This window comes from Leopardus geoffroyi, chromosome C3 (genome assembly GCF_018350155.1).
Source record: "Leopardus geoffroyi isolate Oge1 chromosome C3, O.geoffroyi_Oge1_pat1.0, whole genome shotgun sequence".
NCBI classification, from domain to species: domain Eukaryota; kingdom Metazoa; phylum Chordata; class Mammalia; order Carnivora; family Felidae; genus Leopardus; species Leopardus geoffroyi.
In genome coordinates, this window is record NC_059338.1 from 80,883,709 (window position 1) to 80,955,797 (window position 72,089).

General features: G+C 43.1%; 1 protein-coding gene across 1 annotated transcript; it reads left to right on the forward strand.

The window, feature by feature from the left end:
- The first annotated feature begins 14,768 nt into the window (after positions 1-14,768).
- LOC123586608 (peptidyl-prolyl cis-trans isomerase A-like) lies at positions 14,769-48,966 on the forward strand. The gene is given in 4 exon segments (XM_045455829.1): positions 14,769-14,850; positions 16,574-16,638; positions 48,419-48,722; positions 48,725-48,966. Coding segments are annotated over 4 exon segments (693 nt in total).
- The last annotated feature ends 23,123 nt before the right edge of the window (positions 48,967-72,089 follow it).

Consider the following 72,089-nt stretch of genomic DNA (forward strand, 5'->3'; position numbering starts at 1 on the left):
GAGGGAAGCCAAGAGAGAGGAAGACAGTCACTGAATCATAATGGCACGCCAGATACTATTAAGTTAGTTCATTTGATAGTCATGGTACACCCATAATGCAGATATCCCCATTTTACTTACAGATACTCGGGTTCAAAGAGTAACTTGATCACCTCGCTACCAAGTGATAGAGTTGGGTTCAAAGGCAGGGCACTCTAGCTCCACACGACCAAAGAAACAGTTATTATTTGTGAGCACTCTCGGTGTGAGAGACTGGATATTTAGCTCACCTTTAAGGCCCAGTACGATATAGCAAAGGAAGAACTGAAATCCCTCTTTAATGGCAAGCAATATGTGAGATACAGTGGGCTTGCCATGCTTTGTCACTGTCGCAATTATCCGTGAAGCTCCCAGGATTTGAGAAGTGGTATCCCTCACTCCAAAGCTTGTGGGCTTCCTCCCTCGCTTGCACAGAATCAATTTCAACAGGCGAATTGTCTTTTGAGACCATAACTGTCCTTTCTGAAACTGCAGGTACTTCTAAGTAACCTCGACGTCTTAACGTCAACGTCCCAGCCGTGTGCGTGACCTCAAAGCATTTCCTTTATTAACGATATCGTCATTTTCTCCGTAACCGCACTGGTTTAAGTTCTAGATCTTATGGGTGGAAAAAAAAAAAAAGATTAAAGCCACTTAGAAAGAAGCTGTGGCATATAAGAACAGAGCAACCTCTTTTTTCACAGTGTAATTTTGAAAAAAAAAAAAAGTGGCATTTAGAAATAGCAAGAAAATAAGAATTATAAGGCCTAACACACCCCAGAATGTTAGATAGGAATTTGGAAAACTTCTAATGGACGTATGCATCCATTAGAAACCTCACGAGGCACACTTGATGAATATCCAGAGTCTTAATAAATCGCTCAGAGATTCTTAAAGTCCATTTTAGAAGACTGAGACCATGCTGTGGTAGTAGTTGTTCATAGTAGTTGCCTTAATTTGTACACTGCGTCCAAAGTTCTGTTTTCGAAAGTGGCTATTGGCTATTGTGCGTGTGTGGGCAAAAGAAGGGTATCCATCAGGGTGCAGGGTGCATGGTGGTCAAGAACTGTCCTCACAGTATTTACTCTCAGTGACATGCTTAACACACTTCTCTACTTGGCAAGGTGAACGATACGATGTCCGCACTCGGCCCCAGACAAAATGCTAAGTGCTTTGCATACTTCATCTCATGTAATACTGACGACACCCCTAGGAGGAAACTGATTCTCAACACAGTTAACTCCTTCCTCCCACAGCTAATAAGTGAGAGAGCTGGGCTTTGAACGTGGACCGGCCTGACTTCAAAGCTCTGCATTCCAAAGGCGTCTGCCCGATTCAACCTGTCCCCTAAGGATTATTCACAGATATTTGTTTTCCGTAGCCCTCCGATCTATTTGCTTAGCTTAGTATAAACAGTATATTCTTTTTGTTATTGTTGTTTATTTATTTTGAGAGAGAGAGAGAGGGCACGAGCAGAGGAGGAGCAGAGAGAGAGCCAGAGAGAGGATCCCAAGCAGACTCTACGCTGACGGCGTGGAGCCCAATGTGGGGCTCAATCCCAGGAACCGCGAGTTCGTGACCTGAGCCAAAAGCAAGAGTTGGATGCTCAACCGTCTAAGCCACCCAGGTGCCACCCGCCCCCCCCCCCCGCCCCTGCCAAGAGTATACTCTTCAGTGAGACAGGAAAAGAACTAAGAAAAGGCTACCGGGGCACCTGGGTGGTTCAGTCGGTGAGCGTCCGACTTCGACTCAGGTCATGGTCTTGCAGTCCTCGAGTTCAAGCCCCGCGTCAGGCTCTGGGCTGATGGCTCAGAGCCTGGAGCTTGCTTCCGATTCTGTGTCTCCCTCTCTCTCTGCCCCGCCCCCGTTCATGCTGTGTCTCTCTCTGTCTCAAAAATGAATAAACGTTAAAAAAATTAAAAAAAAAAAGGCTACCAACTGTCTGCATTAAACAAGTCACTTCCCTCCACTGGACCTCAACTCTCTCATGTATAAAATGGCGGGGGGGGAGGTGTTTCACAAGAAATTACGAGAGTCTTCCTCAAGGAAATGCTGTTGAGAGGCACCCGGGCAGAAGAAAGTGGGCACCAATTTTCGGTCACCTATAAACGAGCCCTGCCTCGGCTCTGTCGCTTTCTAGGTGTGTGGCCCTGGCCCAGAGAGAGAGTTCATCTTTGCCTTCATTTCCTCAACTTTAAAACAGGAAGGAAAATGCCTCATCCGTGAATTGCTGTGAACTTCATGAAAAAATACGTTGACACTGAGCAGCGAATCTCCTGGGAACCACGGCCAGCGCAGGTCATGCTTGCGGAAGCTTGTAAGAGCAAAGGGGGTGGGAGAGAGGAGGCAAACCCTTGGGGGCGAATTACATAACGTGATGCACCCCCTTGGCACATCAAACCCAACCAGACCTCCTTCCCCTGGATTTGCTTCTGCTTTCTCCATGGAGCAGAAGGAAGGGAAGTAAATGCAAGAATGACAGCGCGACTTGAGCCAGGAGGAAGAAGCCCAGAACCAGATTATGAAATTTCGCCCCCAGCTGAGAGGCCCGCTCGACTCATGCTAAGTGTGCGTGGTCACTGAAGAAATAGTGGCCTGGGAACCTACCAGGCTCCAGGCCCTGTGCTTGATGGGAACTCAGACGCCGCCCCTGCCCGGCCCTTAAGGTCCTAAAGGTGGAGATGACGATACGAGCAAAAACAAGGTTTCACGTTAGTGCAGGTGCGAACAAGGGCTGTTGTAGAGAGAAGACACCTGCACAAGCCCATGTGTGAGGGGCCCCAGGCACCATGATACACCAGGTGATAGAAGGTGTATTTTCTCGCGTTGAAAATGGAAGACGGTCAAGCCTTTGGCCTGGGAACCAGGTGAATGTCTGCATGGCTGGGAATAGCTCTGGATCCTTGTTTCAGGGTCACAGGGAGCTACAGAAGGAACTCGATGTCAGCAACGGCTGCAGCAGCGTGTACAAACAGGCCACGTGTGTGCGGGGGGGTGGTGCGTGTGTGTGCTGCACGTTCACACATACGCACGTGTGAATGTGAGAGCAAAGCCCGGCGCGCATGGCCTATCGGGTAATCATTTTCTATTGGGAGACCCCTGCTGCTCTGGGCTCTCACTTCCTTCCCCACTCCCGTCATTTGTTTTCTCGGACAGTCTATTCCTCTGGCCACTCTTTGCTCCTTGAAAGTGGTTTCCACGACCCTTCTCCCGGAGAACCCTTACTTAGGAATCTGTGCCCATGACCTTGTTTGCTTCCACGTGTGTTCCCCAGATCCACGTTCTCTCAGCCAGGGCCAATTTTACTAGACCTTTCTTATCCCTCCCTTTGAAAGCCCTGGAAGGCACGTTCATTTCTTCCCCAAACTGCACACAAACGCTGAAATGGGTGAAGATTCATCGAGAGAAAGGTCAGTGGTTAATAGGCACAGCTGGACAGGTGACATTAAACACAGTCTTTTATATAAAGCCCCAGGCAGATTCAGGAAAATGAAAAATGGCCCCAGAAAAAAAATGGCCAGCTATCTCATACAGAGCCTGCCTCGTGTGGAAGACACCCCCAAACCACATTCAAAACGATAGCCTCTTCTCTACGGGTTGGACCTAAAACACAGTATTTTATTACACGCACAGATGCACACATACCTATTTTATTTTTTAGTTTTTAGGGTTTTTTTTAATGTTTTTATTTATTTTTGAGACAGAGAGAGACAGAGCATGAGCAGGGGAGGGGCAGAGAGAGAGGGAAACACAGAATCCGAGGCAGGCTCCAGGCTCTGATCCGTCAGCACAGAGCCCGACGTGGGGCTCGAACTCACGGACTGTGAGATCATGACCTGAGCCGAAGTTGGACGCTTAACTGACTGAACCACCCAGGATTCCCATTATTTTTTTAGTTTTTCAGTGTATTTATTTATTTTGAGAGAGAGAGAGAGAGAGAGCATGAGTAGAGAAGGGGCAGAGAGACAGAGAATCCCAAGCAGGCTCCGCACTGTCAGCACAGAGATCGACGCGGGGCTCAATCTCCCGCATGAACCGTGACATCATGACCTGATCCGAAACCGAGAGTCAGACGCTTAATCGACTGAGCCACTCAGGCGCCCCCACATTTTATTTTGTTTAAAGTAAGGCACGAGGTTTAAATATACACACACGTATATAGACACACGCATGTCATTTTTTATCAAAGTAACGCAGGTATGAGGTTTAAAGAGACACACGCACAATTGGGAACTGTCAGTAACACGTTCTCATCCCCATCCAGTTCCACATAGACAAGCACTCCTAATTACTTCAGCTTTCTCTGTATTTTTTACTCATAGTTGATTGTCTTTTTTTTTTTTTAATTTTTTTTTTCAACGTTTATTTATTTTTGGGACAGAGAGAGACAGAGCATGAACGGGGGAGGGGCAGAGAGAGAGGGAGACACAGAATCGGAAACAGGCTCCAGGCTCTGAGCCATCCGCCCAGAGCCCGACGCGGGGCTCGAACTCACGGACCGCGAGATCGTGACCTGGCTGAAGTCGGACGCTTAACCGACTGCGCCACCCAGGCGCCCCTAGTTCATTGTCTTTAAATATGCCTGCACTGTTATCATTTTGAGGTACGCTCCCTTGACTTTGGCGATCGAGGATGCTTCTACGACCTTCTCTCCCTCTTTCTTTCTCTGGGGGTCGAGCTCCCCTGCTTTCCCTGGCCGCCCTCCCATTTGCCTTCACAGACATTTCTCCTAATTACATTCTTGCCTGAGGAACTGCGTTTTGGCATCTACTTCTCGGAAGACCTGGATTCTCCTCTTCTCTTTCATAAATCCTTCGGCGGCTGCTACAGGACGAAGTCCAAATTCCAGTAGAGCACACCCAGACCTGTAAGAGCTATTAGGAGTCAGAGTGGTCTCGATTGCATCCTCTTTGCACACGGAGCCAGGTACCCCACTGTTTGTGACCCTCTCCATCCTCCTCTGTCTTTCACACATGCCGCTTGCCCTTGTCATTTCTGAAACTCCCTCTCTTCTCCTGCCCACCAAGAAAACTGCTCATTATTCACGAGTGTCCTCAACCACAACTCTCCTATCCCCCACCTGCAGGACAGGAACGAGGCCCCCCTCGTTCTCACTGTGGTCTGCTGACGTCTCCTGTAGCCTGACCAGAGGGGGGAGTGGCTTTCTTTTTTGTGCTCTACTCCCCACCGGGACGAATGGTCTTAGATGGCAGGCAACATCCTTCCTCCTACTCTGTCAACTGGGAATGAAGTACCAAGGCTGTGGTGAGGAGAGAGACCTAGATTTCTCTCCTGGCTCTACCACATGATGGGTTGCTTGACCGTCACTTTTTGAAGGCTGTTTCCCTCTCTATCAAGTGAGGCAACAACATCAAGGGGGCCATTAGATCCACTACAAAGAGCATCATGCTTAATCTTTCAGGTGCGGATCCCCACACAGCCCCAAACTCTGAAGCTTGATGTGATGTGCAAATACGTGGGACTTTGGTGTCCCTCTTGGAAGGGAGGAGAGTGACGGTAGTTTGTATGGTACAAGGAAAGTGAACCAAATATTTGGTGATCGAAAGAAGAACTGTGTCACTTATTATGAGTTCAGTCCTTCCAAATATTTCTGGGTCTCCTTTTTCTCCGGGCCAATGGTAGGATTGTGCTTCCTTGGCCCCTTGGAGCTAGTTTGGCCCTGTCATTTGCTTTGGTCAATGGAATGTGGCCAGAAGTGCTGTGCGTGCCTTCTGGGTAGAAGTGTTAAGAACTCGTGTGCAATCCACGAGACCATTCTCCTTCCCACTGCTGAGCGACTGGTGATGCCACAGGTGGTGGCAGATGCCCCATCAGCCATCAGTCTGTTTTCTAGACTGAGGGCATTGCAGAACAAGGCCAAAGCCAACGCCCGATGGACTTGTTCATCAGTGAGAAATATGCCTTTATCGTTTCCAGCCACTGGAATTCTAGATGGCCCCCGTAAACTTTGTGCTCCGATATTACTCCCATGATCATGGTACCTGACAGAGCAAAAGGGATTTTGCAGGTGCAATTAACATTAGCAAGTGATCATAGGGAGATTATCCGGGCAGGTCTAATCCAACTGCCCTGAGTCCTTGAAAAGCAGAGTTTTCTCTGTCCTAGTGGCAGAAGAGGTCAGAGAGATGTGAAGCATGAGTGAGATGTGGTGAGGAAGAGGTTCTCTGCTGCTGAGATGGAGGGGCCACGGGAGAGGAAGTAAGAAAAGCCTCTTGTTGTTCTCAAGGGATTGGATTTTGCCTTCGATTTGAATGAACCTGGAAGTGAAGTCTTCCTCAGGGTCCGCAGACAGGAGCCCCACCTGGTGGGTGCGTTGGTTTCAGCCCATAAGACCCAACACAGAGAATTGAGATTTACCCAGATTTCTGCCCTACAGAACTGTGACCTAATAAATGTGTGAGTTTCAAACTGCTCAGTTTGTGGTCACTCGTCATGCAACAGTAGAAAACAAATACATGACAGCACAATCACCTGGCTCGGCCAGACTGACACAATTCAGGTTTGTGGTGAGGACCATCCCACTCTAGCATTTTTGAAAGCAGAAATGAATTGTTCTTCCTCAAAGCCCTTGTTTCTCCAGAGCCTAGAAAAGTGTCTGACACATGATTTTTATCAGACCGAGAAAACAAGATTGATGCAATGTCTGTAGCAAAGTACCTGACGTGTGCTTAATAAAAAGGGTTGTTTTTTTTTTTTGATCAGGTTATAATTATCACTCGTGCAAACTGAAAAGTCTATCACAGCTCTGTGAAACTGTTAGAGACGACTCCTTTTTTTTTCTTTATTCCTTCCAAATCACCTAGAAGCACTTGAATAAATAAAGTGGGAATAATAAAAAGGCTGTGTCCTGGGGAGTTGTAGACCACTCACTCTTTCACCCCTTCAAGAAGCCTCCCCGAATTCTCAGAAGTAAGTGGGAGTCTTCCAGTTACGTTTGTTCAAAGAATTCTCTATCGCTGTGTCAAGAAATTTTCTCAGCCACAATTAGTAATTATTTGTGTAACTGATTGCTTAAAATCTGTTACTGTCTCTGAGGGCAGAAACTCTGCTGGGTAGGTTGGAGTTGTTTCTCTAGGACCTCGCGTAGCTCCTGACGTCAAGTAAATGCTCAACGCAAAAAATTCCAACAGGAAGCAGAAGCGAGCCAGGAGGAAACAGAGCCAATCTTCAGTAATATATGTACTATACAGGGCAGGACTTACTGTCCCAAGGAGACGGATACAGATAGAGGAATACTTGCCAGCATGCTAGGGACATGGCATCAGGGTGTCATCCTCTGACAGGGATCGAGCAAAAGCTAATTGTGTTTCTAGAGCTCTAATCCAAACAGTTGGGGTTCAGGGGGCACAGGAGGACAAGCAAGTAAAGTCCAGATGGCAAATTCCAGCCTTTAGATTGGGCTGGCACAGGGAGACTCGTAGGGAAACCTGCTTGGGAACCAGGCAGGCTTCCAGGCCAACTCGTTCCAGAGAGCATCATGTCAAGTCTAGTTGGCAGAAATGCCCTAGCACCAAAGGAACTAATTTCTGTGGGGTCGAGGCATCTAGTATGGGTCTGGAGAAGGGAATTAACTCCAAGACCCATAAGAGGTTTGACAACCATAGGCTACGCACGCCGAGTGCTGCTTCTGTGCTTGGAACCGTTGAAGCACTTGGCAGGTATCGTCACGGTTCATTTGCAGAGCAACTCCTAGAGATAAATGCTAATATGATCTCCGTTTTAGAGATGAGAACCTGAAGCACAGATTCTCATGGTCCTAAAGCCAGTCCCAAGGTCGTAAGGCCAATCAGTATTCAAACGTGGCAGTCTGAGCTGTGAGCCCCTACTCTTAGCAAGATGGCAGTGTGAAGAGGTCGAAGGGAGTGTGTGTGTGTGTGTGTGTGTGTGTGTTGGAGGCCATAGATTGAGTTCAAATATGACACCACCATTTTGCAGCTGGGCCGACTTGAACACGTTTATCAACCTCTCAGAGCATCAGTGTCCTTCTTCACAAGGTAGACACAACTACACTCACCTCCAGAAGTGGTGATGGGGACCACGAGGGTAATCACAACAGGAGTCAGACAGAGTAGATTTCCAATATGTGTCCCATCCCCCCCTTTACCTTCTGCCTCTTTTGTGACACACGCGGCACCGGAAGATCAGCTGTGACGATCCCCAGAACCTGCCCTAGCTGGGAGGGTCAGAGAAAAAGAGAGGCAAGAGAATCGAACTTGCCTACCTTACTATTTCTGTGCCTGTTTGCTCGCTGCTGAATGGAGATCATAGTGCTTAGTTCACAGGGCTTTGATGAAGATCAAGTGAATTTTGTGAGAGTGTTCTACAAATGCAGCGTAAGGGCACGTCAGATATTATTATTCATTCCATTCTGTCTCATTCAGCAGAATAAAGGCAGGAAGAATCTGAAAGCCTAAGCATTGTCAGGAGACAGATGTGTGTTTTCAATTGTTCCTCTTGGAAATTCTAAAAGTAGTTTTAGCCTGAGTGAGTTTTGAAGCGATTCAATTTCCCTTTAAATTCAGAGATGCCGAAACCCTGTGATTTAGGCTCCCAGAACACACCATTGGAGGCGTCTGCCTGCTCTCAGTTTTAATCAAGTACTGGTACTTAGCTGAAAGTGAGGAAATAATGTCCTCCATCGTGGTTAAGCCTTTTAGCAAGAGAGGCAAGCTTGCCTATTTAGCGAGCCAAGCCCGCTACGGTTGGAAAGTCCACGTTCATTAGCATGGTTTCCAAGGCCCTTCAAGGTCTGAGGCTTATTCTATTTCTATCTTTCTGCTCTCCTCCTCCAGCTTCTGGTCCCAACTCTGTCTCTTACGATCTGCTTACTATTCAATCAACACATCATTAAATTCCAAAGCTCTATGTTTTTATGGTACACCTTCCCTCTGCCTAGAATGCTTTACCCCCACCAGCTTCCCACCACGACATATAGACTCTGTGTGTGTGCTGAAATATTACTCAGCCTTTAGATAGAACTCTAACACCCCCTGTACTATGAAGTCCCCCTTCTCTGTCTTACTCTCAACCAAAATTTATGTCTTCCCTCTGTTTGTTTCTCTTGAAGTCATTTATGCATCCGTCTACCCACCTCCCCTTCCCCCTCCTTCCCTCCCTTTTTCTATCCCTCACTCCATCCCACCTTCCCTCCCCTCTCTCCATCCATCCATAGTTCCACATCTGAGTGTCTTCTGTATTCTAGGCACCATACGAAACCTTAAGGTCCTTAAAAAAAGGGTAAGAAACAAACAAATGCTAGGTCGCAGTCTTCAAATGTCCCTTTATGTAAGATAGAACATTTCAAAATATTATAGTTCTAGTGAGTACGTGAGGTAATGGTAACAGTGGAAGATGGGAAAAAAATGTGGTTTTTTTTATGGGCAAATCAAAGAAGGCTTTAGATGGGAGGTGATAGCCACACTTACCTGTTTTGCAAGATGAGTAGGAAATTGCCATCTGGGGCACCTGATTGTAGCAACTTTTATAGTGTCATATGCTTACTTGTATATGTGACTTCCTACCTCTGTCATTCTGAAAGTCATCGGAGGGGATAAATCATATGCATTGTTCACTTTTAGACCCTTGAGGAATGCCTGGCATGTTGAAATGAATGAATGGAGAGATACATGGTGATATTTTAGGAAGAGGAGAATATGTTCTTTTTTTTTTTTTTTTGGCATAAAGGAGTTCATGATAGCAAGACAAAGAAGTCTAATCCATAGATCAGTGCTATAAAGCCTAATCCCACGCTACATGGTGAAGCAATCCTAACTAACACTTATTGGGCATTCCACATGTTCCAGAAATTAGTGAGTATTTTTCCTGCATGATAAGAATCAATCTACAAAACAATCTTGGCACATAAGGATTATTATTGCCTCTATTTTAAGACTGACAAAACTGGTAAAGACATAAAAGGGCTTGCCCCAAGTCATAGAGTTGAGACTCCACTGACATTCAGCTCTGGTTCTGGTTCCAGAGCCCAGCTTCTTAGCTGCCAAACGATACCACCACCCACGTGGTCCTTCTTGCCTAAGTGCTTCAGGGACCAGCCTTGGGCACTGTGGGGGACCCTCCCCCTTCACATCAAAGCAAACCCATACCATGCAGCTCTACCTAAAAATTCGGCTCAACCTTAGGGGGCACCGTGATCACTCTACTTCGTACATAAAACCTCTTCTCTGGGATTTTGATTCCTAGCAGACTAATGGGTGACATAGTCTCTATATTGCATGGTGATTAATCATTGCCATTGTTCTAGACACCCCAGGGTTCAAATACATTTCCTGCCATGATCCCAAAATCTTGGACAGAAACAAATTTTTAAAAATCTATCAGGGACACCTGGGTGGCTCAGTCAATTGAGTCTCTGACTCTTGACTTCAGCTCAGGTCATGACCTCACGCCTCCTGAGACTGAGCCCCGCATCGGGCTTTGCACTGACAGCACAGAGAAGGCTTGGGATTCTCTCTCTCTCTCTCTCTCTCCCCCCCTCTGGCCTCCCCAACTCATGCTCTCTCTCTCTCAAAATAAATAAACATTTTCAAAAAAGTAAAAAATTGGGGCGCCTGGGTGGTTCGATCAGTTGAGCATCCAACTTCGGCTTGCGTCATGATCTCGCAGCCCATGAGTTCGAGCCCCACGGCGGGCTCTGTGCTGACAGCTCGGAGCCTGGAGCCCGCTTCGGATTCTGTGCCTCCCTCTCTCTGACCCTCCCCCATTCATGCTCTGGCTCTCTGTGTCTCAAAAATAAATAAACATTAAAAAAAATTTTTTTAAGGTGAAAAATCTATTCAGTTTACTCAGCTTTCATTTCATCATGTATAATAATACTACAATGACACCTAACGTGTTAAAATTAAATGAGATAACATGTTAAATGCTTAGTATAGTACCTATTTCATGGTAAATGCTTAATAGACATATCATCATCTGATATAGATCTATATTATATACAAATATATAATTCCAAGACTCTAAAATGCTACATCATATGCATTATACATTACACGCCATAGTGTATATAACATATAATATGTAATATATATAGCTATATGTTTTTCCTCTCGTTCCCATCTCATCTTTTAGAGGCTGCAGCACAATATACTTATTAGAAGTGCAGTTTTTGGAGCACAAATACATTTGTTTGAATCCTTCTCTTTCTACTGATGAGCCATGTGACCTTAGACAAGTCACGGGACATGAATAAGAATTCTAGTCCGTCTCATTGGCTGTCATGAGGAGTAAACAAGGTGCAAATCACTAAGCAAAGTGACAAATAGCAAGCCGGTGATGAAGATACAACCATCAGATCAGTATTCCTGCGGCACGGGGGACAGAGGGCAATTTGTGCTCCTTCTTCAACGACGTATTGATTTCTTGTGGTAGGAAAGAGTTATGCCTTTTTGAAAGCCTGTTTATCTGGCAGAGAAGTGCACGTTAAATAGGCAAGAGAAAAGAAGGGTTGATGGAGACTGCAAGGTTTTTGAGAGGAGGGAAGGCACTGGGAGGAGGGATGGGAATTCAGTTGTCACAAAGAGAAGCTTTAGAGGATAGAGACATCCCAGGGAAGGAAAGAAAAGACTTCCTTTGTCTTGCTTACTAATTAGGATTTTATCCTGGAGGTTATATGCAGACAATAATATCCTGGTTTTTCTCTACTGATCATGCTTGTTCCAGCACAGAGGCTGCACTGGGAGCTCATGAGAGCACTGCCGTGGTGCTCCAGGCCAAGGAGAGGTGCTAAGTTAGTGGCAGTGGAGAATGCAGGACAGGGCTGTTTGAGAGACACTAGGAGTCACTGCAGCGTGATGATGGATCGATTCAGGTGGTGGAGCAGGGGTAGGGGAACAGTTGAGGTTGCCTTCTAGGCATTGCTTTGCGTGTCAGGATGAGCGACACCGAGAGGAGCAGGATGGCGGAGATGCCTGTGGGGTACCCAATTACAGATGTCCCCCGGGCGATTATTTATATCGGCCAGGAGTTGAGAAGGGTCTGGCTTGGAAGGAAATAAAGGCCTCGGTGTAATTATGAAATAGTTGATGATGAAAGCCATGTGTTGGATGGAGTAGCCCAGAGAGAGGGCAGAGGATGTGGAGAGGAGAGGAGACCGGCCTGCGCAAATGGCAGCGGAAAGGGGGCGGGAAGGGGCCAGCAGAGGCGGGGGATGTGAGGACAGGGAAGGAGAGTGGAGTCAACTCATTGAAGCAGGGCCCCTGAGAGGGGGATGAAATTCACAATGCGCAGAGCTCATGAGTTTTCCAAGGTGAAGAGCCAACCGTCTGCTGTGGTAAACGAGCGGGAGGAAAAATAGAGATGCAGACAGAGATAAGATATACGGTTTGTGACTTGTATCTTCTCAGGGAGAGGGGAGGTCCGGTGATGTACTAAGATTGAAATGAAAGTGTCCAAAGGCAGGGAGCAGTGCTTGGGAAGAGTGAGGGAAGAAAGGCCGTTTCCATTTCAGGGTGACTGGTGATGCAATAGAGGCCGTCACGAGAGAATTAAGCATATTCCATCACCTGTGCCTTCTCTATTCCATGATGTAAAGTCTGGCTTGTATTAGAGTTCTCCAAGAAACAGAATCCACAGGAGGAGAGATATGAATGCAGAGAGAGATACGTAGACGGAGACAGACATTTATTTATTATAAGCTATTGACGCACAAATTATGGACACGGAGATGGCTCGTGATCTGCTTTCTGCAGGCTGCAGCCCCAGGAAAGCCAGTGGTGATAGCCTGAGAGCTCTAGTCAGGTTTTTAATGGATTGGATGGTGCCCACCCACACTGGGGAGGGCCCGCTGCCCTACTGGGTCCACCAATTCCGAAGCTAACCTCTTCCAGAAGCATACTCACAGACACACGGAGGAGTAACGTTTAGTCAGACATATGGCATCTTGTGGCCCAGTTGATACAGAATTTAACCATCGCGTGACTCATACAGCCTGCAGGAGTATCCAGCCACTATCGTAGGGACTTTGAGTAGTAATCACACCGACTTCCAGAGCATCTAACATTCATCCTGACTCACTTCCAGACTCCAGCTCCCTCTTGGAGGAGCCCTTGTGGGAAATTCCACAGGAAGTGGGAAACAACCCAACAGTCAGGTTGGGTTAGTGTGGGTCTTCTCGGTTACCCTCTTAAGTAACGGGACAAGGCCTAAAGAAAGCTCTTTAGATTAATATACCACTCGGTCAAGGCTAACTTACGTCTAGGTAGTTAGAGGAGTTTAAATCACCTTAAATCCTTATCTCTGCATAATCAGGAAACTCTGTCTTACTATGGCTTTTAATTACATGGCCCATTAACACAGGAAATTGCAAGAGTTCTCTGAGCTTTGTAATGAGCTCTGAGTTGGAATCCTCGCTTGGCCACTAACCAGCGGTGAGACTTTGGGCAAATTAGTTCAGTGCAACTGCACCAGAGCTCAATTTCCTCATCTGTAAAATGGGAGCGTTGAGGTGCCCCTTGGAGTATTGTATAAAAGATTAGGAAAAAGTATTTATTAGATGTTGACATTAGTACTAACAGGTACCGCACGATACTTTCCTCTTTATAAAAAGAATAAGTCCTTAAATAAGGAGAGAGGAGGATAATGGCAGCTGAGTCACCGTAAAGTAGAGGGAATAGATTTCTTCCTCTGTTCTTCTGGAAATCAGATCGAGGACAGGAGTGCAGAAATTGTGAGGAGACAGATTTAAAAGGCTGACTGTGGTAGTTAGCCAAGAGAGAAGACTGTCCAGCTGAGACTCTTTGGCCGGAAACAGAATCTAGCTGGAATTTCCTAACATTGTCTCCCATTTGTCATTTCGTGTTTTTTTCATTCATCACGTTATTTTTAAGTTGCCATTTTATGTATGGCAAGCGATTCTTATTTTCCATTTAAGACGGCAATCGGTGTTTATAGTAAAAAGGGAGTCTAGGGGCGCCTGGGTGGCGCAGTCGGTTAAGCGTCCGACTTCAGCCAGGTCACGATCTTGCGGTCCGTGAGTTCGAGCCCCGCGTCAGGCTCTGGGCTGATGGCTCAGAGCCTGGAGCCTGTTTCCGATTCTGTGTCTCCCTCTCTCTCTGCCCCTCCCCTGTTCATGCTCTGTGTCTCTCTGTCCCAAAAATAAATAAACGTTGAAAAAAAAAAAAAAGGGAGTCTAGTAAAAATAAAAACACTGAATAATAGTATTACGTGTATATAGCCAACACCCCGAAGGTGACCCAGGGATGCCGGATGCTTGGGAAATACGGGCTCGATTGAGAAGCATTCTGCCTGTTCTTCTAGCTCTCAGCTGCTATGGGTCTGCGTTCATAGGGCAGTCCTATGCCATGCTTGACAACTGGATGGCCGTGGTTCTCAAGGGCATCAATACAACTCCTCAAAGTGCATCCTGAAAATGTATAGGACGCATTTTCGTTTGTCCCAGGAATTGGGCATGGTGATCAGTCCTGGGAGCTGAGGATGCTAGATGTTCTGTGTCATCGGGGACGGTCCCTGACTCAAAGAACGGTTTTAGTGTTTTATATCCCGTATGATTTATGGGATAAATGTATGTATGTAATTACTGCTGTGCAGGCATGAAGAAATTGCTTACAATGATTACACACAGTCAGAATGTGCTTTTCATGGTTTTCAAATAAGATAATTGCCCGAGAATGCAACTACCATGTAGAGTGAGAAAAGATCATAATTTGTTATTTTTAAGCTCTTGTTACCAAGGGTTGCTGCCCTTTAAGAAAATGGCCAAGAATAACTTTGTGATGTTTGAGTTGCCGATAGCACACGCTGAGATTGCCGATAGTTGCCGATGTCACATTCTTGGTGAGTCTATAATACTTGCAACATTTGACAAGTGCTGTCTTCCAAAGCATTCATGTGTCAGTAAGTGTATGTAATAAAATATATATAATAAATAATGAATCGTTATGTACATAATAAAACATTTATAATGCAGTAATAGGTTTGTTTATTTGTTTGTTTGTTTGTTTGTTTGTTTTTAGTTCAAGTTACGTAACAGACAATGTAGTCTTGGCTTCAGGAGTAGAACCCAGTGATTCATCTCCTACATAGGAAACCCAGTGCTCATCCCAACAAGCACCCTCCCTAATGCCCGTCACCTATTCAACCCACCCCATCACCCACCACCCCCTCCAGCAACCCTCAGTTTGTTCTCTGTATTTAAGAGTCTCTTATGGTTTGCCTCCCTCTCTCTTTTTATCTTAATTTTCCTTCCCTTTCCCAATGTTCATCTGGTGAGTTTCTCAAATTCCACATATTAGTGAAATCATACGATATTATTTATTGAATTATAGATTTCATTTTATCTTAAATTAATTTTATTTCTTTTATATATTACATTCAGATGTTTCTGTTGACTTTTTTTTTAAATTTTTATTTTTGAGAGAGAGAGAGCAAGCAGGGGAGGGGCAGAGACAGAGGGGGATCCAAGGATCCAAAGGGGGTTCCATGCTGACAGCAGAGAGGTTCGAACTCACAAACTGGGAGATCATGACTTCAGCTAACGTCAGATGCTTAATCGACTAAGCCACCCAGGTGCACCTCTATTGGCTTTTCTTAAAATCATTTGAGTAGCTAGATTACATTATCTATGAATTCATGATTATCCATGTTCTATTCATCTCATGATTGTGCAAGGGGGACTTGCAAAATATTTAATAGAAAGTGGAAACTTGGGGATAAACCACTTTTTTCCCTGTGTGGTCGGGGCAGCCCTTAACTTCAGAGCCTACCTTCCCATCTGCAAGGAGGGGATTCTGTGAGCGTAACGAGGGTTATGTCAAACCCTAGAAGTGCTTAGCAGAGCACCTGGCACATGTTAAGCCCTCAAACTATGCTAGCCTTTCTTTATAAATTGTAATTTTACATGGATTGCTTATCCCTCTGAGTCTTGCCCGTAAGATGGGCTAAAAGCATTATCTCAGAGGATTGTTCAGAGAGTCTACCGATGGAATGTTTGCAAACTCAGCTCAGTGCTTGACAGATGATGGATTTTAATGCTAGCTCACTTTTCTTCATGTGTGTTAACCCTAACTGTACAGTCTTATGATTCTTGTTCCTAAAACCATAGCCCTCAGTAAGGTGTAAAGGACATAGAGGGCCCTTTATACATTGATCGTATCGAGGAAATAGATGACAACCGAGGGAGATGCAACTCTAAAGTTGGCTTTTATATGACCATTGCCTTTCTAGAACCCGTATGATTCTTTTTTGTACATTTGCAATGGGAAAAGTAAGCTTCAGATATCAAAATCAGATCAGAGGTCTTCAGGTATAAACTGCCTGTATTTTAGGTCATGCATGAGTTGAAATGGCAATCCAGAAGGTAATCTCAAGATAAAATGGAAGGGCTGTGCATCTTTCCACTCAAGAAAGCATCTGCATTACTCGCACTCTTTGCTGGGGCTGGAAGTACTCTGCAAATTACCAACGTGCTTATACTGTGAAGACTCTCAGGACTTCAGTGAGTAAGACAGTCATTCAGAGCCCACTGTCACCTCCTGTAATTCACCTACCTTAACCCCAGAGCTGGGTATTGGTGGTGCAGAGGCTGCCCAGATTGCACGGGTGCTGATTAAGGACCCCTCGAGTGTAAGGAAACTTCAAGGTCATTTTCTCTAGACTGCCTTTTCCCCTCTGAATTCCCACCTCCTCCTTAACGTTCAAGAAAAAATCATAAAGAGCATCTCTTCTCGGCTTAGACGTGGGTTTGAATCCTGATTCCGACATGAATTACCCATGTAATATCATTCAAACACTCATGGCTTCTGTTTCTTCATCTATAAAATGGGGATCTCAGACCCTCTTTATAATTAAATGAGATTGTAAATAACTGAGACAAGAAATTTTTTTTAATTTTTAGCGTTCATTTATTTTGAGAGCGAGAAGGAGAGAGTGAGCAAGCAGAGGAGGGGAAGGGAAGGAGAGAGGGGGAGAGGGAGAGAGGGAGAGAAGGAGAGAGAGAATCCCAAGCAGGCTCCATGCTGTCAACAGACAGCCCATGTTGTCAAGCCCAAACAGGGCTTGAACTCACAAATTGTGAGATCAGAAACAGAGCCAAAATCAAGAGTCAGTTGCTTAACCAACGGAGCCACCCAGGCATTCCAACTGAGACAAGAAATTATGAGTACATGACATACAAACCTTTTCCCAAGAAGGTAAGTGTTCTCCCCTAATGATTTTTTTTTTTACTTTTAAAGCCATCCCCTGACTAAGCCAGAAACAATTGCTTCTTCCTATTTATTTCTCCAAAAGTTATCTGCATGTATCATGGGATACTCAACACTGTCTACCTGATGTAATAGTAATTTCTTCTCCTTCTCCTCATATTGTCCACAGGAGGGAGGAGGCTGTTGAAGGTGACCATGTCTCATATTTACACATTCCTAGCCCTGGAAGTTGATGACATATAACGAAGGCAAACACATGATAGGTTTTTAAGATGTATATTGCAGACATACAAGAACACCAAACAAACCATCAGCAAAATTACATATTCAAAAGAATGCCTGTTGGCCAGAAATGATAGACATCACCTTTATTTTTTTTTTAATTTTTTTAACGTTTATTTATTTTTGAGACAGAGAGAGACAGAGCATGAACAGGGGAGGGTCAGAGAGAGAGGGAGACACAGAATCTGAGCCGTCAGCACAGAGCCCGACGCGGGGCTCGAACTCACGGACCGTGAGAAGTAAGAAGGGGAGTAGATGCTTATGTAAGCTAAGATGTCTAGGAATAGATGTAGCTTCAGCTGAGTCGGGATCCTGGATCAGGATGATATCAAGAGGCTCCGCTTCTTTGCTCTGGGTCCTCCAGGGGGAACTCATTCCTGGGTCCCACCTGGTGACTCCGGTGAGTTGAGGTTTATCATCATTGTGGCGTTCGTCCAGCACAAGCAACCATCCACTTCCCTGAGCACGCCCACAAAAGGCAGAGAACCGGGTCCCGATGACAGTGAACGGTCTAACCTAGATCATTTCTCTACGCCTGGAAACTAAGTCTGTGGTTGGAGGAGTTGAATGTATTTACAGCATAGCCCAGTCAAGGCCACACACTTGGAATGTGGGCGTGAGGACCCGGGGGGAGGGGGAGAGGAAGAGTCAGCTTTGTTTACCTTACACATGTGGACTGAAAAAAGGAGTGGTTGTTCTCTCATAGTAAAGTTAGAATACTGTTCTCAAAATAACAATACTCTGATGGGAAAAAATAATAAAATTCTACTCCAGTGGTCGAATTGAGAGAACTCCGTTATCATGAATGGAGATATATATCCCGGCCAACAGAATGGATTGTATATACATATACACACATTTATGCATGTTTATCAGGACATATGTATACACGTATATAAAGCATGATAAGGTGGCTCCCACAGGACTTCCACTGGGCTGCAACATTGCCCAGAATTCTTATATCACCAATTCCTTTGGATTAAAACCTCAAAGATCAGTAGCAAAAGTGCAAATAAACTGGGTATATGGGGCCAGAAGACTAACTGTCCACCAGAAAATAATCATCCATTGCCTATCGTTTAAAAATATGTAATCTAAAAATGATCATCGAAGACTGTCAAATGAGGAAAGGACACCAGTGACTATTAGGTCAATATTTATCCTTCCAGATAATGAAAGCTAAAGGTTTAAGGTCTTGCCCATTATTACATAGCTCTGGATTCAATTTGTTTCCTTATTTTTTTCTGTAGAATTAAAAGTTAATATGTATTAAAAGTTAATATTCTATAGAATTAAAAATTAATACAATTTATACTAATAATGGCCATTCTACTGGCTTTTAATGTTGAATCAATGTAAGTAATAATTGCCTAAAGGCCACGTTTGAAATTTTGAGCATCAGTTCCTGAAGACAGTGGCTGTTAATTTCACCAATGGTCCCAAGGTCTGACTTTGTTGAGATTAAGTGGGGTAAATTTCTCGACTGGATTAATGACAAGTGGAAGAAGTCTTTTCTTTCTTTCTTTTTTTTTTTTTTTTTGAAAAGTTCATTAGAGTTCCTTTTATCAGAAAGAAAAAAAATCTGCATCCTGAAAATGATGTTCATAGTCGAGCTTAGCGTTCACTTAAAGTGGCCATTCACTCATTGAACAAATATTTATCAAACATCTAAATATGAGTTTAGGAAATGTGAACATGGCAATGTCAAAGACTAAAGTCTCTGCTTTCGTGCCGAGTTCATCCTGATGGGGGATAAAAAATGACAAGCAAATGCATATATACTATCAAGTAATAACAAGCTTAGAGAAGAAAAGAACTGCTTAGCCTGGGATTTTGCAGTATCCATTTCTCCCCTAGTACCTCCCTGGCCTCTCAATAAAGTTTCTCGAAGTTTATCATGACTCTGAATCCTTTGAAACACAGATTTTTGGTTGTGAACTACCGTATGTTTCTGAAATTAGTCCTAGCATAAATGTAAATATCTCCTTAACGCAAATCAGCTGGTTAGACTGCGCCTGTCGTATCCAATAGAATGGACTCATTCAAGAGTGCCTCCTGTGGACTGACCGTTGGCGCTAGTGGGGAGAGATAGGAGAATATAAATACTTGTGCCAAAATGTCATGTGTTGTGCTAACCAGAAGAAAATAGGAATGCCAGAGACACATGAGGGCCCTGTAGGTACGCAGAACAGCATACCCCAAATGCACTATTTCCCTGTCTAGCGCCTTAGTCTGGAATAGAGGGAGCTGAGATGGAAAAGAGAGAGCAGTGGCAGATGATAGAGGGTGAACGAGCTAGAAAGTGGCAGTGGTGGCCAGGTGGAGATGGGCCTTGAGTCATGCTAACAAGCTGGGGTTTGACCCTGTGGGTTTAACATCAGCATTAAATCTGAGTGAACAAAAGGCCAACAGAATTGCACACAGGGGATATTAACTCACTGCTCAGTTTGCTCAAAGTCCTCGATTTTCTCCTAGCAGCACACAGCGGTCTTCCTCTGCGTTCTGAATCACAACAGACCTGGTGACTTCTCTGCCCAGGGGCCCCCCATCGCACACCTTGCAAAAACCAAAGGCCTTGCAGCGGCGTGCAAAGCCCCATGTGATCTAGCCCTTCTGTCATTCCCTCCTCTTCCCCTTTCTCACTCTACCCCCGCCTCGCTCACTGCACCAGTGCTGAACATGGCAAAGAATCTTCCTCCTGTGCACCGATCTTTCCTTTTGCGTGCAGATCTTTCCTTCCCGGGCACGCTTCTTCAAGCCTTCGCTCAGACATCATCCCTCGGTGGGGACTGCCATAGTCACCCCATTTAAATTTGTAACATTCTTCTCCATTGTCCCTCTTCCATATCCTGTTTAATGTGTGGCCATAGAGCTGATACCCTCTCACATTTTGCCATTTACCTACTGATCACAGTTATGTTCCACCTCACCGCACTAGGATCCCAAATCCGGAAAGGCAGGGAGTTCTGCCCTGCTTTCTTCTGCTGTATCCCCAGCTTCCGTCGTTACATTTCCACCATTTGTGACCAAATTGCTAAAGAGGAACGAGCATGAGAAAAACGGACAAAAGTAATATGCATACTTTTTAGCTGGGCAATTTTCTCTTGAACCATGGGTCCCTTTTTAATCAGGAATTGGTGATGCACAAAAGCAATCAACAGATCTGAGAGAACTCAGGGGGATCACAAAAATCAATGTGCCGGCATCCAACGATGCGTTTCCTGTATGTTAATTGCTTTCATTTCTCAGACCCGAAAATCAGTCATTAAGTGTTTGGTTTGCTGGGCCTTTTCCTTTCTTCAGGTTGGGTAATGACATTTTTCTCAGGTGCTCATTTTCCCTATGTTCCTGTTTAAAAATGATCTCACGCTGTTTCTCTTTCCAGAACAATTCATCACAGTTCCATGCTAATGCTATCTTTAGTCCCTTCTCTTCTTTTTTTGGTGGCAAGTCAGGATATCTTTATTTTAATTCCTCCCCCAAAGTCATTTCGTTTTGTTTTGTTTTGTTTTTACTGTTAAATGTTGATATTACTTCTGGAATCACTGAGTAGAGTGCTTAGCAAATCCTATCTGCAAAAATCAACATTAAAACCAGATCACACTGACCAAAACAACTATATCAGGGCTCTGGAAATTGATCAAAGGCATCCGTCAAATTGAGAAGTATTTATGCAAGAAAAAACTCTATAAAAAAAAAAAAAGCCACTCACCCTAGATAAAAATAGTGACTTACCTTTCTTGTTTTCTTCTTGTAACCCACCTCACCTCTCCTTTCCCTGGCTCCCCCAGGCAGAGAGAAACTCTGGACACCATCAGATAAGTCTTCCCTAAGGCTTACCTGCCACTTCCATAAATCTCACAAGAGGCCGTTCCTCTTGAGGCAAAACCAGACATAAACAAAATACACTGGAAAGCGTTTCCCAAAGTGGGTCACTTCTGTACGTTTTGACTTTCTACCATAATTGGCCCACTTCTGTTTTCTTTTAAGAATCATAAAGTAACCACTCTTGAACTTTGTCCAGCATTTTTATTTTTCACTAGTGGCGGGATGGGCTATAGCAAGTCACATTTCTAGAGTGGAACACGGCTAGAAACACATTTCTAGCGGAACACATTTCTAGAGTTGACACGGCTAGATCAAGGGCTGGCAAGCTTTTCTGCAAAGCTCAGTTAGTAAACCTTTCAGGTTTTGAGAGACATATATGGTCTCTGTAACATATTCTTATTTTTCTAAACAACCCTTGAGAAATGTGGTGATGGATGTTAAGGAAACATTGTGGGGATCATTTTGCAATATACACAGATATTGACTCATGTTGCACACCGGAAACTGATGTAATATGTCAATTATATCTCAAAAAATCTATTGAGTCGATATTGTACCACCACATACGACATAGCAGACCCTTCACAAATCCTACTTCACACATGCCATCCACGGTTCTTGTTCTATAAATGCAATAACCTAAAACACTCTAATTATTTTTCCTGCTTCTCCCACCGTTGTGTTGTTGTTGTTCTATCTTTTATATATGTTATAAACCTCACCTGGCAAGGCAACTATTTTTGCTTTCAACTATTTTTGCTTTCAACTATCCCTCAGGGAAAACAGAAGAGTGAAAAATAGTGCTTTGTATTTCCCCAGTCGTGTGTTATTTCTGGTGACCGTAACGTTCTTTCCCGTGATCTGACTCTGCACCCAGCATCAATTGACCTCTGTGTGAACAACACTTTCCTATCACTTATAGGGCAGGTCAAATGCCAATGGATTCTTTCAACTTTAATTTTACAAGAATGCATTTATTTCACTTTCAGTTTTTTCGAAAGATATTTTTACTGGATATAGAATTCTGGGTTTCTAACTCTTTTTTTCCATCATTTTAAAGATGGGGGCTCATCTTCTACAGGCTTCAATTTTTTTTCCCCCTGGAGGGGATTATCCTGTGACTATTCCCGTATGTAGTGTGCTCATTTCATTGTTTCCTGATTGCTTTATACTACTGTTCTTGACCTTGGTGGTTCAGCAGTTTGACTGTGAAGTATGTAGATATAGTTATCTTTGTAATGTTTGCTGCCTGGGGTTCACAGAGCTTTTGCATTTCTAAGCGAACATTTTTCTCCAGGTATGGAAAATTGTCCATCATAATGCCTTCATACAGTTCTACTCTCTTCTTCTGCAACTCCTCTTTTTTGTAGGGCAAACGATTTGGTATTCCCCTCAGTTCCTTGCTGATTCATTCATTCCCCCCCCCCCACCTCAATAATTTTTCCCTTTCTTTTGAGATTGAGCAAGTTCTACTGATTTTTCTTCCATTTCACTGGCACTTGATTGGATCATACCTGATGTACTCTAAAGTGAATGTATTTTTGAATGCGTAATTGAATGAGTTTGGTCACATCTATACACCCAGAAGACCATAGTTAAAGAAATGATTATATTCACCACACTCAAAGCTCCCCCCTTCCCCTTTGTAACCCATCCTTTCTTCCAAATCCAGTACATTCTGGCTGTCCTAGCAGTGCCTTTAAAGAATGATTTTTAATTTTGATGAGATGTTCAATGTACAGATGGTTATTAGCTCATTATTTTGTGTCCTTTATAAGGTAGTTTTCCTACTCTCAAGTTACTAAGATATTACCCTATTGTCTTCCAGATTTTTTATAATCTTAGCCCTTTCATTGAGGTATATGACCTATGTGGGGTTATGCTTTTGTGTATGGGGAGAAGTAAGATTCGATCATTTGTTTTCACATATGCTATTCATTTTGTTAAAGGCTTTTATGCATCTGTTGAGATGACCTATGATCTTTTTTTTTTTTGTTTTTTTTTTTTTGTCTCTTAGTATGGTGAATTACATAGATTTGCAAATGTTAAACCAGCCTTGCATTGCTAAGACCAACTCCTACTCAGCCATGGTACATTACCCATTTCAAATATTCTTAAATTGGATTTGCTAAAAAAAAAAATTGCTAAAAGTATGTACATTTATGTTCATAAGGGATATCAATCTGTAATTTTTTGTTGAAATGTATCTTTTCAATTTTAGTATAAATACTTTTTTCTGCCCCCACCTCTCTTTTCTTCTGTACGTCAATTGCATGTGCATAGACTGCCTGAATTTATCCCATGGTTTACTTTTGCACCTTTAATATTGTTAGGCCCTTTTTCCCTGTGTTTTTCACTTTAGTTTTTATTGCTATGTATTGAAGTTCAGAAGTCTTTTATTTCTCAATGTCACATATGTTGTTCATCCCATCCAGTGTATTTTTCATGCCTAGATGTCTGATTTACATGTGTTTTATATCTTTGTATTCTTTTTTTTTTTTTTGGTCTTAAAAATACCTCTGTATTACACCTCCCCTCTGAGTCATAAAAACAAACTCCTTCTCTAATACATTTTATGTTTGACATATTTATACTTTTATGACTCAATCCAATTTTATTTATTTATATACACATACATATGCATATGTGTTTATATATGTGTATGTATGTCTCATTTTTATACACACACATACATTTATTTACACACAGAAACTTCTAATCTTCATCTATCCTTTCCAAACTCAAATCCAGTCTGCAGAATTTCCAAGGGGATTTCCACCTCAACGCACAAAAAAATACACTCACTGCTTAACTGTACATAATAAAATTGCCAGTGCGGTTAAGTGAGCCATGTTTCAGAGTAGAGGTATGTACATATTTTTTTTTATTTTTTTTGTTATTATTTTTTTTTAATATGAGATTTATTGTCAAATTGGTTTCCATACAACACCCAGTGCTCATCCCAACTGGTGCCCTCCTCAATACCCATCACCCCCCCTCCCCATCAACCCTCAGTTTGTTCTAGGTTTGTTTTTTTTTTAATTTTTTTTTTCAACGTTTATTTATTTTTGGGACAGAGAGAGACAGAGCATGAACGGGGGAGGGGCAGAGAGAGAGGGAGACACAGAATCGGAAACAGGCTCCAGGCTCTGAACCATCAGCCCAGAGCCCGACGCAGGGCTCGAACTCACGGACCGCGAGATCGTGACCTGACCTGAAGTCGGACGCTTAACCGACTGCGCCACCCAGGCGCCCCCTAGGTTTTTAAGAGTCTCTTATGTTTTGGCTCCCTCCCTCTATAACCTCTTTTTTTTTTTTTTTTTTTTTACTCTTTAATCCCCATCCCCTATTTCCCCCACCCTCCACCCACCTCTTCTCTGGTAACCATCAGTTGTCCTCTAGAGTTAAGAGTCTCTTTCTTGGTTTGTCTCTCTCCTTATCTTTTTTTTCCCTTTGCTCCTCTGTTTCTTAACTATCACGTATGAGTGAGGTCATATGTTATTTCTCTTTCTCTGACTTATTTCACTTAGCGGAACACTCTCCAGCTCCACCCATGTTGTTGTAAATGGCAAGATAGCATTGGTTTTTTTATGGCTGAATAATTTAGTAGGACAATTCCTGGATTGTAGGGTAGGTCTATTTTTAACTTTTTGAGGAACTTCCAGACTGTTTTCCACAATAACTCCAGCAGTTCGCATTCCCATCAATAGTGCAAAAGGGTTTCTTTTTCTACACATCTTCGCCAACACTCGTTGTTTCTTACGTTTTCCATTTTAGCCATTCCGACAGGTGTGAGGTGATATCTCACTGTAGTTTTGAGTCCGTTTCCCTGACGATGAGGGGTGTTCAGCATCGTTTTATGTGTCTGTTGGCCATCTGGATGTCTTCTTTGGAGAAATGTCTGTTCGTGACTTCTGTGCATTTTTTAGTTAGGTTATTTGTCTTGTGGGTGTTGAGTTGTATCGTTTCTTTATGTATTTTGGATACTAATGCTTCATTGGATATGTAATTTCCAAATATCTTCTCCCATTCAGTAGGTTGTCTTGTTGATTATTTCCTTCATCGTATAGAAACATTTTACCCTGATGTAGTTCCAGTAATTTATTTTTGCTATTACTTCTCTTGCCTCAGGCTTTCCTCTATTGTTTTTAAACATGTCAGATTTTTATGAAAATGTCTCAATGTCCTTGTCAGTGAGTTATATCATCTGTGTTACCTCTGTGCTTGTTTCCACTGCTGGACTTTATAACTCTCATTATAGGTTATGTTTCCTGCTTTACATGCCTGGAAATATTTGACCGGATGACAGACATCATTAATTTTACCTTGACTGGGATGGGGTATTTTCTTTGTGCTTTATTAAACGCCTTAGAAACAATTTGACTCTTTCAATCTTGATGTAAGGTTGTCAGTTGCATTAATCCTTTAATCTCTGGGTAATTTTGTTTGACTTCTGAGGGCTCACTGAATCTATATCCTTCTGAGCAGTCCACTGATATCCCATATGTTATGTTTTTTTAGTCTGGCTGATAGGGACATAAGCTATTATTTCTGTGTGAGTTTTGGGTTTGAGCTTTCAGCTTGTTCTTTTCCAGTGATTCTCAGGCCTCGTGGTGTTTTGTTTTGTTTTGTTTTGTTTTGTGTTTTGTTTTGTTTTCTTTTGTTTTGTTCTGTGGTTTTTGTTTTTGCAAGGATGAACTTACTGGTTCTCTGCTAAAGTCAGGAGGATCCTTTGAGACCTCCAGAGCCTCTCTCTGTGCAATTCTCTCCTTTCATTTCAGGTTTCTTCCCTCCTATATTCTCACAGGAAAATCCTAGCTCACTTGGCCTTCCCAAACGTCTTGTGCTTATTCTTCTAATACTCTGATTCCTATCCAACTGAAAGACATTATATGTATGCTCCAACACAGAGGCTCTTTAAAAAAAGATCTGATTGTAACAGTTCCAAGAACCACAACAGGCCGAGTCAAAGGTAGAGTCCTGGCTTGCTCCAACCCTGTTCTCCACACCTCACAAGTGCATTGTACAAATGCCTTTCAAAAAAGAAGAGGAACCAGGGATATTTCCTCCTCTCCTTCCAAGGTAATAAAAAAATAAAAGAAGCTTTTATAACTGTCACAATGCTGCTTTTTATCAAGGCCATCAGCTTCACAATACATTGCCTTATTTATTGTTTCCTTTTTTCTGGCGTGAGGTAGAGGGTCCTGTTGGCACATCCAACAACAGGGTAAGAGCCTGCGTATGTGTTTCTTTACATATAAGCAGACCGGTTGTTGCCATTACATTGTTTCCAAGGTGTCTCTTGCAGTCAGTTCTTAAAATGGGGAAATTTATTTTTACTCTGTATATGTTTGAAACATGTCTCTGTTCAAGGCTTTGGTTTCTCAGATGGTAGGGGCACTGTTTGCACAAGGTCCCAAATTTTGCAAAAGAGAAGGTAAGCAATACGTAGCCATAGAAACATGATGCAGTAAAGCCCGTGGGTGATGGAGACCAGAGGATTGGGGTTTCTCAGATGGATAAAATCAGGATCCTTATGTAGAACTGTCATGACAGCTCTAGGCTAAGTCACATGGACCGGAAAAAGCTGAAAGCCTCAGACTTTTTTGACCGGCACATAGTGATAGAGTTAATACACGGCACATCCTTACCTTTCATGTTACAGACAAGGAAAATAAAGTTGAGATTAAAAAAAAAGGACTTGTCCAAGTTCACCTACTTAGTACTTAGGTTCTTCAGGGTCAATGTTCTTTCAGTAATATCTGGCCACCACTTTTTATTAGCATGGGAAACTTGAAGTAAGCAAAGCCCTCTCAAACTCACTTTTCTCATCTATAAAATGGGACAATAGCACCTACCTTAAAGAGTTGCTGTGTGTGGTTAAAAGAGCTTCCGTAGGTAATATGTATCAGGCAATGCCTGCCACGGACTAGATGCCTAAAAAATTCTTTTTGAACCAATGCTTTACTCTTAGCAGTCAGATTTGCTCACGCTTTTATTAGAAAAAAAAAAAATCTATTGAGCAAAAACTCTGTGCCAGGTTCTGTGCAAAGCTATTTAGGCAGGAATGGCACTCAAAGTTCAAAAGTAAAGATGATCAGTACCCAAGTTATATAACGAAAGAAGCAAATGCTGTTGTGATGGTTATTAACGTAAGGGTTTTTTTGTGTTTTAAATTTTAAGCTAGATATACAATGAATTTTTAAATATCAAAAAGAATGTGTTAATATTTCAACCAGAGCTTTTGAGAATTCAAACAGAAAAAACGTCATATCTTTATCTTCCTTACTCTTGATTCTTATTTAGTATTTCTGACCAAGTCTGACAGTTTTGCCTCTATCCATTCATTTCTTCTTAGATTGTGATAGCATTTTTATCTGGCACATTACATCCCAGAATTGAAACTCTATTTCCTAACATCTCCTGCAACTTTGTGTAGCCATGTGACTGAGTTCTGGCTAATGAATGGTAAAAATAGAAGTTTTTAATTTTATAAAGACCAATTTTAAAAACTTATCTGCCACAGTTTTCCAAAATAACAGATTTTCTCTTGTGTTTTCCTCTAGCAAGTTCATAGTGTTCGGTTTCACATTGGGGTCTGTGATGTATACTGAGTTATCTTTCATAAATGGTACAAAATATAGGTCAAAGTTCATATTCTTGCATATGGATATCTACTTGTTTGAGTACCATTCATGAAGAAGACTATCCTTTCTCCATTGAATTGTGTTTGCATCTTTGTTGAAAATCAGTTGCTAGTGTGTGTGGGTTTCTTTCTAGACATTCTACTTCCTTCTATGGATGTATTCATCTGTCTTGATGTTAGAACCACATTCTCTTGATGATTGTAGTTCCTCCTGAAACCAGGTAGAGTGTGTCCTCCAACTTGGTTTTTCTTTTCAGAGATATTTTGGCTTCCCTAAGTCCTTTGCATTTCCATGTGGATTTTAGAATCAGATTGTCAATTAAAAAAAAAAAAGTTTGTTGAGTGTGACAATCATGGAATTTTCTTCCCATTGAAATGTAATTAAGAATGAGTGTTACCAATGTAAATAATAATTGATACCTTTTGTGTTTGTTATGATAACCAAATAATAATTCATTATTTCATTCTATTTCCATATGTTGCCAAGATCTACATAATTGTTATAGATTAAAATGTATACCTTTCACCTATTACTACGTAGTTCTGCCTGAGCACGTTTCTGTATTTCGAGCTGGTCCTAGTCTACCGCAAAGAAATAATACATAGAAGGATGTGTAGTGTGGAGCTGGTACTTAACAAAAATTCATTTCCTCCTGGATTTTCTCTTTTTCTATAGATGATATTCCTGTAGAAATTGAGCCAGCAGATCCTAAGATTGCCTCTCTATTTAACGTCCCTGTGGTTTTATTCTTTTGAGCGCCAAGTGTATAATTGGATTAAGGGTATAATAATAAGAACACAAATGCACTAATTTCTTATCAATGATGGGCACCAGCTAGACTATATGAAGTTCCATTTCTTACCCAACACTATCATAAACCCAATATTCCTAGCCAGTTTTCCTCATAGCTACAAAACAATGATAATTAACGTTCATCAAGCAACATTGAGGAAAAATACTGCAGCGTTTTCTGAATCATCAAAGGAATCAAATTCCCTTCAGTTAAGTTAAATAGTAATCAGTCCCCTGCTTTCTTTAAGATTGGTGAACGCTTTAGCCCTAACTAGCAGTTTGATTTTTTTTAAAAAATTACAACATCCTTGATTTGGGGTAAACTTCTGCTTACAGCTATAATGGAATAACAGGCATCAGATGGACTCATCACCTCCAATGGCAGAAAAACTGAGCAAACTATCTGAAGCACTAATAGCTATATACTGGACAATAGCAGCTCAGGATAGTAAACTCTTGGAGAAAGAAAGAAACAAACAAGTTAAGTCCTGTGGTTATTCTGGCTCGCTGCCTAGGAACAGCATCAGGGACACAGCTCAAGGAGTGGGAACCCCCCAAAAGCCCGACAGACCCTCTTGGCTGGTCCTGCCCCTCTGAGTCCTCAAACCCAGCCAGTCTGCATCAAAGCGCAAGCCAGAGTCAGGCATTCCCTTGAGTTATTGGAAGAAGTGACACTCCAGTCACAGAGCCAATTAAAGCTGAGCATCGTCTAAGAGGGCAAGTGGAGACAAGGCTGTGCATCTCCTGAAGAAATGATTTTCCAGAATAGACCAGCAAGGGCAGAGTGATATTGAAACACAAAGAACTGACACCGTGTGCCTGGAAGATGTCAAAGTGACTATCTTGAGAGATCAATCCTCTGCTAATTCCTTAAGGACAAGTAACTCTTATATTTACATCACATCATCCAATGAAACCTTAGCACAGGGGGCATATATAGTTGCCGATATGAACCAAATAGGAAGATATATTAAGCCTTCATCCCAGGACGTGGATGGCAAAGTCTTAGTCACTCTTAATAAAACCTGAGGTTGGAGAAACCCTTGAGACCTTGTAGGTAGATATATAAACTGGATAAAATGTGACCTTATTGCAGACTTGATTACAGTGTTCAGAATGACAAATCAGTTAAGAAGTTCCCTGATTATTAAAGAATAAAACAATTCCTCCCTGGATTTGCCACACACAGCCCCAGTAGCACAAAGGGTAGAAAGTACAAAAATATAAGAACATTTTCAGTGGGGGGAAGAAATGGAAAAGGAGACATTTTATTTGACTTTGACGTATGCCAGTTGAGAGAAACTAACTCAGAGAGTGTTGCTTACAAAATCAAGCTTGGGGTCCAGCCTGGTGCATTTCTGACTCGACCACAGATTAACTGATCTTGACTAGTTATTAAGCTTCTCAAAACCTCAATTTACTCATTTGAAAAGTGAGGGCAAAAGGAACATCCAATCTCACAGAGCTGTGGGGAAGTTTATATTAGATCGCATGCTCTTAGTAGAGAGCCAATAAATAGAAATAATCATTCAACCACCCATCAAATAGCAAGGTTCTTCTATTTCTGCATCAAACTCTGGTTCACATTCTGGATCAAGATTCCAAAAAAGCCACAATGGTTGTTATAACCATTGAGTCCTACAACTTTATAAATAACAGTGGGTCCTCAGGTACCTTTCGGAACGTGTGTGAAAATCAGTGATATTAAACATTTGAGTCAATGCATTAGCAATTCCTGTGAGCTCACCTAAGAATTTGGAGCTTCATTTTACGGATAGGGGCATTTGAAGCTCAAAGAGGATAGGCACTGTGTCTCAGCCTCTGGTGTGTGAGTCACTGTCCTTGGGTTCAACTCTCAGCTCCTACAACTACCAGTGTATGACCTTGGGCACATAAATTTAAATTCATCTGCAAACTGGAGATAAAGCTAGGCTCTCTATTCCTGGACTGCTGGGAAGTTAAAATGAAGTATTTCATATAAAGCTGTAGAACAGCACTGGGCACGTGGCAAGGACTTCATAAATATCAGCCATTGTCATTGTTATCTTATTCCCAGTGCCATGGCTGTCCTTCCTTCTAGAGCAGCAGTTCCCAGCGTGCAGTTATCTGCATCAGCAGCACCAACATCACCTGGGCGCTGGTTAGAAAGTTTAAAAAAATAAAAAATAACAAATAAGGCAAATTTTTAGCCCCATACTGGTTCTCTCGAATGAGACATTCTGGGGTAGGACCAGCAATCTGAGTACCAAGAACCCTACAGGTGCTAAAGTTTGAGGATCATTTTGATAAAGGGAATTTTGAGCATCTTCCTAGATACCTTCATTTTTCTACCTGTGAATGGGATGAGGCAGTGGCTGTAGAGCCCTCATCCATGTACCTACTTTAACATATGGATTGAGAAGCTTCTGTAGGTCCTGTGTCCGCACCCCTCTCCAGACATGCCAATGTGTACAAGATCTTGATTTATAGTTGGAGAAATTCTCTGATATAATGTCATAGTTATCATATACTTGCCCAGATTCATGACAATTGATACTTTGCTTCTATTTACCTACCGTATTGGGCTTTATGTTACATCAATCAATAAGACTGAGGAGAAGAGAGAATATATAACACAAATTCATTAATTAATATTTCCCATTCTTCCATTCCTCCTGACAATGTTTCCCAAAGGCACAGGCTTTAAATACTCTTTCTGGTCTTCCAGGAGGATGGAGAAACACACATATTATTCCACTGAAAATGCCCTCTGGACCTATAAGAAAGATCTCACCTGCAGTCAAGTATAAAGAAGAGATGTATATCATCAAACTAGAAAGTACAACACAATGGTGGAGGTTTTTTGCCCCCCCCCAATTTTTTTAATTAAAAAATTGATTTAAAAGTGGGTTGGGAGTAGGGGCGCCTGGGTGGCTCAGTTGGTTGGGTGTCTGACTTCGGCTCAGGTTATGATCTCACGGTTTGTGAGTTCGAGCCCTGCGTCGGGCTCTGTGCTAACAGCTTGGAGCCTGGAGTCTGCTTTGGATTCTGTGTCTCCCTCTTTCTCTGCATCGCCCCCCCCCCCACCACTCTGCTCATGCTCTGTCTCTCTCTATCTTTCAATGATGAATAAATGTTAAAAATTTTTTTTAAAAATCAATTGGGTCTAAAAACTTTAAATGAACAGATAGAAAGAAGGCAGAAGTCTTACTATCAGACAACCTTGAAAGATATCCGAAGGAAAAACCATCTCAAAATTCAAGACAGACCTGATTTTCAGTCCCATCTCCAGCACCAAAATCTTTGTCACTTTGAGCAAGTCAATTGTCCATTCTGCTCTCCAGGATCGCTAACTAGAGGAAGAGGGATTCTTACACTGGCTATTAGCTATTGTCAAAGTTTTAAGGAACTAATGAAGTTATAAATATAGCAGGATATCAAAATACCATCAGGAGGCACGATTTTATTAGCTATTTCAGGAATTTAGACAATAAGAAAGGTTTGTATGCCGTAGATTTGGAGTCAAACTTAGGCCCAAATTCTGGGTTCATCCCTAAGAAACTATGTTAGCTTGTAAGTTCTTCGATGTCTCTCAGCCTTATTTTTCACAATATTCCAACACCCATTTCACGGAGCTGTTACAATGTTTGATGTTACTTAGATGGCCTAGAGTTAATTGTGTGAGGCTCAGAGTGGATACTCACTGAAGATTAGGTATTATTGAAATGCATTAAATAGAATACTTAAGGCAAGGAAGGCAGAACAGAAAACTAATACTATGGTCCCATTTGTAACAACCTCAGTCTCCTACCCTCAGGAGTAGATTACTTATCATGGACACGGACATGAACTTGAGAATGTAAAGAAAGACTTGATTTCTTAATACTTAAAAATGTCCTCACTTCCTGTGAGGCAGGAAGTGTCCCTGCTTAACAGTAACATCTTCCCAGAAAAAAAAAAGACTAAGAAATGTGAAAAAGTCCAAGACATCAATCTTGGGGAACAATGAACAGGTGACTCTGGGCCAGTTCTTTAAGCTTTTGAAGCCCACTTTCCTTCCTGTTAAATAGATGCCCTGCCTGCCTCCAAAGTCAGTTGCGCAGGTCACATATAATAACGCGTTTATTTTTTTTAGGTTTATTTATTCATTTTGAGAGAGAGAGAGAGGGAGCAGGGGAGGGACAGAGAGAGAGTGACAGAGAATCCCAGGCAAGCTCTTCACTGTCAGCACAGAGCCCAATGCGGGGCTCAATCCAATGAACGGTGAGATCATGACCTGAACCAAAATCGAGAGTCAGACATTCAACTGACTGAACCACCCGGGCACCCCAATATAATCATGTGTTTATAAGCTCTCAGGATACTGTCGAAAATCCTGATGTTATTGGGTTGTTGTTGTTATGGTGATGATGGCCGTGGTGGTGGATACTGTTATTTTGGCCATTGCATTAAGAATTCTAGAAACATAAGACAGACAACATTCTAGCACTGTTTATAAATTATTCAAGAAGCCACAGCTGGGGGCGCCTGGGTGGCGCAGTCGGTTAAGCGTCCGACTTCAGCCAGGTCACGATCTCGCGGTCCGTGAGTTCGAGCCCCGCGTCGGGCTCTGGGCTGATGGCTCAGAGCCTGGAGCCTGTTTCCGATTCTGTGTCTCCCTCTCTCTCTGCCCCTCCCCCGTTCATGCTCTGTCTCTCTCTGTCCCAAAAATAAATAAACGTTGAAAAAAAAATTTAAAAAAAAAAAAAAAAAGGAAGCCACAGCTGATCTCTATGGGCTATCACAATTAGGAGCCATAAGTCCTTTCGATACAAAACAGATTATGTATATATTAATAGAAGAAAAGATAAATGAAAGTCGCAACATGTGTTCGTAAGTGAATAAGGTAGGCCTGCAAGCCTACTGGAATCACAGGCTCTGTGGGATGGAAGGAGGAGTGTGGTTGATTACAAACAATGTAATTTTTCAGCATTTTTCACTCTTCAGTTATCCACATCCCTTGCAGTAAGAGTTTGCAATTCCTCCTATTGAAGATGCAGAGTCATTTCCCTACCCCTTCACTCTTGACTGGCTTTGTGTCTTATTTTGTTCGATGAGATGCAGTGAAGACTCCAATTTTAAGAATAGGGCCCAAGAGGCCATGAGTTTCTTGGTCTACTGGATCCCTCCTACTGTTATATAAACAAATCCTAGCTAGCCTGCTAGAGTATTAAAGACCTCATGGAAGGCACACGTTTGTCTTAGCCAGGACCATCATCAACCAGACTACAGCCAATCACTCCCAAACATATGATAGTTTTCAGCCCAGGTTAGCAAAGCCACTTGCACCCAGATCAGCTGACTGCAGACACATGAGGGAGCCCAACCAAGACTGAAGGAACGATTCGGCTGCCCTCTAGACAATGTGAAAAATAATACAGACTTACTGTTTTAAGCCATTGAGTTTTGAGATGGTTTGTTACATAGCAACTACTAACTGATACAGGAACTTAGAAACTGTAATCCAATCTCCCACATGATGTTGGAACCCTGTCTCCAACATACCTGCCAAATGCTTACCTGGACTTTGTTAGATCGTGACTAGAAACCTGTCTTTTTTGATGTATGGACCCTCTCCTGCCATAGATCATTCTGTCTCTGGGCAGTTCTGACTGCTGCAAGGCTTTCCTTTATGTTGAACAAGGTTGGTACCATTAGATTTCTATCCCTGGATTTAGTCTTCCCCTTACGCTTGCCCCAGAGAGGTGGACTCGTTCATCTCCATTTCACCTAACTGAAAGAATTCTCAATTCAGATTACAACTAGAAATGTTTTGAGTCAGCCCCGTCTCCCGAGAGGATGAGAAAAGTTTGCTTTGCTGGGCCTGTTTTCACTTTATTCCGCTTGGTCTGGTTTCCGCCGTGAAAGGAAAATTAAAACATTCCAGAAAGTGTTTCCTTCACTATTGAAGCCAAGAGATGTGAGAATCTTCAGAACTAAATCTGTCCTGGTGAAATGAAGGGAGGCAGCTTCCTCTGGATCAGAAATGAAGAGCCAGTAAAGACAATTAGTGAGTATAAACTGACTCTATGGACCTTTGAGAGGTGAGCAGGCCATCTAGACTGCTAAGGTCTTCATTGGGCTGTTTTATGGGCCAAGGAGAGAGGAGATGCATCCAAGGGTAGGAACTTCTGCTGGCCCATCTGGTGACCATTTCCTAAGCTATGTTAACCAAGGCAGCACCTTTGTAGACTTGGCCTTATCGACCAATCTCTCCAGTGTTCCTGTTCTCTGAGTTGAGTTCTGGACATCTCCTCATTCTGGTATCTGGAATGGAGAATTTCTCATCCTCTGAATTAATTTCCCCATTCATTCGTTTTTATGTTACCTATGGCAAGCCACTTGGCTTCTCCAATTATTCAGATCCCTCTTTTGTTAAGTAAGGGTCATTAGTACTAATTCATGAAAATGCAGTAAATATTAAGTGTGATACTATAGGTAAATCTAACAAAAAGCAATAGATATTCAATATCTGAAAACTGATGTTGGGATCAGCATTAGAATTATTGCTAATAATGATAGTATAGAGATTAACCTTTTGCAGATAAATCAAAGCTGTATATAATCCCAAAGCTTTCAGTGTTGATTTTTCCTTTTTATAAAAGGCTCATATATCTAAGACTGCCTCAACACTGAGCTTATTTGAGTCTCAATGAATTTAGTGGATGAAGGGCATACATGGAAAATGGCAGCCTCCTCTAAAGACTTGCATATTCAGACATGCTCGAAGACAGCTCGAGGACTAACGGAGCCCTGGGAGGGAGCTATTTGCCGAAGGACCAAGAGGCATCATGGAATATAATCTGTCTGGAGAGAAAAGAGAGACGGAACACGTGCGTCTGCTCCAAGGCAACAGGACAGGGACAAGGGATCGTGGTGACTCTGAAGCCAGCTCAGGAAATATTTTTAAATGTCTCACATCCTTGCTGTCATGAACGGACTCCTGGTTTTATAAAAAAAAGAATAAAAAAAAGAATTGCGATTAAATAAAGCAACCAACATGGACCGCTGGAAGAACAAATAACAGGGGCACAGTCACCAGTTTCTAGAGAAAGGGTGCGTTCAGCAGAAGTGGGTTTTCTCTGTACTCCTGGCCATGTCCCTGGTAATGCAAGTATGTGATTTCTACTAGTCTTTCGGCTTTACCGAGATATAATTGTGGTGATCATTTTGCAGCACATAAATGTATCAAAATGATATATTATACATCTTAGACTCACGCAGTGTTACCTGTGTATTGATCATCTCTTTACACGTCTCAGGTGATTACATGAAAACAGAGACCTTATCAATAGTGTAAATGAATACTGTAACTTTTAAATTAAATTTTTCCTGATTATATGAATGACATACGTGCTTTATGAAATTGTAAGAATAAAGAAAAGTATAAATAAGTTGGCTGGCATTTTTAAATTCACTTTTAACATTAACACGAAATTCTTCTATGTAAACAGGATACAGGAGACTTCCAGAATTATGGTACAATGACCAGTAAAACTTAAAGTAAAAAAAAAAAACTTTATTTTCAGTAGAATTTCACAAATAGTAACATCCACATGCCAAAAATATTGAGCACTTGCTGCAAGATAAAGAAAAAACTAGATTGGATTAAAGACAGTGTCAACATGGCCAATAATTTGCCACATCTCAAAGAACAAGATGCTTAGGAATTATGAACAGGGACCCACACAATCCTGAGAGAAGCTCTGTATCATTCCCTTCATGGAAAATATGACAGCCCCAAGTGGTAGAGTGGGAGATGAAGAAAAATCAGGGACTTGAGGAAAAATACCACAGTCCAAAAGATTCTGAAAATGGATAACTAGGAGAAAAAGGAGGAACCTTTCACATGCTTAAATTAATTTTTTCAAGAGTCAAGAGGACTTTGAATCTTTAAGAAGAGATCTTAGGGGCACCTGGTTGTCTCAGTTGGTTAAGCGTCCATCTTTGACTCAGGTCATGATCTCGTGGTCTGTGAGTTCGAGCCCTATGTCAGGCTCTGTGCTGACAGCTCAGAGCCTGCTTCAGATTCTGTGTCTCCCTCTCTCTCTGCCCCTCCCCCACTCGCTCTCTCTCTTCCTCTCTCAAAAATAAATAAAACATTTTTTAAAATGAAAAATAAATTAAAAATAGAAAGAGAGCTTGCAGTCATGAAAAGAAAATAATTTCATTTCAGGAAAGACTACAGGAAGTGAAAAGCACATTTATCATAGTAAAAGGACAGTGGGATCAGTACACATTCGTTGGGACTAAAAGAGAGAACAAGTCACAAATTGCGGCCAAATTCAATTGTGGCCAATTGAAGCCAACATAGGACACAAATTACACAAAAGGCAGAAGAAAGTTTATAACTTTAATGAGATAATAACAACAATGATAAAGAACTTCCCCAGCTCAGGGAAAAATATGAAGCTTGCAAATGAAAACTACATACCAGGCAATGTTAATGAAATAACACCAATCCCATAACATAACTTGTCCTGATTCTTTTTAATGTCCAGCTATACATAAGAAAAATGTCCTTCAACCCCCTAGGGGGGAAAGAACAACACAAAACAGTGTCTCTACAGAGGAGCACAGGTTAATTTGATCTCAGAAGTCACCTCTACCAGAAGCGAACTTTTCTAAGTTTGATGCAGTCTTCAGCCCTCCTTTAATCACGCATCGTTTCCAGTCACCCGGCTTCCCTCTCAGTGAATTGTTAGAGCTTGGAGGACCCAGGATGTGTCAAAGAGTGTGAAAAGAGTGTACAAAAGTAGTCGATACGCACAGCCAAACAGGACGCATTTTCCTCTTCAGTGGGTTCTCTGAAGACTGGGAGAAGTAGAAACGTAGACAAAGATAAAACCAAGGGTGGAAAGCAGGAAGATATGCCCAGGTTGCAAATGGAACCCAGAGTACTGGTGTCTAATCAGATGGAGGCTGGGAGTGAGAAGGTTGAAGGAAAACCCTGGCACAGACAATGCCTGAGATGCATTCAAAAATAGATGTAGGATGGATGGATGGATGGATGGAGAAAGAAAGAAAGAAAGAAAGAAGGTGTGAAGGTTAATCAGACAACAAGGGGATGGGGAAGGGAGGGCAGCCCACACAGAGGACCAAGCCTGAGTACCACTGGAGGTTGTGCTCAAAGGAACAAGCACAGTTTGACGATTCTTACTCATGCCCAGAATTTGCCAAAACTCCCTAAACTTCTACATCCTCATCTACGAAACAAAGACAATGCTAGGACTATTGTGAAAATAAACTAATGTAACCTTCTAAGACTAGTGCCTGGCACTCAGCGAGTATTTGTTGCTCTTACGGTGATGATGGGGGTCCTCTTTTCATCTCCATCATCAACATCTTCCTCCTCATCCTCACCATCCAGTCTGGTAGATGTGGAGAGTTATATTTTATTTCCCCTGTTGCCACTTCCGGCTTGAATGTAAGCAGCTTGATCTACTTCTCTGTGCCACAATTTCCGTCTTACAAAAATAAAGCTAATCGTGTCTACCTCGTGAAATTCGTAGAGAAATTCAGTGACATCATAAGTGTAAAGTACCCGACACATAGAAGGGGGTTACAAGAACACCTGTCCTTTCAAGTACAAAACACACAAAAGCACAAAGATCCAAGTACAAATACACTCAAGAGTTCGTCGGAACACTATGTCTAAAGAACCAAGATATTCCTAGGATTCTACCCAACGTCTTCAAATGGTCTGTCTCTACAAGCTTCCTCCTCTCTGTGATTCTTCTCAGTTTCATTCCTTAATTCTAAAAGTTGAGCACAAGAAACTCCCGGTTTTTCCAACTCACCAGGACCTTTCTCCCCTTGGCCTTCATGTTGGTGATGACCTGTTGTAGCATAGCCCCATAATTCCCTGGGATCCCAGGACTGGACGAGGCTCCTCTCCTCAGGCCCAACAGGCCCTTATACCTCCATCACAACCTTTACAGCTGTTTGTGATCGTCCGATTGATTACTGGCATGCCACATTGGACTAAAGACGGCGGTGACAGGGTAAAGGCTGTTTTGTTCACCAGCACAGTCCCCAGAACGCAGAATATTGTCACCAAATAGTAGGTTCTCCACAAACTTTTGTACAGTAAATAATTAAACAAAAGCACTCCCGTTGAGTATATTCTCTGGATCAGAGTAAAATTGAATTCAAAAAGAGTAAATTATTTTTTTTTACCAATGTGTACGTCTGTAAATTCATCATAAACACCTATTCAAGTCATTCGACTCAAGGTTGTAGAATTGTTTTAATGGTCACGTTCAAACTCCACTGAATTTGTGATTTCTTGGGTTTTCTGTGAGTGTTTCTGTAAAGGCAGGTTTTGATGTTAGGTTTTCTTTAATTTTTATTAACAGTTACTAAGTTTTATTAACTATGTACACTTCCGCAACATTCTACATGTTATTGATACTCGTGTTGAAATGTTCCTTTAAATGATATAAGTTATTTTAAGATATGTCCCTACACTAAATTAATTTTCATCATATTAACAAAACCATATTAACAAAATCAACTTTTATAGAACTATGAGGTTAAAATCTGAAAGGCTTACTATTAAAAGTAATGTCAGAGAGCCACATAGCATTGTCCGTACATTTTCCCCTCCGTAGCTTTTATTTACTTTTTTCTTTAATAATAATCATCTTTCCCTTGCATTTTGGTAGAACCACTCAAGTTTGCCGGGCACATTTTGTGTGCCATTGTCATCTAGCCTCTTTCCTACCTCCAATAGGGATTTTAGCTCTGCTGGTGAATTGTTGCTGTCTTTCAGCCCTTCCCGGTCTCTCTTAGCTCTCTTGTCTTCCCAGCCTGCTGTCTTTGCATGTCAACTAGCTGTCTGCTTAAGCCTTCCTCCTCCAGTTTTACAGAGGTCATCCCTTCCTGCATTCTTTCAAAGCATTTAGTTCCCCAACACTTTCCTCTAATTGTTGTAAAATATAGATATATATTGGTAGGTGCAAAGATCTCCTGGGTGTTCAGGATTTTTTTTTTTAACCAGTTCTACAGTAGATTTCATGTTTACTTTCCACTTTATTCACTTTCAAGTGCGATGAGATTTGTCTATACTGTGTTGCCGTACTATGTATCTATACACTAAGCGTTTGCCAGCCCTGGCTTCCAGGCACTGTTCATTTGGGTGACGGTTAAATGCCATTCTCAAAGAAGGAATGGAGATATTGCAACTCAAAAACCACCAGTAGGTCTGCTCAAGAGAGATTGCAGTTTTTCCTATGTTCACTATGCCGTTCATTGTCCTTTGAACCGATGGACTACCGTGGGGGCAAAAATCACAAAATAACCTGCTGACAGATCTCTTTTTCTGTTCCCATTCAGGAGTCTTTCCATGAAGCGTTTCACCTTCCAAATACTGCATATCCAAATACTGTGTATTATGGACAATTGTCTTTTTGTTTTTCAGCCATAGTTGTTTTTTAGTATTTGTTTGTTTGTATGGGGATGGGTGTAGTCTAAGAACAAAGCAAAGTGGAGCACATTACTGTCTCCTAGGCTCTCTTGAGGTATTGAAAACACCATGAAGAACACAATAGACATAACCTCTGCCCTCCTGGAGCCCATAATTTACCCAAGATCCAGTTATTAAACACGTACAAGTATGACATGTTCCACATGTACTAGAGAGAGCTAACTGTAGACAAAGAAGAACAAAATAGAAACACTGGGAATAGAAGCTTCATGGTGACTGCTTTTGACAGAATATTCCACATAAGACAGAGCTCCTTTTCTGTTGGTTTAAACTTTTTATTTCAGGGACACAGACCATAAACTAAAGAATTTTCTATGATTTTTTTTTCCAGAATGAATGGTAAATTTGATTTGGTTCTATGGACGACAGAGGCACTTGTTAAAAAATGTTTTTCTATTATATTAATCTCTGGTAATCTGTCAAAAGTGATTTGGATTCCTGTAATTTTTAGTGGCTTTAAAATTTGATGCTGTTGACACATTTTATCTTTTTAAAATGCATTTTCATAGATATTTTTAGTGAAAAATTGGAAATAACTTCAGCAAGGAGTGTGAGCTAGAACCCATTTTAAAATTAAAGTGAGAAGTCATTTCAAGAGATGTTTAAGAGGCACATTCTACAGGGACTGGTGATAGATTAAATTGAGAGAGGGAGCCGTTTCACAAGACTCGGTTTTCGGCAAACAAATAGGTGAATGTGAGCCCTAGGAGGAAGCCTGGAGGCCAAAAGTCAAGTGTGGAAGACCCCAAAGCATGTATTCCCTTCACATGTTGAGTCTTGAAATAGGTCAAAAGATAACCCAAGTGAATAAAATTTTGCTCTGGGTGGCATGACTTAACACTCTTGAAAATAACAACAATGACTGTGTTTCTCCTATACCTTCCAAGGGTCTCTCGCATCACCCATTTTTCCTTAACCACAATCTTGCTCCCATACAATCCCATTCGCCTCGAATTCTGATGTGCTTTATTAATTTGGAAGAAGCTGGTTAGTTTCCCAACATGATAAAATGGGGGCTTTAATAAGGAAGGGACGTGACAGCCAAGCAAGGTGCACCACGAAGGGCCCTGGGACTTCCATCTACTTCTCACCCCACCCCTCCTCTCCTTCCCTTTCACTTCCCAGAATCTCATCTCTTGCCACCCCTAACTATGAGTGCCTCCTTACTGGTCTCTCATAATCTTGGTTTACTCCTTTCTAATCCATTCCTCATCACCTATGAGATTTGTGCATTTGTTTCTCCTAAAGCAGAATAAAGAGGTCAAGGCTTGGTTCTCGCCTTAACCATCGGGGGAATCACAACCTTCCCCACAGAGTTTCTGTATAAAATGGGAAAAATTAGATTGCCTTGCCTTGCATCCTCCATGATAGAAAAGAGTAAAGGAGACAAAATATGTGAAGGTAAACACAAGTTCTACACCCGTGATGGTACATCGCACTAGTTAGGGTAACACTGGCAGAGTGTAAGAGAAGCTCTGGTGTCTTAATAGCTTATCAAAGTAAGATTTCTTTTTCCCTCCAGCAGGTAGGATTTACAGTGGTCCAGGGTCCCTGGCTTCTTTCTACCCAGCCTTCCCCAGTGCCTCATAATTCTTCACTCTGCCAGCAAACAAGAAAAAGGACTGGAAGAATCACCCATGGGAAGCTTTTAAGGGCGAGGATTGCCAATCGTGTATATCACTTCCAAGCACATCCAGTTGGCTAGAACTCAGTCACGTGGTCATACTTAACTAGAGGGTTGGGAAATCTTGTTTAGCTGTTTATATAGGATGAGAAAGAAACGGACTTTGGTGAACACACCGCAATTTGTGATTTCTTGACGTTTCTATAACTCTACTGGATGAAGGGGGTACCAATGTAATAAATATCTTTCTTAAAGAAAGTCAGTCATTGGGATGAACCAGACATACAAGTAACCAACTAGAACTTAAGATAAAATAAATGCTAAGTTTTAGGTCCAAAGTGCTAATGACTTGTAGTACACCAGAAATTACTAAGAGCCTACTAAGTGCCACAGCCTTTTCTGTGTACTTATTTTCTTTTAGGCACCATCCTTCTATTTACAGAAGAGAAATACTCAGGTTCAGTTAAGCTGGACTCGTCACCAAGCTCCAAATGACTATATGTAATGGTGATCTGCACTCAAGCCCAAGATGAAGGAGGAATTGATTTTGCCCGGTTATTTGAGGGAAGAATGTTTGACAGAAGAAACATTTCAAAGTGGTCCTCAAGGAGAAGCCCATAACTGACGGGGTGAAAATTTTAAAGAGCAAGTCAGAACTTGTTACTCCCAGCTTAAAAAACCACTAATGCCTCCATCACACTTGGACTACAATCCAAACTCCTCCTTGCATTGACTTGCAAAGTCTGTATCTGGTTGGTGACCATCCCTATGACCTCATTGTGGCCCACGTGCCCCAAGTCATCACCATCCTAACCCACTGTCTATTCCTCCGATGTGTCAAGAGTACCTTAGGGCCTTTGAAATAGCTATTTCCTTTGCCTTGAGTGCTCCTGGTCTAGACTTTCATGGGTCTCCGAGAGTCTTTTCCTGACACTTCACTGTTCTCTATTCTCCGTCATAATTCCCTTCCCAACATTTATCATTATCTGATATCTTTCTCTCTCTTTCTCTCCCTCTCTCTCCCTCTCCCTACTTCTTCCCTCCCTCCCTCCCTCCCTTCCTTCTTCTTTCCACTCTCTCCCATCAGCATGCCAGCCCCTTGAAAACATGAAGCTTCCCTACTCTCTTCACTGCCAAATCAAAACAATATGGCTCAGAAATTACTTGTCGAATAAATGCGTCCTATTTTGACAGGTTGAGAAATGGGGAGAATAAAGATATTAGAGACTGGGGGTAGCTTCAAGAGCCAAGGCAAGTTATATGTCAGCCTAAGGGGTCATGCACTTTCATACCTCACCTTTTTCTCTTAAATCTGACTATGACATATTCTCCTGTTTTATAAGATCCAGGGAGTCTGTTTGTGGAATATAACATGCTGTTGGTGGAAGATTGTGTACAATCTTGTTCTTTCGAAAAGACTTAATGATGGTTGGGATGCTCCCACAAAGGGCAAAGCCCAGCAGAGGCTGTTGTACAATTCCAGACTAAAAGTATGGGGATTGCTCTGCCTTGAAATATTAAGTTGAGAAGAGGTAGAAACAAAATCTGAAGCAGTGTGGAGAAAGGAAACATAGTTTTATTCAGCTAAACCCAACATCCTATCCTCAGGCTCCTTTAAAGCTAGAAAGAGGGCACATTTAGGACAAATAAAATATCATAACCCTTCATTGGCGTAACACTAGGTTTATACGATGCTTTTTTCTTTCATATTTCTTCAAAATCTGCACACAACATCTGTATGGTGGGTATAATTATTCCTATTCCATAAATTGAGTATATCAGGGTTCTGACGGGCAGTTTGCCTAAATTCCTTGAGGAAAATAATCCTGTCTAACTCATTCTTTTTGTGTTGTTTGTAAAGTTAAAAAGGGGGGGGAGGGGAGAGGAAAAAGAAAGAAAAATAAAGGTCTATGGAATTGAATTGGATAAAACTCAGATGAATCAGAAATAGGTTTCCTAAGAATGCCTTGCCACTGGGTACCCATTTCTTCATCATTAAAGGTGAGGAGAAATAATTCACTTTTTTTTTTTGCCCTGAAGTCCAAAACGCCCTCAGCCCTGAAAAAATAATGAACAGAGTGAACTCAGAAATTTAAATTGCAACCAAAAAGATGTCAATGTCTCTAAACTGAGCCTGGAGGAAATTGGTCTTAGAAGGAAAAAGATTGAGAGCTCCTTGTTTCAACATCTTGGCAAGATGACGGAATAACATAAGATCTTTTTCCTCAAATCAACCCTGTAAAATCAAAACAAGGAGAGGGAAGCAGCAAACCCAAAACTGTTAGTTTCGGTTCTGGCCAAGGCTGAGTAAGCACGCTCTGTCCTGTCTCTCCCGCTCCACGCAATGAACAACCCCGGACAGAATGCATGGAGTAGCGATCTGAAGAATATTTATAAAAATAAAATAAAAGCGGTAGCAGGCAGATTGGGGAAGGAAAGCAGAACTCGAAATAACACCAAGCCAGTGATGACTTTCCTCTTTTTCCTCCTCCAGTATTTCTGAGCCTGGATTCAAAGACAGTCTGAAACCCGTAAGTGTGCACCAGATGTGAGCTCTGTATTAGTTTGCTAGAACTATCAGAGCACAGTACCACACCCTGGGTGCCTTAAGAAAAAAGACAGAAATGTATTATCTCACAGTTCCGGAGGATAGAAGTTCAAACTCAAGGTGTAAGCACTGCCAGTTCCTCCTGAGGGTCGTGAGGGAAGGATTTACTTCAAGCCTCTCTTTAGCTTGCAGATGGCTGTCTCCTTCCATCAGCTTCCCTTTATATGTACTGACATCCAAGCTTCCCTGTTTATAAGGGCATCAGCCACACTGGATTAGGGGATCGTCCTAGTCCAGTGTGGCTGAGCTACTTACATCTGCAATGATCCCATTTCCAAATAAAGTCATGTTCTGACGTGCAAGTGTTAGGATGTCAACATATGAATTGAGGGTGGGGGTACGATTCAACGTGCACAAAGATTAAAAATAATAATAATGATAACCTTCTCTTTCTGGTCCAAGGAAGAGATAGGAAAGAGGGTTCCTATGGGTCAGAGAGAATAGTAGAGTCTCCTGGTTTTGTTTTGGTTTTGGTTTTCCTTCTCTCCCAACACAGTCTCCAGGCAATCCCATGACATTAGTAGTGGGGGGACTGGCAGAGGAAGGCTTACTGACCAGGAAACCATTGCACTAAGGGAGTGGGAGGTGTTCCTTCTTACCATTCCATATACCCTGGTTCTTTGGCCCCTGATGTCTCAGTATGAGGAAGTACATGGCAAAGCTGGGAACTTACAGTGTCCTTTCCTAGACAGAAAACAAAGGTGGGACTGTGGTGGACTGGATCAATGAATGGGATGGATTTGGGGAGCCAGAATGTGTCTGGAAAATAACCAAAGGGAAATAAAGGGGTGCCATAAAAGGTATGAACCCTTGAACTCTTGGGCTCACCTTCAAGCTGTGCATTCATGGAGCTTGGTCTTAAACTGCATACAAAAGACTTTGAGAATTGAACAATGGGGTAAATCCTCACCCAGCTCCCAGACTGGCCACTCCATGATACACACATGGGACAAATCTAAGTGGTCCTTCAAAGGCTTTGAAAATTAATCCTACACTTGGAGCCGCAGCCCAGAGAAAAGGACAGTAGGAATTTGTGACCTTGAACTAGGACAATTCCTTGCTGAAACAAATAAAAAATATTCCCTATAGGATTTAAATGAGATTTAGGCCCTTGCAATATTCAAAATGTCCAAGATATAATCCAAAATTATAAACATGAAGAATGAAGAAACTATAATATCTTGTAAGGAAAAAAAAAGTCAACTGTAGATGTTAACCCTGAGGTGATAGAGATGTTGGAATTCTTACAGACAGAAGATTTCCGAGCTGTTAATTTAACCATGCTCCACAAAGTAAGGGTAACCACTTTTGAAATAAAAGAAAGAACATGTAATTAGATAAATAGAAGTTATAACAAAGGATCAGATGAAAAATAATACTTTTCACTGAATGGCTCAGTAGCAAATTAGAGATGATAGAGAAAAAGTCAGTAAACTTCATGCTACCATCAGTAAAATCAATAAAAATTATCGAGTTTGAACAACAGAGAAGGAAAATAATTGAAAAAGAAAAAGAGCTTAGGACTGTTAAGATCAAAAAGGCTAAGCTCCAGATGGAAAAGAGAAAAAATACGAGGAAGAAAAATATTTTAAAGAGATAACAGCTAATATCTTCCCAAATGTGGCCAAAGACTTAAAGTTAAGTAATAATTGTAACATTGCATTATTTTTTATCGTTGTTGCTCTTGTTACAGACATCTATTGAGCACTTTGTTCCAGGGATCTGTTTTAAGTTCTTTACATACTTATTTAGTCATCAAGGAGTAACACATAGAAGTTCTCACCCAAGATCACAGAGGTATTAAGTGGTAAAGACAAGAAACATATCCAAGAAGTATGTGTCCAAAGAACAAGGTCTTAGCCACAATGTGACACACTCTACGGCTCATCTAGTGGGTGGATCTCTCCTCCTCTGCATTTAGATTCTTAATGGCAGTTACTTTGTTGTGCTGTACTGTTATTTTGTTTTTCAATTACATGCTCTTGGTGTGGTGTCTAATATACGGATGCTTAAAAAATTTGAGGGAAGGGAAGCACCTGGGTGGCTCAGTCGGTTAAGCATCCAACTATTGGTTTGGGCTCAGGTCATGACCTCACGGTTTCATGGGTGTGAGCCCCGCATCAGGCTCTGAGCTGGCACCATGGAATCTGCTTGGGAGTCTCCCTCTCTCCCCACCCCTCCCCAGCTTGTGCTGTTTTTGTCTCTCTCAAAATAAATAAGTAAACTTTTTTTTTAAGTTGAGGGGGAAAAGGATAAATACCTATACTACAGGGTTGTCTTAGTTTTTTTTGGGCTGCTATAACAAAATACAATACACCATATGCCTTGTAAACAGTATCATGGAGGTTGAAGTCCAAGATCAGTGCCAGTGTGGTTGGTTGAAGGCTCTTTTCTGATTGGAGACTTCTCATTGTGCTCTTGTGTGGCAGAAGGGGAAAGGGAGCTCTCTGGGGACTCTTTTATAAGGGAACTAATCTTGTTCATGAGGCCCCTGCCCTCATGATTTCATCATTTCCTGAAGTTTCCACCTCATAATACCACCACATTGGGTGTTAGCATTTCAGCTTATGAATTTAAGGTGGGGAGGGGGCTCATAAACATTCAGACCATAGCCAGGGTGAAAGTTGGTTTTTTTATGATTTACGATCTAATAAGATTGTAAATTTCTTAATGGAAGATACTCTGCTGATATTCTTATATTCCAAAGTATCTAATATGCTTCTGGTACATATAGTTGCTTAATTTAAACAATTTTGTGGTTTAACGAAATAGGCATAAGACTCCATAATTGCCACACACACACACACACACACACACACACACAAAACAATGTTATAAGAAGATGTTCTGTTTCTACCTCTAACTAGTTTCCTAATCTTGGGAAAGTCACTTAATCTTTGAAGCCATGGCATCTTTTCGTAAACCAAGGAGAAAGCATTTCAATGCCCAACTAGAGTATATTGTGAAGAGTGCTGAGGTCACGTATGTGCAAATGCTTCGGAGAGCACGACGCAAATGACTTTTCCTTTGATTTAACTCATTGCAAGGGAGACAGGAATAAGTGAAGCAAACTAGATAAGGAGCTTCACTGGCTAGGAGAGGGCGTAGTGACTAATTCCAGCTGGGAGCATTGAAGGGTTGTGGGTAAAGAGTCAAACAAGTTGGGAAGGAGTTGCTTAAAGGAAAGGAGGCCAAGGCCAGAGTTACAGAGAGCTGCGTCCTTGCAAGGCGAGCTCCCACTTCAGGAACTTATTTCTGACCTCCTCTTCTCCCCGGAGCTTGGAAGAGATATGATCTCAGGGAACATGCTCAAAATGACTGCAACCATTTGGAACGCTTTGTAATCACGAGAGAGAGAACAGCACACAGATGAAAAGCAGGAGACGAGGGAGGTTTTGAGATGAGCAGACTTTTTACAAAACATCTTTCTTTTTTAATTTTGGTGATTGGTGCGGTGGGGAGGGGGGTTCTTTTCCTAACCGAACCAAACTAGTTTCTATCCAGTTGTTGGGAAACTAGCAGATGTGTGCACACACATCTAACCCATCTGTGCACTTCAGGATGAGTAAGAATACCTTGAGGAACTTATGTAAGGAGAAAAAAAAATGGATTCCTAGGCTACATCCCCAGGGCCACTGATGCAGAGCTTACCTAGAGTTGGACCACGGTTCTTCACTTTAACACACAAGCAGGTGCTCCAGATGTAGGCAGTTCATTCTCACCAAGGAAAGATCGAAGATCGGGTCCATGCCAAAGCTGAGAGCACAGTATTTTGCACTCAAAGCAGCTCCAACATTGCTCAGACTCCCCTCCAAGAACAGCAGCTTGGGGATATGGACAGAGTGGGAGATTTGGAATCCACATTGGACTTTTCCAGACTGCTTTATTTTAGTCTTTGCATTTTCTTCTGCTCAGAAGCAAGAGTTTAAAAAACCAGACCAGGCCCCAGAGCCACCCACACGCGGCCCAGCCGTGGTCAACCCCACCCTGTTCTTCGACATCGCCGAGGACGGCGAGCCCTTGGGCCACGTCTCCTTTGAGCCATTTGCAGAGTTCCAAAGACAGCAGAAAAAAATTCATGCTCTGAGCACTGGGGAGAAAGAATCTGGTTATAAAGTTTCTTGCTTTCACAGGATTATTCCAGGATTCATATACCCAAGTGGTAACTTCACACGCCATAATGGCACTGGTGGTAAACCCATCTCTGGGGAGAAATCTGAGGTGAGAATTTCATCCTGAAGCATAGGGGTCTTGGCACCTTGTCCATGGTAAATGCTGGGTCTCACACAAATGGTTCCCAGTTTGTCATCTGCACTGCCAAGACGGGCTGGTTGGATGGCAAGCAGGTGGTCTTTGGCCAGGTGACAGAGGGCATTAATATTGTGACAGCCATGGAGTGCCCTGGATCCAGGAATGGCAAGACCAGTGAGAAGATCACCATTGCTGACTGTGGACAAATCTAATAAGTTTGACTTGTGTTTCATCTTAACTACCAGATCGTTCCTTCTGTAGCGCGGGGGAGCACCCCTTCACCCCCCATCTGCTAGGAACATCCTATCATCTTTGTGCCTCACTGCAGTCCTATGGGTCCCGTGTTTTCCTTGCTCCTCTCCAAGTCTAGCTGGATTGCAGAGTTGGGTTTATGGCTATAAAATAAAAACTAAACAACAAAACCAGATCTCATTAGCCAATGTTTACTTTAACCTTAGTTAAGACCTGGCCACTGTATCACCCAGTCCAGGAAACAAAGCCATGGTGGACTTTCGAAAACAAGCTGAGGACAGAGTTTTGTTTTAATACCAAGCCAAATTCGATATGCAACACTCTCTTTTGTGATTCAACACCCCCCCCCCCGCCAAAAGAGAGGAAGAAACAATCAAGAACTAAACAAATAAAATGAAAATTACCTCCCTTTTATACTTTGGTGATGAAAAATGTTTCAAAGCCCTCAGAACACTCACAGAAATGATAATTACCTTCTGTTTTCCTGGGGTAAGCATGGGGACAGTTGGATTGTAATAGTCTCATCAGAGTTGTATAAACGGCAGCGTAAGCGATAAAAGTTGCTGAACATCTGGGCTCTGTCTACCCTTTAAAGGGTTTGTGAGCATCAGATAAAGAAGACGTTAGATGTTTTTATTTCAGGCCTTAGGGCAGTAGCATGGGCCCATAATGAAGTTATTTCGAGTTTGAATTTCTGGAAGTCACCTGTGAAAACTACTCTCAAAGCAGCCCATGGCCTAAAGTGAAGGATGTATCCAACTAAATCACATCTTTCCAGGGAAAACTAATTTCTTGGTGCAAGCTCTCTTTACTCTGTTTGTCCTTGTGGAGACAACACTAATACCTGGGAACATTTGCCTTGGGCCAAGGAGTGTGCTGGGATTGTACAAGTGTCATGTAATTTCATGCGCCCTACAAACGTGTGGGGCTGAAATTACTATCTTTTATGGATGAGAGAACCACGACTCAAAGGGGCAACATAACTTGCTTAATAGCAAAGAGATAGCAAATTGTAAGGGAATGCTGAATTGCCTGATTCGTGCCCCAACTGCAAAATTCCACTTCCTCATCACTCTGCTGGGAAGTCTTTAGAACCCTGCCCGCCTCAATCTGAGAGGACAGGGCTTTTGTCCCCCATTGTGGCATGTGTGCAACTAAAAGGGCCACAGTCTGGAAGATGTCATAATTTGGGATTCATTTAACTGTTCCTACCAGTGGGCTGTACGTTGGAGAGAAGGAAACACATCCGATGACATAACTTCTGGCAAAAGACATAACAGAGTACAGGTTCTGTTTCCAACATTTACTACCGATGCTTACCAGGGACAAGTTTTCCCCTGCTGGTGTCTTGTATTTTTGACCCACAGTTGTCTCATCTGTAAATGGGGATAATAATCCTCCTCTAACGTCACTGTATGGTTTAAGTGAAAACATGTGAATGCATCTAGAATACACCTGCTACTTTGCACATGTTCCACAAGTAGTTTCCCACCTACTTTCCTTTTTTAATTTTTTTTTTTTTTTTGAGACAGAGAGAGACAGAGCAGGAACGGGGGAGGAGCAGAGAGAGAGGGAGACACAGAATCCGAAGCAGGCTCCAGGCTCTGAGCTGTCGGCACAGAGCCCGACGCGGGGCTCGAACTCACGGACCGCGAGATCGTGACCTGAGCTGAAGTCGGACGCTTAACCGACTGAGCCACCCAGGCGCCCCTCCCACCTACTTTCCTTATGGCCATAGTGTCGGGCGTGCTAGGGCCACTGAGGACACTGAAATACAGTATAGTCTGATAAGAAACATGTCACTCGTTCATTCATTCATTCATTCACACATTGAATAAATATTTACTGAGTTCTGTATGTGCCAGGCACTTTTGCAGGTACTACGCAGGTAACAAAGATAAAGACAGACAAAAAACCCTGCCCTCATGAGATCTACATCCTTTCAGGAGAAGACAGACAATATACCAAAACAAGTATAATATGCTACAATATCATAATAAGCAGAGAATTACAAATGAGGAGTTCTGGGGACACAGTGGCCGTTTTGTTTTGTTTTGTTTTTTGTCATCATTTAATTTTAGTCCAAGTATAGTTAACAGACGGTGTTGTATGAGTTTCAGGTGTACAACATAGAGATTCAGTTCAAAGTCCATACACCATCCAGGGCTCGTCATGACAAGTGCTCTCCTTAATCCTCACCACTTATTTCAGAGGGTGGCTATTTTGAATAAGCTAATCGGGGAAGGACTCAGTGACAGGCTGACATCTGGACAGAGACCTCAAGGTGTTGAGGGAGCAAACCCTGCATATTCCAGAAGGGGGGGGGGGGTTCTAGGGAAAAGGAAGAGCAGCAGTAAAGGCTTGGAGAAAAGTTTTCCCCGTGTGCTAGTGCACCGGTGAGAGGGCTGAAGACTGGGTCACCGTGGCTGCAGATTATATACCTAATCTTGGCACGGGGTGGGGGATGGATCAAGATATGAGGATCGTGGGGCGCCTGGGTGGCTCAGTCGGTTAAGAGTCCGATCTCTTAGGTCTCTTAGATCTCTTAGGCTCAGGTCACGATCTCACGGTTCTTGGGTGCGAGCCCCGCGTCGGGCTCTGTGCTGACGGCTCAGAGCCTGGAGCCTGCTTCGGATTCGGTGTCTCCCTCTCTCTCTGCCCCTCCCCCACTCCTGCTCTGTCTGTCTCTCTCTCAAAGATAAATAAACATTAAGACATTAAAAAAAAAAAAAAAAGCATATGAGGATCCTAGGTTTCACACCAAGCAAGGTAGCAGCATACGCGAAAATACTAGTTACATCCTGTAAAAAATCCTGAATAGGAATTAAGAGACTCTACGACTGTGTAGTTATGATCTTGGAAAGGTCACTCTCCCTCTCTGGACTTCAGTGTCCTCTTCTTTAAAATAAGCAATTGCACAAAAACATCTCCAAGTTCCCCTCAAACTCTGCACTTCTAGAACTCAATACCTTCCGACTCAGACAGAGGAGGAAACAAGGCAAGAGAGAGGCCAAACGTTAGGGAAAGCGTCTGCAAATGTTTTTGCAGTTTGTTACAAATAGATAAGTAGACTTCAAGCTCTGAAAACAAATTAATACCCATCCCTCATCCCTAGATCCAACCACTACCTCAGGGATCTCAGAAAATTAAAACCAATACGTGCTTCCCTTGGATTTATTTTTAATTTCTGAATGCAAACATTTGAAAGGAGAGGATGAAAAACGCAGGAACAATCTGTAAATCAAAATCCCTGTCAGGGCGCCTGGGCGGCTCAGTCAGTTAAGCATCAGACTCCAGCTCAGGTCATGATCTCGCGGTTCGTGGGTTCGAGCCCCGCGTCGGGCTCTGTGCTGACAGCTCAGAGTCTGGAGGCTGCTTCAGATTCTGCGTCTCCCTCTCTCTCTGGCCCTCCCCCACTCACTCTGTGTGTGTGTCTCTCTCCCTCTCAAAAATAAAGAAACGTTAAAATTTTTTTTAAAAAATCCCTGTCTCCAGCAGGATGTGGAAGAACAAATAATGATATACTCTGACGGCTGGTATGAGACAGATAGATTGACAGATGGGTACATGTCTCTACAGACGGTTTCTGACTTATGATGTTTCTATTTAGGACTTTTAACTTTATGATAGTGCAAAAGAGATAGCCGTTCAGCAGAAGCCATGCGTCAAAATGTGAATTTGGATCCTTTCCGGGCTAGCAACAGGCAGTAAAGTCCTCTCTCGTGATGCCGGCCAGCCTCAGGGAGCCACAGCCCCCAATCAGCCAGCTATTATGACTATAAACAACTGATACACTTAGAACCTTTCTGTTTGTCACTTTCAGCACAGTGCTCGATAAATTACAGGAGACAGTCAACACCTTATTATCAAATAAGCTTTGTGTTGAATGATTTTGGCCACCTGTAGGCTAATCTAAGTGTTCTGAGCGTGTCTAAGTTAGGCTAAGTTAGCCTCTGATATTTGGTAGGTTAGGCGTATCACATGCATTTGGGATCTAGGATATTTTCAACTTATGATGGGCTTGTTGGGACATAGCCTCATAGTCAGTCAAGGAAAGTCTGTATATAGAATGTGTGTGTTTGCATGTGAATTGTGCTACCCCAAGTTTTCCCATATTTGTGCTGATTTCCTTAGTGTCCAGCTTAGCTGTTAAAAAGACTAATTGTTCCTGCAGACGCTTCTATTATTACACATACTGTGACCTATCGAATGAACATTATCGCTTTGATGCCAATTAGACTCCGCCCATGCGTGCTTACCTCTTAATAGCAGAGCTTACATATCTCGCTAGGTAACGTGAGGTGCAAGCCACGTGCCTGAGCATTACAAAAACACAGACGTACGTGCCTACGTGACTTTCTAGAAGAAAGTCACGTTCATCTGCCTGGAAGTTGCTATGGTATAAGGCCCGTGGGTAACTCTAAAGTCAAAAACCCCTGATGGCTGAAATAGAAGGCAATGAACTGGTATTTCTTGAAAACATCTCAAGTGTTAGGTACTTGGTTCTATGTTGTTGCGTTAAAACTTTAAAAAAGATCTGGATGCTCTTCCTGGACTGAAGAAGGGCTCTCCAATCCATAAGCACGTGTAAAAACCTCGCATCTGCCAAGACTAAGTGAAATAAGGTAGTAAAGTGCCTGGTCCATAAAAGGAGCTCCATACATACAATATCCACGGAAGCAGCCATTGTCTTTTATAGCCATTGAGCCCAAATCTTGTTTTAACACTATGATTTTCACCACATGTTCTCCGGAAGCCATTTGACACATTCCAAACCATCCTTCAATAACACAGATAACTGGTGTTCTCAACCCGGAGGGCTGCTCTCCCAGTTCGGACCATTTGGCTGTGGTCAGAAAGTTTGTGTCCATGAAGGGGGGCGGTACCATTATTTGGCACCAAAAGGAAAAATGCCGGGTGGGATTAATGAGTTCCAGTTACCATCTGGATGGCCGACTCCCAAATCCTTGCTTCAGTCCAGACCTCCATTCCACATGCTAGTAAATACCAACTACCTCCTTGACATTTACATATGAGAACCCCCAGGTCCTTCACCTGGATCATGCCCAAAATGCAGCCATCCCCCCCCCCTTGCCCACTACATTGAGTTGAACTCTGTCTCCCCACCTTCCCACCTGATAGATGATACATTCACTCTCCTGCTTGCCTCAGTTACAAGCTTACAGTCTGAGTAAGACACGAGAAGTCAGAAAGGTCTAGATGCTTCCAATGTCACCTTCAACAAATATGGTAAGCACACGTTGTGTTTCGGGAACCTTGCTAGACGCCATGAGAAGTGGTGAGGAAAGTGTTCATGGATATTCCAAAATGAGGTTAAAGATAAGGAATGCACTGCTCAAGGATTGGGGACCTCAGGGGACACAATGGAATGCTTCGAAGAATTGAGTTGGGAAGTGGTAGGGGAGGGTAAAATATCACACCAATCGGCAAGGGGATAGGAGTTCAGAGTATGGCGGAGAAGATAGGCTTGGACTTCTACAAGGGCAGAAGTAGGCAGGAGAATGAGTTCTGAGCATCTCATGGAGGACAGTGTCCAGCCCTCCCCCAGCTCCCAGGCCTAGAGATCTCATCTAGAAGCTTCTCAAGAGGAGCAAGCCTGCATCCTGCCTGGCTATGCTCTCAGGCAACTCTCTGGGGCAATTGTCATCAAATCCGCCTCCCACAACTTCCAAATATCTCCACTTCTCTCCAGGACAACTACTCTACTCCAGATCATATCAGCACTTGTCTGTGAATGGGGGTTCAGGGCAGGCTGCCCCCAAATATGCCACTTTGGCATATTGATCATCTTGAATGACAGTAACTTAAGAAACAGCCAGTGTAAGAAGGACAACTGTCCCTCCTTTGTCCCCCTGAAAGCAGGAAACGAGTCTCCCATGTGAAAGATGCCCTCTGGGTATCAGGAGAGAGACAGACGCCCTTATCATCACAGACAGGGGATTTAGGGCCAAGAAGACTGTGAAAACAAGCCTTGTTACTTCTTCACTAATTTGCTACTCCAAGCCCAAACTCCTCTGTCCCGTCAATTCTTCACAAATGTATCGTTTCTCTAAAAGGTATAAAAACTGCCTGCTTCGGTCACCTCTTTGAGCCTCGGGTCTCTGTTACCTCCTGTCTGTATATTTGCATTCCAGTAACTCTCATGCGTCTGTGCTCATTTGAGATCTTCGTTACTCGGCCTTTGTTTTATTCCCTTTTACTCATCCTTCAAGTGTCCACTGTGACACCATTTCTTCCAAAAAGCATCACTTGTACGTGACATGCTGTTTACCTCATCACAGTAATTGTCGTTCTGTATTCTAATTGCCTGTATATCTCTCCTTACCTACAACTGCCTAGTGAGAACATTAACATTCTTGATGCCTAAAAAATGTCTTCTTCACCACTGAATGCCTGACCCCTTACACATGGCATGGTGACATCAGAGGTGCTCAATAGCTATTTGTTATATTAGTTTAATGAATGATGGGCTGGGGCTGTCCCTGGTGGCCACGAAGGTGGCACTGGAGGTTATACTAATATGGAAATTACCTAAATCTTGCTTTAATCCCGGCTTCTTTATCCATAACCTGAATGGATTTGGTTAAGGGCTGAGCGTCAGTGTCCTTCTCTTTGACAAGGACACGACATGTACTCAGTAGGGTCATCGTGAAGATTTAATGAGATAATATATGTGAGGCATCTTGCAAATAAGCATTGCCCAAAATCAGGCAGAGATTTTTAGATTTTATGATATCTTTTCATAAGATCTTTCCACATTTATTTTCCTCTTAAAGATCGCTCTTGCTTTTTATTACGGCCAGATTTCCCCCGCAAGTAACCATTTGAATCGGAGTCCTGGGGAGGTGGAAAATGGGTTGTAGGTGTGATTTGCTCCTGGCATAGAGAGTCCTGATACTCAATAAAGTTAACTTTCTCTTGCCTCTTGAAATAGTTGTCATTGGAATTCCTGTTGCCCTCCCCAAACTCAAGCTACTTTGTTCCTCCAGGTTGTAGGAAACTGCTCTGGATCCAGGGAAATGCCTGTGGCATCACTGTCATATTAGGAGGCTTAGGACAATGATATATGACATATGGAGTCAAGCAGACTCTGCCAGATTGATGAAGGGGAAGCCTCTTCTTAACACTGAGGGCATTTGGTCTGGCCGTCCCTCAGGGCTGGTTTCAAGGGCACCATAAAGACAGGACAGAGGCAACCAGACAAATGGCTTTGGACAGAGAGGGCAGTTTTCCCTAGTATGGATATAACAAGCACAGAACGTGGAATCAGAAGCACTGGGTCGGTGGAGAAAGGCAGAGCAGTGGATTCGGAATCATCCTGAATATGTGGCATTTATGGGAGCCATCGGCCATTTTTTTTTTTTAATTTTTTTTTTCAATGTTTATTTATTTTTGGGACAGAGAGAGACAGAGCATGAACGGGGTAGGGGCAGAGAGAGAGGGAGACACAGAATCGGAAACAGGCTCCAGGCTCTGAGCCATCAGCCCAGAGCCTGACGCGGGGCTCAAACTCCCGGACCGTGAGATCGTGACCTGGCTGAAGTCGGAAGCTTAACCGACTGCGCCACCCAGGCGCCCCGCCATCGGCCATTTTTAATAAGGAAGATACAAACCCAGTAGAGGCCATGGGAAGTACGGATTAGGGGATAGTTTCTAGAAGCAGTTGGGCAACACGTCTTGATATAAGGCAACAAATGATTGAGTTTGGTAGAGAGAGTGAGGAGGGAAAGCAAGGGCTGAATAGGAGAGAGAGGACACAGAAGGAATCAGTAGAGCCTGAAAACCGATTCAAGGTTGAGTTTAAAGAAATGAATCCTCTCCAACTAGAAGAAAAATGGAACCAGAGCACAAGGAAGATGAAGGTCAGAAGACACATCTGTTCCTGTCACTACACCAGGAAGGTGCTGTGAGGCTGACAACTGATGGACGGGAGGTGCTTCTGTCTTCCTGGGTGGCCGAGGAGTCACATGGGACTGTGTCCAAGCGATGTCAAAACATCTGGTCAGTCTGCTCTAAAATTCAGTCCGATGCTCGGTTTCACCCCCTGTGGAAGGAAGAGGCTGACAGAATGAGCTGGACTTCCTCACGGTGTCTCCTGGCCCAGACTTACTTGGCCTGGCTACTGGAAAATGATAAACTGAGTCACGACCATGACGGCACATGACCCCAGGGCAGCCCAGAGCACGTCTGTTTCTTAACATCTGGACTGGACTTTATTTATTCGTATTGAAGGCTCTCAGGCTGGGGTGGGGAAGGAAGTTAGGAAAAGAAAAGTGGAAAATCCAAGAACCCGAAAGGTAATATCCATTGCACTCCCGGCAGCAATGGGTCTATTTTTATATCTGCCACATGGGGCAGAGGGCTTATGTTGTCATTTCAAACACCGCTTCGTCTTGACCAAGGCAGGATTATATGTGACAGCACTGAAATCAGAACATTTCTCCAGGCAGCGTAGCTGGAGGCCTTCTAATTGCTCTGGGTATCCGAAGTTACAAGGACCATCCCAGCTCGTCCCCTGCCTGGGAAAAAGAGATCATTAGTTCCCTAGACAGAAAACACTGAGGTTGCAAAAAGCGAATGAAACGCCCTACCAAACAATGCTCTCGTTGTGAGACGGTTTGCTCATGTTACAAAGGGGCTCAGGTCAGCCATCAGAGATACCAGAATGGTCTATATGTTTTTTAAGTGTCAACAGAAACTGGGATCCAAGAAAGACAAAGAGAAATGTGTAAGACTAATGTCTCGGGCATAGAGAACGGATTCTAAAAATAACAATCACTGCTCCGTATGCGTTTCATCTATCTCTCGATCCCCAGTGCCTGGTACCATGTCTGGGACATTAATAAGTTTTGGTTATGACTGAATGGGTTAATAAAGTAATATTATCCGATGTTATTCCCCCACTCGAATGCGCTTCTCCCACGTTTCTAGAATATTCTTCCTCATATTTTTGGTCATATCACAAATCACATAGGAAATATCACTTCCTGGAAGAAAAATCCTTTCTGTCAACCAAAATGGGAAGCATCTGTCCATCATTACCTTTAACACAGCATTGGTTTCCTGGAGGCACCAGCAAGAGGGTTGTGTTTTCTCGGTTCTCTTGCTTGGCTCTGAGTAAGCTGAAGTTAGAAACCATTTCTTATTCTCTCTCTCTCTCTCTCTCTCTCTCTCTCTCTCTTTAGATTGTCTGGTATGGTTTGGCACACAGTAGGTTCATAATACATTTGGGTTGACAAACTGCTCCAAGAGACATTAGAGAAAAGAAACCCTGTCAGGGCTTAATAACAGAATCCAGGGACACGAGAGAGGGAAAGGTCAATGATAAATAATCCCCGACAGTCGTTTCTTCTGCCTGCAACGCAACATTTCTTTTCTTGACATCAGTAAGTGGTCCACGCATTCCTTCCAAGCCCGATACCATCTGTCAGCCGCCATTCCTGCAGGAAGGCTTTCTGCCACGAAGTTGCAAATAAAAGATAAAAATGTGAATGATGCTTTCTATGTGGCAGTGGCCTCTTTTCCAATTTTCCCCAATTGTTTCCAAAGCCCAAGTTTGTGTGTGGTCTTCTGGAGGAGACCGGCTTTGCTGTGGTGATGAACTGGAACAAAGCTCTGAATACCTTCCCCAAAGGGGATCCTTCCACGCAGCCAATTAGAGCCCGTTCTAGGCTTCGCTGTTTCCTCCTAAGTCACTGTATATTTTTTGAAGTTTATGTGCCGTCGATTAGATGGATTACCACTCCTCTTCCATAAAGCAAGTGAATCAAGGGGCAGATTTTTCTTGGCACTTTTCCCTAAGAACAATCAGTCACACTCATGGCCTCGCTTTTTGTTTTCCAGGGGATGACCCCTAACTCTGCCTGGATCCTCAAGTCTTTGGGCTCCTCACTGGCACATTCAATTCCACACCTAAAATCTAACAAAATCTCCTCCCTTTACCCTGCAAAACCAGCTTCCCGTGTGGACCCCCTTATCCTCAGGTATGATGCCAGCTGTCTCCAGTCACCCAGGCTCAAAGCCAGAGTCATCCCCTATCAGAGTGAGCTTTCTTTCTTTTTTTTTTTTTTTTAATTTTTTTTTTCAACGTTTACTTATTTTGGGGACAGAGAGAGACACAGCATGAACGGGGGAGGGGCAGCGAGAGAGGGAGACACAGAATCGGAAACAGGCTCCAGGCTCTGAGCCATCAGCCCAGAGCCCGACACGGGGCTCAAACTCACGGACCGCGAGATCGTGACCTGGCTGAAGTCGGACGCTTAACCGACTGCGCCACCCAGGCACCCCTCTTTTTTTTTTTTTTAACACTTATTTATTATTGAGAGACAGAGAGACAGAGAGACATAGAGCGTGAGCGGGGAGGCGTAGAGAGACAGGGAGACACAGAATCAGAAGCAGGCTCCAGGCTCTGAGCCATCAGCACAGACCCCGACACGGGGCTCGAACCCACAAACTGCGAGATCATGACCTGAGCCGAAGTCGGTCGCCTAACCAACTGAGCCACCCAGATGTCCCTCAGAGGGAGCTTTCTAATGGATTTCCTTGTCACTCGTCCCTTGCACATCGCCTCCAGAATTACAGTCACAAAGATCCATCCATTTCTTCTACTATAAATTCTCAACTACTCAGTCTGGCTTTCAAATCTCTGCAAAATTGACTCTTAATTACCACTCCAGGAAACTGGTTGAGAAGTCCCCCAGGAATATTCTACTGAGTCACCATTTTCTGTTCCCAAAACAGACCCCAGCCCTCAGACACTATCCTCAGCCTTGCCATCCTGGATTAAATTGTCTTTATGTGTCTAGTTCTTGTCCCAGCGCCTGGGTTCCTGAAGGACTTGAACCTGATGCCTCTGCAAGTTTGTCCATTTGGTCTGATTCCACTTAGAGCCCGGATACTGGTCGTTTGTGTTTGCCTTGACTCTACACGCAGAAGCTCGCAGGCCAACCTAAGTCCACTTCCAGCCCTCGGCGGATTCCCAGGACCCGGAGCAAGGCGCATGGCCCGGGGTCACTGTTTGCCTGGATAGGAAGTGCAGAAACAAGCCAGGGCAGCCTGACATCTAAAGATGAAAGTGGGATCATAAAATGAAAAGAGAGAAGCACATCGTAAGATGAAAAGACATGAAAGAGGGTTCTCAGACGTGTGGTTCCATTAGGGTGAATGAATGGGCACTCTTTCAGTCACAGTTGATAGAGCTCTAACTCGAAGCAGCTTGAGCCATAAAAAGGAAAGAGTTAGGTCATGTCACTTAAAATTCCAGGAATGTATTTGGCTCCGAGTTTGGTTGAACACAAGTGTGCATATACTATCCTTCGACGTCTTTCTCTCTCCGTAGTTACGCTCTGCTTTCCGTTGTGCTCTCCCAGCTGGGCTTCCTCCTTGCGTGAGCAGGCTCTAAGTTCCTATCCTACCAGCTCAGCGACCCTAGAGAAGAGTACTTTCATAGTAGTCGCATCAAGTTTCGGGATGGTTTCCCAATGAGATGGCTGAGGCCCCGGCCCCGTCCCTGAATGAACCACGGCCCCTGGAGAGAAGAAACATCACTAGGAAAGTCAGGACACTGTTCGAAGGGGAAAACACTAGATGCTGGATAGTAAAACCAATGTCCAGCATGATAGATAAGAGCAGTTGGACGGCTCAGGACAACAGGTACGTCGGAGGCCTGAATCTTGGGGATTGGGGGTAGTTCTGATCTCTTAGAGATCCCATGCTTGGTCTCTCTCTTATACTTTGGTACAGGTGACAAGGGTCATGGGTGATGGTGAACCAGAGAAATATACCTTCCCCATCCAGATAGATGGAGCAGCTGCACATGCACACACACATACACACACATCTGCTTCTCGGCGGAGCTACATCCTATTTAGATGGATTATTCAGAGGAAAATCCATGCACCTGTGCAAAGGCCACCTGTCTGGGGCTCCCCATAGGACACTCTATTTTAGTCCAGGTGGAAGGATAGGAGAGTGAGATATGGCTATGAGGGAACATTTCAGAGAACTTTAAAAGGCAAAAAACTCTCCAACCCAGATTGTTACAACGTGCCCACCAATCTACCCCATGCAATTTGCTTACCTTTCAACAGACGGAAGGTCTTTAGGGAGTATTTTTCACTGTGGCACCTTCCGTCTAGGTATGACCCCTCACTAACCACAGGTCAAAGCCTTTCCCTGCTCCGTGCCAGGGAATCCAGGGATCCCCCATCCCTGATCTAGGCCCCAGGTTAAACATGTTCCAACACATTCCAACATGTTTCTCCAAGGCTCAGCTCAAATTCCAGTCTCTGTCACAAACGTTCCCACTACCTTTATTTTGATTTTATTATTTTTTTAATGTTCATTCATTTTTGAGAGAGACAGAGGGAGACACAGAGTGAGCGGTGGAGGGAGGGAGAGACAGGGAAACACAGAATCCGAAGCAGGCTCCAGGCTCCGCGCTGTCAGCACAGGGCCCGATGTGGGGCTCGAGCTCACAAACCCCAAGATCATGACCCGAGCCGTATCGTCGGACGCTTCACGGACTGAGCCAGCCAGGCACCCCTACCCTTATTTGAAGTTAGTCTCTCTCTCTCTCTCTCAAACTCCGCGGGTGTTGTTTATTCCCCCATGACAGCACTTATCACAGTTTGCTTTTGAATTAATGTTATTTATGTATGTGTCTGTCTTCACTGATAGACTGTGAGCTTTCAGCAGGCCTGGAATAGCTCTCATCCGTCTCCATATCTCCCCCTCCCCCCCAGTGTCAGGTGCCACCCTTTGCACTGAGCAGATCCCCAACAACTGTTCGCCAGGTTGCTGCAACCAATCCTGTTAGCTCCTGGCACAATATTTTTCAAAGCCCTCGCCTTAACTACAGCACCGCTTGTAACTTTCTAAAACTCCACGTTCCCTTTGCGAGCTAAAAATCTCATGCCTTCTGTTGTGATTGGAGGGGTCCGGTAAATAATCCCTTCTCTGCTCCACTCATGATCCGAGCCAGTTAAAACATTAGACAAACAAGAAGACAGGTAGGGGTTTCCAGCAGCCTTGTTACTGATGAAAACTGAACTTAGGCTGGCAAGAAAGGGCTTCCTAATTCGAAACGCAGGCCAACCACATACCCCTTTTGAAATGCAGAGCCGGGGAGGAACAGAGCAGTAATTCTGTGTGCTGTGGACACGGGGCTCCTAGGAGGGAGGCTGAGCTGCGTATGCATGTTCTTCCTTGTCCCACATTCAAGAAGCCACTCTTCTTCCCATAAAGAGGAGTGACAGAAGGGTCACGACTTGCCTTGTCACCATCACGAAAAATCTCTTCACATGGAAGGAAACGTCGGGAGAGGTGAATGTGCCTTCAACATACACCTCCCTTCATTAGTTTGTTCAATAAATTGCAGAGTAAATAACTATGGGTCATCTACTTTGTCCCGAGTACCTTGTTAGAACGTGCGATACAGTGGTGAGCCGAGCAGGCATAATCCCAGCCTCCAGGGGCCTCAGTGTCGAGAGCAGTGAGAGGCGACAGCAAACGTGACCATCACTAAGGAGCTGTGGAAGCAGACAGACCGAGGTCCAGGAAAGCCTCCTGCAGAAGTGACATCTTGGCTGGGACTTGATGAATGATGGGTTTTAGATAGGTGATGAAAACAGGAAGAGTATTTACTGGAGACACAAGAGGGGGGAGAAAAGGGAAAGTGGAGGTGGGCGTTCCAAAGCCAGGGAACAGAATATGCAAAGCACCTGAGGTTCTATGTCTATGTGGACCTGGCTGACTGCATTCCGTAGAAAAATCACATGCAAAAAAAAAAAAAAGCTTCAAAATCCTGGCTTTTCTACCTCCAGCTTCCAACTTCCCAAATCTGCTCACTCTGCATCATGCTGGAATAAAAAGCAGATTGCCGAGGTACCAAGTGCTATGGTGATTGGAAATATAAAGGGGATTAAGTGACAGACAGACAGTGACTCTAGAGAGAGGATGGCTGGAAGAGAGAGCCAAAGAGAAAAACACAAAATCATGAGGACTGGAGGCAGGAATATCAGCCCTAAAATAATTCGTAAGGGAAAGAGATAATTTAAACTTGTAGACATCCTTCTTAAATCCAGCCAAATTCGAAAACCCACTTGGAGATTTTGGAAGCGTTTTTATTCTTTCTCTGGGGGGGAAAAAAAGTCTCCTTTATCAAACTCTTAATTATCAGAAATATCTAAACATGAGATGGTAGGGACACCAAAAAAGGCTCTGTTCTATTTTCCATTTCACTAGCTCCAGCTAGGCTGACCCTAATAGCAGTGATCATTTGGCTACATATTTGGTGATTAAGTGGCACCACGGTTTGGGAAGCCAGTTCCCCAAAGCAAGCTATCAACAATGCACGGACAACAACTATGAGGTTCAAAGTCAACTGATAAGGCAACTCAGACAGCAAATATGAACTGCCCGCCACCCCACCTTGCGGGGGCAGTGCTGGCATCCTCCAGCATGCCCCCTGCTGGCGTTCTCCCATTAACGCCATAGTATATGAAAGCTAGAAGAAGCCTTGGAGAGCATCTTGTCCCACCTCTTCATTGTACATCTAAGACAAATCAGGCCCCGGAAAAGACGTGATCTCCCCAGCAACCTGCAGCATGCCAGAGGCAAGGCTAGATTTAGCACCCAGACCTCTGCTCCTTGGTTAGGGCTTTTGTACCCATTGGGTTTCAGTCAATGCATTGAAAGCAACTTCAAAGCAGGCAATACCTAAAGATAACCATGTTAGCCTCATCGTGGATTAAAGCTACATTTGAAGACGAGTAGTCAAATGTGCTTAGTTACATCCCTCTGAAATGAACTTAGTTCCTAAATCTGCAGACTCTCCTTGCAGCCGGAGGGTGGGATCTGTTCCACTAAGGTAACTATTCGTAGAGAGAGAAGGTCAGAAGGCTTCCCTAAGGGAAAGGCATACAGATCCCAGAAGGAAAGCCAGAGTGAGATAAGCCATGCATTCCAAATTCTTTCTCCCAAATTCATCCATCAGATAGCTTAGCCCTCTTCTGATTTGGGTGGAGATAGGGAGCGATGACAGGTGGAGCGAGAGGCCAGGAACATGATTCTAATGGGGATCCTTTCACAGAAAGCAAAAGGCTAGGGTAAAGGAGGTCTCCCTCCAACATTTCAAAATGCTTTTTTCAAAAAATCTTAACTCGTAGTGCTTAACCATTAACCCAGGATCCCCAAGGTACAGTCAACCCCTTGTGAGAGAAGATCGGAAATCTATCAAGTAATTCTTGCTTCCTTCTTCATCAAGCCACTCCTTCAATATCAACCATCACACCTCGGGGTGTCCTATGGGTTAGCTGTAACCATTCTGCCTCCGCGATAGGGCAGGCAGTCCTAACATGTGTCAGACAGATATTACTTAAATGAACTCCAAGGCCATGTTGTCCCTAAAACTGAAAAATTCATCCCCTATTCTACCAAATTATGTCCCGTCTCCTTCTCCATGAGAGCTCATCAGAGGTTCTGCAATAAAGATCAAATGGCCACCTGAATGATTCTCCAGCTCTACAGGAAGAAACCAATGTTCAAAGGTCAAGTGTCCTCGCATGTCACAATGCAAAGGAATTAATTCCTAAAACAAAATATTGTCATGCTCAGAGAAAATTCAAACTCCAAAAAATTCTGAGCAAAATCTAAATAAATCGAAATACTTTCTAACTTCTTATTCCTCACAATCTCTCTTAGGATTCTTGATGCCTGGTGAGGGAGGGATTCCCTTAGCATCTACAATGTGGGCTCTCTTATTGTAACGAGTGTATTTCTGTCAGGGTCTCAAAACTGGTATGAAGTCCAACCCTAAATCTCTGATGAGCACTCCTTCATAAGGAATCCAAAGACTTAACAAAGATGAAAATATTATTTCGGCACCTACAGTACACCCACAAAATTGAGAAAGCATAAATCTCTAGCCTCTGTATCACTTAATTTTATTCGGGTTACTTAATTTCAGAGACTCTGAAAAACATGAGTGTCAGGTTCCCTGTGAGGCTAACCAGTCTATTTAAGCTGCCCAGAGTCTATGATCTTGAACTCAGACTCATTTAGGGGAAATATTCCATCAAGTGTTAATGGCCTATATTCCATAACGGGGGGGGGGGGGAATTTAAAATCCCACTAATCTATATAACCCACCTTCTTAAAGGGCTGCATTTATAAAACTCCTGCCTTCTACCAAAATATAGTAATATCCACTGGTGGAAGTTCCTCCTTTTTTTTAATGTTTATTTGTTTCTTAGAGAGAGAGAGAGAGAGAGGCAGAGCATAAGTGGGGGAGGGGCAGAAAGAGGGGAGACCCAGAATCCAAAGCAGGCTCCAGGCTCCCAGCTGTCAGCACAGAGCCCGACTAGGGGCTCGAACTCACAGACTGCGAGATCATGACCTGAGCTGAAGTCACTTAACCACCTGAGTCACCCAGGCACTCCAGAAGTTCCTCTTAATTCAGAACCTCTTCAGATGCCCTTGATTCCCTTGACCACGTTGAGATTTTGATGTTGGGACACCCCCCACCCCCCATGGAACTGATATCACGTAACGCAGCCTCTACATCATCTTGGTGAGCAAGCGTTTTAAATCCTGAGGTGACATTTCTCACTACGCGCTATGGACTTAGGTCTTAAGAAATCGGCGTCCTACATTTCTCCTCATCCAAATATTTGTTTCCACTTAAAAACCACCTTCTGCCCACTTCAGAACCGAGGCTGCTATTGATGCTTCAAAAATATTTTTTCCAGGGACCTCATGAGGACCACTAGCTTTGCCATGGCCCCCCTCACGTCACCCTTTGCTCAGCCTGAACGATCCTGGTCTTGAGTAGCATTTCTCTCTGCCATGTCCTCTTTAACAGCAGCAAATTATGCCTCTGGCAATTCCTTCCTCTCTCTTTCTGCCCAGGCGCACACGAATGCTCCACTGAGCATTCTAACTACTTTGTTGCTTCATGGCTTGGCCCCCTTTCCTTCTCCAACAGTGGAGTCCTGCTACTTACAAGAATTGAATTCCTTTCTTCTTTCCTTTGAATTTTTTTCCCTCTGCTTTCTGGCCAAAATATGCATTCGTCCAACACCACCCTTTAAATGTTATCTCCTAGGGTTTCCCACTCTGAGAGATAGGAAATTAATAATTTCTGGGTCTGCGGGACGCCTCTAACACAACAAATCTTGTCCATGATCATTTCCTAAATTAAATCAATCCACCTGGGAGGGGGTAAACTATCAGTCTATATCTGGCCCAGGCTAGATTTAATCTATCATTGTTCTGCTTAGATTCCCTTCAGTATGTGCTGTGGTATGTAGGATTCAAAAACAGTCCTCACATATCCCACCTAATCCCTGGGACTATGGACGTGATATCACACTGGTGATAAATGTTGCACTACACGGCAAAGGCTTTCTGAAGATATAATTAATGTTACTCATCAGTTGACAATGAGTTAATCAAAATAAAGATGATCTGTACTATCATGTGATTAGTCTAATAGCTTAAAGGCGGAGAGTTAGCTCTGGTTGGTGGCCGTAGAGTCCTAAACCCAGAAATACACCGAGCGTGTTTTCTACTGGTTTAGACGATAGCTACCAGCCCACCTGTAATAGCCATGTCGCCGTGAAATTGATCCAAAAGTTCATTTTAGCGTATTCCGTTGATTTTTCTCGTCTGTCCACGTTTTTTGCCTCGCTTACGTGTCTCTCCCAGTCTTCAGGGAATGTTTCCTGGTGTGAATTCTTTACATGGTCGCCCTCAGTAATTCCCAGCAGGCTGCCACATTCATTCCAGGCTGCCTTCCTAGATCTTGCCTCTTTCCCTGTGTTCTATTTCTTTGTACACCTGTCACATTTTCTGGATCTAATACAACTAAAATGGCTTCTTTTCTAATGCCCTCTTTTACAGCAATTACACCTTGATGAAGCCACTTTTACCTTTCATATCTGCTTATCACAGCCCTTAATAACTCATTTCCCTTTCGTATCTGCCTGAATGTTCCTCCAAGATGTTAACATTTTTCCTAAGGACCTGTCTTTCTGCTTTAACATGGTCTTCCTGTGCTTGAGTTCCGTTCTTCCATTGCTCCTTTTGAGATGGTGAGACGAAAGAATACTAGTTAAAATATTCAACTTCCTTCTCGGTTTCCTAAATAAAATTATTTCTAGCCGCCACATATTCCAGGCACAGGCAGTATTTTCAATTGCCTTCCTAAGCTCTGGATTTTTAACAATTCTCTCTAATGGAGGAACTTATTTTTCTTTATAAAAAGGATCTCCTTTCGTTCTACCCATTTACTAATAAAGCCTATCACCGTTCTGTGCATAAAGCCAAGGTTTTGATCTTGAGAAACTAAAGCCACGGTCAGAACCTCAAAAGGAACAAACCTGAGACCACATGGTAGAGAGCAACCCTCAAGAACCTGTCCACAAGCTCATGTTTACAAGAGATTTGAGGACTCTGGGTTCCTCCTTTCAGCCTCCTTAGAGCAAAGAGAATTTAGGGCAGCAAGTTTAGCACTGCCGCTTAGGCCTGGCAATAGCATTTTCAAGTGGAAGTTTTACGCATTAGAGTCTATAATCTACATAGAATATAACTAACTGCCTTTGCAGTTTAACGTGGCCACTTACAGACCGACACTGGGCTATGGACCTCAGGAAAAGCAGAATATAGAAGGCCTCATACAGCTCTCTCTTTTTCAAACGAGAAAATGCAGGACTGGAGAAATAAAGCAATTTGATGTCACCCAACACCTCCGGGGTGGAACGTAGACTCAAACCCATTCTCCCAAGCACCATGAAAGGAACAGTCTAGGACATGTGGTACCAGGAAGTCGCATCTGCAGGAGTACATCCAGTGGCGGCCACCTCCACAGGGTTATTGACAACCACTGTGACCCAGAAGAGAGAAGTCAGAGGAGTGAGGGAAAGGGTGGAAAATACGTCATGTGAGAAGTGGAAGGAAGCTGTGGTGGAAACATTCTCCCGCTGGTGTCAGATGACCTGTTTTCAAGACACAGATTCAGTCACGTGCGGTGGCTATCATGCTAGACAGGTCCCCTGGTCCTCCTGACCTCTTCCGTTCTCTTCTCCATAAATTGGAGATGACAAGAACATTGCCGTCCTTGTCATAGAATTGCAGTGAGACTATATGTGATAATGGACCAGGATGATTTATGTAAAGCTGATGCACGTAGCTATTATTTTCTTTTACTAAAAGATAATCGAGGGGCACCTGGGTGGCTCAGTCCGTTAAGTGTCCAACTCTTGGCCTCAGCTCAGGTCAAGATCTCACAGCTCGGTGCCGACAGCACAGAACTCGCTTAGGATTTTCTCTCTCCCTCTCTCTCTCCCTCTCTGCCCCTCCTCTGCTCAGGCCTGCTCTCTCTGTCTCTCTCCCCCTCAAAATAAATGAATGGGCGTTATTTTAAAAAGGTAACGGAGCAAAGAATGTCTCGCAAAGGCAAAATGAGACTGAGTTGAGGGATATTTGAGGTACTGTCGCTTATGACAAAAATAAAATAAAATAAAATAAAACAAAACTTGCTAATCATCTGTTTCTTAGACCATTTTCTACGTCCTCCTTCTTTTCTCTTTCCACACTACCAACCTATACATTCTAGAACACAGCACAGCTTGGAGGGCAGATAAAGGAGACAGACCATGAGCTGGGATCAAACTTCAGTTTTCCTGGTTGCCTCAAAACACAGTTCACTTTCCACCACCAGGGCAAAGAGCAAAGTGGTCGGGGCTATGGGCTCTGGAATCAAGCTTCTTTTTTTTTTTATTTTAAAAAAAAATTTTTTTTTTTCAACGTTTATTTATTTTTGGGACAGAGAGAGACAGAGCATGAATGGGGGAGGGGCAGAGAGAGAGGGAGACACAGAATCCGAAACAGGCTCCAGGCTCTGAGCCGTCAGCCCAGAGCCCGACGCGGGGCTCGAACTCACGGACTGCGAGATCGTGACCTGGCTGAAGTCGGACGCTTAACCGACTGCGCCACCCAGGCGCCCCTGGAATCAAGCTTCTTGAGTTCACACCTGGCTCTGCCCCTGGGAGCTCCGTGATGCAGGCAAGATAATGAATCTCTCTGTGTCTCCTTCTCCTCATTTGTAAAATGGAAATAATAACAGACCCGCTTTTTCAGGTCATTATGTGAGAACACGTGAGATACAGCACGGAGGGTGCTTGGAATGCATGGCAAAAACCCCACTCTTGTTGCCGAACTGTTTGTCAGAAGGGAGATTGGAGCAGGTGGCGTTCTGTTTCCCTGCCAACCTTCAGAGCCGAAGTAAACTTTTCTCTCCCCTTTCCATATGTACGTTACCAGGCAAAGTCCTCCTGGAAGCATCTTAGAGCTCAGCCCAGCACCTCGGTCAACACTGATTTTGATCATAGCAAAAGGAATTTGGAAAAGAACATCAAGGTTCTAGGTACAAAAACTGACTTTTTAAAAATACGTATGCTAAAGGCAGGTCTGAGAATTTGCTGGTATATTTCATATAATTTAGGGATGGTCAAACCTCTTATTTAAACCGATCGCACATTTATTGCACTGTCCAAACAGGTCTAGGTGCCCGGAAGCCCGGACAGAGGCACGCCAGACAGCATGTTATCACATTTTGGTGGAGATCAACCTCGCTCGGGGTGTAAGGAGAGGACGAGTCTGGACATGAAATTTTGACGGGGAACAAAAATGAGAGTGGTGATTTCTTTTCCAAGTTCCATGGGGATCAGATAAAGTGATGAGAAAAATTAGTGTTTCCCCTGAGCCACACGCTACTCAATATTAACATGGCTTCAACTTAATTAGCGGCAGCTTCCTTTTTAAGATGCTAAGTAATTTTATTATTAAAGGCAATAATCACAGCAATGGAGAGATGCAGGGTGGCCACTCTAACAGAGAATTGTTGAAAAGTTACGTCCGTTTGGAAGGTAATAAGGCAATATATAAAATACATATAGTCATAATATTTATGGCCCTCCCTAAATCCTATTTCTAAATAAATAATTAAGCATGTGAAGATATATCAGCGTGTACGATCAAAATGGCCTTGGATGTGACTGCCAAAAACCAGTGGGAAAAGAAATGGTCAGAAACGCAAGACCAGCGAAATAAACGAAGGCATATCAATGCGATGGAAAGCCAGGTAGCTATTAGATGGATGATCTAGGAAAAACTAATAATACAAGAAATCATTACGGGCCCTTGTTCAGCAAAATGAGTAGGTTATTAAGGAGCGTGAGCTGCATAACCATGATGGCATACATTCATTTACACAGAGAAAATAGAAGCCTGGAAGGACAGACGCACAGTTAAGTGGACACAGAGGTCGTCAGAAGGAAGTGGGATTCAGACTGTTACGTTCTTTCTCATGCTTGCATGTGCTGTCCAAATTATTTCAAATAGATTTCATGAGTACCACTTCACAAGAAGCAAAAAAAAAAAAAAAAATCAATACACAATTTTTTAACGTTTTTTTTTTCCTAATTCATTTTTGAGAGACAGAGAGAGACAGAGCACGAGCAGGGGAGGGGCAGAGCGAGAGGGAGATACAGAATCCGCAGCAGGTTCCAGGCTCTGAGCTGTCAGCACAGAGCCCGACGCGGGACTTGAGCTCACAGGTGGTGAGATCATGACCTGAGCCGAAGTCAGACGCCCAACCGACTGAGCCACCCAGGCACCCCAAAAAGGAAATGTATTAAAGCACATACACACACCCTTGTCTCTTGGGATCTGATACTCGGCGATTACACAGCACAACCCATAAACCTACACATCAGCTCCCGTGTTAGGCCTCAAGGGAACGTTTCTCTTACCGTATATTCTTGAAATGAACGATGGCCAAGTGCAAATGTTAGGAAGATGTGTGAATGGAGGCGGATGCAACTTTGCAAGAAGGACCTGAGAGGCGAAAGCGTTCAGGAAGGCAAAAGAAAAAATAAGCAACTCAATGTTGCCCTCACGAATGCAATAGTCCTTGGTTATCAGTTTCCTTGGGCATCAGTTTCCCAGGAAAGCCAAACCTCCCTTTTGAGGGAATCTCTTTGTCCTCCAATTTATGGTTTTAGAGGTACTCAGAATTAGCCGAGGATTCAGAATCATGGCACACATCAGCCGAGAAACACCTTGCGATATTCAACAGTGCATCTCTCTGCTTAAAATTGTATATTCTTAAGCTCAGATGTAACAGAGTGCAGTGTTAGCCTAATACTTTACATTGGCAACTCGACGGGCACTGAAAGCAAGAAATGTGAATATTCTATTTTCATACCCATATATAAAAGAATGTAATCACATTAAAAATGTTTTCATAGGGGCGCCTGGGTGGCGCAGTCGGTTAGGCGTCCGACTTCAGCCAGGTCACGATCTCGCGGTCCGGGAGTTCGAGCCCCGCGTCGGGCTCTGGGCTGATGGCTCGGAGCCTGGAGCCTGTTTCCGATTCTGTGTCTCCCTCTCTCTCTGCCCCTCCCCCATTCATGCTCTGTCTCTCTCTGTCCCAAAAATAAATAAACGTTAAAAAAAAAATGTTTTCATTAAAAATCACTTTAAAAATTGAAGTCAATAATTTTACTTGAATAATTTTGCCAAAAAGTTTCGATACTAATCAATTTTCATTATATTTTCCATTTTAACCTAATTTTTTTTTAATGTTTTAATTTTTCTTTGAGAGAGAGAGAGAGAGCCTGAGTGGGAGAGAGGGGCAGAAGGAGAGACAGCCCCAAGCAGGCTCCACAGTCAGTGCAGAGCCCAATGCAAGACTCAGTCCCACGACCCTGGGGTCATGACCTCAGCCGAGATCAAGGGTCAGACGCCGAACCGACTGAGCCACCCAGGCTCCCCTCCATTTTAATTATTAAAAGCAATAAGGAATATTTTTTTTAAAAAAACCACATTTCAGAAACATATGCAAAATAATTTTAACTTCTCAAATGTTTTCATCTTATGGAAATGTAATTTACATTTTAGCTTGCATTTAGCCTACGTTTCATGGAAATATACTCTAATTTTGTATACTTTGAATAGAACTCTATTTTACACTTTAATCTTATAAAGCATTTTTGTCAAC